At 35.7% G+C, this 72,089-nt stretch overlaps 3 protein-coding genes and 1 pseudogene across 3 annotated transcripts; 3 read left to right on the plus strand and 1 right to left on the minus strand.

Moving 5' to 3' along the window:
• Positions 1-19,007: 19,007 nt before the first annotated feature.
• Positions 19,008-22,645, plus strand: LOC130939563 (uncharacterized; annotated as a pseudogene).
• A 3,281-nt stretch (positions 22,646-25,926) lies between these two features.
• LOC130939565 (glycine-rich cell wall structural protein 1.8-like) lies at positions 25,927-26,991 on the plus strand. Its single transcript, XM_057867657.1, has 3 exons — positions 25,927-26,306; positions 26,456-26,559; positions 26,978-26,991. The coding sequence occupies exons 1-3, from the start codon at positions 25,927-25,929 to the stop codon at positions 26,989-26,991; spliced, it is 498 nt and encodes a 165-aa protein (XP_057723640.1).
• A 1,605-nt stretch (positions 26,992-28,596) lies between these two features.
• On the plus strand, positions 28,597-29,386 carry LOC130942003 (transcription repressor OFP17). Its single transcript, XM_057870665.1, has one exon. It carries the CDS (start codon positions 28,638-28,640, stop codon positions 29,220-29,222), a length of 585 nt encoding a protein of 194 aa, XP_057726648.1. The 5' UTR covers positions 28,597-28,637; the 3' UTR covers positions 29,223-29,386.
• A 582-nt stretch (positions 29,387-29,968) lies between these two features.
• Positions 29,969-31,273, minus strand: LOC130939566 (protein GRAVITROPIC IN THE LIGHT 1-like). Its single transcript, XM_057867658.1, has one exon. It carries the CDS (start codon positions 31,271-31,273, stop codon positions 29,969-29,971), a length of 1,305 nt encoding a protein of 434 aa, XP_057723641.1.
• Between the last annotated feature and the right edge of the window lie 40,816 nt (positions 31,274-72,089).

Genomic DNA, 72,089 nt, shown 5'->3' on the forward strand with positions numbered 1-72,089 from the left:
CGGTTAAAATGGCATTTTTGAACCGCCGTTTTTACCCTAATAGTGACATTTCAGTCGGTTAAAACGGTATTTTTAAACCGCCATTTTTACCGTTACAGAATGGCTTTTGGTTGGTTAAAATGTCATTTTTGTACCGCTGTTTTAACCCTAACAGTGACACTTTTTTATCGTTTAAAAATGCAATTTTTACCCTATTTTTATCGTGTTAAACAAATAATATTTATTATTAGAAATTAATACTCAAACAAAATATTAAATAACTCATAAACAAATATTAAACATAATATATTATCTTAGTATTAAAAATCAAAAGTAATGGCCCCTATACAAATAAAGTATCTAACATAACATAGTTTTTTAATTATAAATGTCTTAACATGTAGCTCTTAATATATAAAATCTCCATCATAGCTTTTGGTGCACTTTGTCATGATAATCTCTATCCTCGCTCCAATCCTTCTTTTGTCTTAATTATTAGCTTCTAGAGTGCTTATTTTCACACCTAACTTTTGCCTGAAAAAAAATCATGTTCATTTTAATTAATTTTCATTTCACAGCTTGGTTTATTATTATTATTATTATTATTATTATTATTATTATTATTGGAACCTGTTCCATTTTGTTATATATATATATATATATATATATATATATACCATATGAGATAACTCCAATTTCATAACCAGTGAAAAATGTTTCCATGAAAGAGTCTTGCATTATATTATCAATAGTACAATAATATAAGTGATATTTTTAATTTATAGATATGAATAATAATATTGTATTCATTATATTTCTTTATTATTTCTCAAGATTATCAATTATTATATTCCATATTAGAAACCTAGCAAGAAAAAACACTTGCCTTATCAAGATCAGGAAGAAAAGGTACTTTTCCAAGTGTACTTATAAATTTCGTCATTTCTACCAGATGCTTCGATTCCTTAACCCTATGCTTCGATTCCATATTACAAACCTAACAAGAAAAAACACTTATAACAAGCTGCATAATCAGCAGCAAAACATTAAAATAATCAATCCATACAATCGAAATTTAATTCAACTTATAGAACACATTTACCACAATGTGGCCCTTACCATGTCTCTTTTGCTCGAGTATTTTGTTGAGTTCACGCATGCACCACGTCGAGGAAGCATAGTCCTTTGACAGAACAACCACGGGCACATTGGAATCCCTTATGGCTTTGAAGATTGAGGAAGATTTCTCATCTCCCTTGGAGTTCTCATCTCCTTTTTAACACAATTTTTTATTTCTTTCCACCTAACAATAATCTTAACACTTGAAGAATTGAATCAGACTTGGTATTATAATTGAAAGAAATATTACATTGTTCTGTTTTGATCAACTAGTTTTATTCAAAATAAACTCGTACAGATGATCAACTAGTTTTATTCAAAATATTTTCTATATAGCAACGTGATCTTACAAAATAAGACCAGATCCTTTGGAGCATCAATTTGTCTCGTGAATATTCACCTTGTATAGGATAAAGGGTAACTTGGCTTCTCTGCACTTAGAAGTCAGACTTTAGATCGGTGAGAATAATCACATTGCTCCGGGGAATTGCCACCTGCAGATGTCATCCATACCAAACGTTGAAGAAATTATTCTTAATATAGTTGTATCGCAATATATGCTTAAAGGAAAATGACAATAACCATTCACTTCAATAAGTTAGACGCCCAAATATTTTGATCAACCTTTGATATAAGTAGAACGAAGAAAAAAGTATGCAACATAGCATGACTTTTGCTTGATGGTTAGAACAAATATCAGACAGAGTCAGAAAGGCTAGATCAAAGAATTATAGGATTGTCTAGGCACTATTTAATCTTTCAAGCTAAAGTTACATTATGATTCATCTTTCAAGCTTACTCCTTGTATTAGTTCCATTTAATGAACTCCAAAAGTATAAAATTATAGAAAAAGATGAAGGACTTCATCAATCTGCTAGGTAACAGATAATGTACAGACCACAATAAGCAAAAACAATAAATTTCTTTTGATACAGCGAAGCCAAGTTTTATTCAATAATTACCTTAAAGAAGTTAATGAGTGAGGTTTTCAAGGAGGCCATAGTCAACATTGAAGTGGAAGAGAAATTCTTAGCAGAATTTGAGGCAAAGAAGCTTAAGGTTTCTTGTCTCAAAAAAGATTACAGAGAACATAAGGAGGACAAAGTAGCTCAGACACACAATCGATGGATGATCAAATCATGCAACTTCAGTTAAAAAGTAGCTCAGACACACATTTTAATAGGTATACGAATGGTTATTTTATTTTAATAGGAACCCCTGAAGAATCAGCCCATCATATAGAGTCAAATTATCAGAGGCAGCAGTTACCTGCCAGTTGCTTCTCCAACTTTGATAATCCCTTTGATCTGAAATCCAGATAAGCAATTGACACAACAGGTAATTATAATTATAATTATCAAATTAGCTCAATTAAATTTCACTAACCTTATAATTGAATCTGTCTTTTCTTTTGGCTTTCTCATTTAAGAGTGCTTCCACATCCTCTCTTGTGAACTCTATTATGCTAGATAAAACAGACTTTGCTAGATCTTTTGGAGAAATGATATGATAATTTACAGAATCCTTCATTCCATTTTTTGAAATCCTGTAATGATACAAGAACATATAAATTATTTGTCGAATTGATGTACTATACAATGCAAACATTAGTTGAAACCTAGAATAAAATCAAGAACAAGTTACAACCCTTTTCCTACATGTAGCGGCTAAATCAACATGTATATGATATGTATATTTTAAAGTTTGCATTTAACATTGTTCAACATTTTCTACTTACCTGCTAAGCTGTTCTACAACTTCAAATTTCAGTAAGTTTACATTCATCAACCTAGTTTAGTTTATTATTCATTAAGTTATACGTAAGTTACCATCAAGAATCCTAACACTTTAATGTTACAAATGGATGAAAACCTTAAGGTCTTATATAGATCTAAGAGAAATACCAGACCTAAGAGGAAACTAACATCCAAAACAAAATTCAAACACCAACAGCAACAGAAATGAGACCTTATACTAAAAAAATCAATAAATCAATCACTGTCGACAGAAATAAATTCAAAAACTAAGAAGAAAATAATATCAGAAACAAAAAATAAAATCCCTAACAGAAACGGAACATAAATGAGACCTTTGGAAGAGTGAGGGACAGCGGCAAAGGCACCAAGCAGAGAAATGGAGGAACATCAGCGGCAACAGAGCAGCGAAACACAAATTGCTGTTGATCTTGCTGCGCAAATGGCGGAATCGACTTCTCCACTTGCGATGAATCCTCGCAAACAGCCTTAAAAGAGAGACTTATCACAGAGGAAGGAAATTAAAGGAAAGGAAAGGAAGGAAAGAAGGAAGGAAAGGAAGCTGACCTAGATCATTGCAGAGGAAGGAAAGGAAGGTGTTGATGATTTTGGTGGAGAAGACACAGAGGTCGATAAGGAGAGGAAGCTGGAGGAGACGTCACCGGAGCAGATCGCCGCTGTAGGAGATGTCGCCGAAGGAGATCGACGCCGGATAAGATGTCACCGGAGAAGATCATCGGAGAACGCAAGAAGATCGAAGATCGTTGCACAGGCCAGGAGCAACAGTGTCACGCGCGTGGTGTTTCGACTTTCAAGTTTCAACCAAGGGTTTGTGAAAGAGTAAATAGCCAAATTGGTCCCGAAAGATAGCCCATTCTTCAAACGAGTCCCCGTAAGAAAAAAATAATAAAATTTGTCCTCGAAAAATTTAAAATTGGTAACGTTAGTCCTTCTGTCAAATGTTTCAGTAACGGCGTGAAGATATGCTGACCTGACCGTTAGTGTGACACATAGGCGAAAGATGAAACGGCGTCGTTTTCTTAGTTGCTCCTTTACAATGCTTAGTTTTCATCCCTATTTCGTATTCTCTCTCAAGTTGCATCCTTCTTCCGAAAAGAAAGAACCCCTGCAATCCCTTCATCTTAGTTGTTTCCTCCAGGAAGACGAAGCATTGAACGGCGACGACCAGGCTTGACCAACAACGACAGTGTGCTGGAGTTGTTGGTGAGCAGTTTGCGACGACGTTGGTCAACCGAAAAGGGCACTCCATCACCTTGCGTGAGAGGTAGGTTAGCTAGCTTTTCTTATTTTGTGAGAGTGATTCTGGTTTTATCTCCTGATCAATGTGGTTGTGTTATCGTTGGACTTCCATTGTTACCGTTTGCAATGTTAGGGTTTAGGAGAATGTGCACAGGCTTAGGGCTTTGGTGATTAGCCATGATATGACCCTGTTTTTGGATTTTTGAGAATGTTGTTTGTGCTATGTGTATGTGCATGTGTGTGTGTTAGATACATTTTGGGAGTTGATGTTGAATATGCTTTGCCTCTCCATGAAATAAATTTGCATCAGTTGTTGCTGTTTTGGTTACAGATGGAAGGTCCCCCAATGACCTTTGTATTTCATCATGGTGGGAAGTTCCAAACAGATGAATCAGGCTATCTGTGTTATGAACCAGATAATACTGAAGTATTAATGGGTGTAGATTCAGACACTCTAGACGTTTTCTTTGTGAAGGGATACTACAAGGAGCTGGGATATGCTGAGATGAACAACTGCTTGTGAAAAGTTCTTGGAACGCTGCTGGAAAATGGGTTGAGGAAGCTAGAAAATGACACGGATCTGTTGGAATTGGTTAAGGATTGCAGGAGGAATCATCACCTCATCAACATCTATTTTGAGCATGTTGTGTCTAAGCCACACGTGGTTGACTGCATGAGTGAGGATGATGATGAAACACTTTGTTTGCCAACCATCCCTGAAGAAGCAGAGAAACCGAAGAAGGACCACAGTGATGCAATGTCCCAAGATTACTGTAAGACAACAAAAAAATCACCTCAGCCAAAAAGAGCCAAAACTCAACCCACTCCTAAGGCTACTCCTCAGCCCACACCTAAGCTAACTCCTCAGCCCACACCTGAGCCCACTCCTCAGCCCACACATAAGCCCACACCTCAGCCCACACCTCAGCCCACTCCTGAGCCCACACCTAAGCCTAACCCCCAACCCACATGTACGCCCACACCTAAGCCCAATCCAAAGCTCAAAACCAAGCCCATGCAAAAGCCCGTCCAGCAACCCAAACCTTGGACTAAACCCCAGGCTGCTAAAGGGAGTAGCAAGGCTACAGCAGCCGACAAGATCAGCAAGAAGGTGAAAGCCACAACCAGTACAAGATTTGGAAGGCAAGCTAAGGCAACTCCAGTTGCAGATGATAGTCAATCTCATGATTCAGATTCATATGATAGTGCTGAAGACAGTTTGTACAAGCCTCCAAAAGGTGCAGGAGATTTCATATACAGTAGTGAGAGTGATAGTGGAGTTGATGGAGTAGAGTCTTCTTGGGCCAAGAAAGTAGATAACAGAGAGAAACATAGGCCTGCTGCTGACAGAAGAAGGGAGAAAGCTATTGACACTGATGACTCGAGCTATGAGGACATCGAATCTGATGAATGCTCTGATGGAGGTATTTAGTGATTAATTGTGTGTCTGTTATTGAATTTACTTGTTTAACAGATCTGATTCCACTAATGTAGTTTTTCTACACAAATCTTATGGTATTTTCATGTAATTTCAGATTCAGATGACGAATTTGATTGGGAAGATTCATCAGATGGAGATGAATGGAAGTCAGAAGATTCTGCCCATGAGTTAGACTCTGAAGATGAAGGGCCAGCTGTGTATCCACATTATAATGACAAGGCCAAATTTGGTGATCTGAAGTTTGAGGTTAGTATGGTTTTCAAATCCAAGCAACATTTTATGGCTGCCACTAGAGATTACACTATACAATGGGGTAGGAATATTAGGTTCTGTAAGAATGACAAGGTTAGAGTGAGGGCGGTTTGTAAGTGTGAAGACTGTCCATGGGTAGTATATTGTAGACACAACCCCAGTGATGGTTCCTGGCAGATAAAAACACTAGTTGACAATCACACTTGCGCAAGAAAGCGAAAAAACAGAGCTGCTACATTAGAATGGACTGTGAACAAGTTATACCCAAAACTTAGGAAGCACCCTAAGATGAAGCATAGGGAGGTGTATGAATGGTTTGTTAGGAAGTGCAACGTGAAGCTGAATAGTTCATGCATAACCCGAGCTCTTAAGGCATCTAAGAAGATAGTTGAAGGGGATGAGATTGCTCAATACGGGTTGATATGGGATTATGCACATGAATTGCTCACTGCCAACCCAGGTTCGACAGTTCAGGTGGGTGTGATTCCCATAACTGATAATCTGCCTCAATTCGAGAGATTTTATGTCTGTCTAGATGCTTGTAAGAAGGGTTTCAAAGCAGTCTGTAGGCCATTGATAGGTCTAAATGGGGTATTCCTGAAAATATTACACGGAGGACAGCTTCTCACTGCATGCGGACAGGATGCAAACAATCACATTTTTGTGATTGCATACGCAATTGTTGATGTTGAGAACAAAGAGAACTGGAAATGGTTCTTGGAGCTGCTCCTATCAGACCTGGGAGAATATGAGGCAAAAAACTTGTGTTTCATATCAGACATGCAAAAGGTGAGGACTAATTTGAATCACGATTTGATTTTTAAGGACTCTTTTGATTTAATGATGCTTCTTTGAGGACTGTTATGACTGTAAATTTTGTCGGGCTTGACTTTTTTTTGTAGGAGTTAATACCAGCAGTCAAGGAACTCGTTCCAGCTATTCCACACAGATTTTGTGTGTGGCATTTATGGAGGAACTTCTCCAAACAGTGGGGCAGCGTCTAACTTAAGGACTTGGTCTGGGAGTGTGCAAGATCGAGGACCCCGGTTGAGTTCGAGAGGAGTATGAATAGAGTCAAAAGGATTAATCAAAAAGCTTGGGAATACTTAGCCAAGTGGCCGAAGGAAGCTTGGACCAAAGCCCATTTCAGTGAAGGGCCAAAGGTCGACAACATTTGCAACAACGCTTGTGAATCCTTCAATGCAAAGACGAAGCATGACAGAGGTAAGCCTATTCTGAGTCTGGCAGAGGAGGTATGAAGAATGGTTATGAAAAGCATGTCTGATAATAGACTGAAGCTTCTGAGTTATCAAGGAAAACTTGCTCCAGTTCAGCAGAGTAGGCTGGAATCTCTTATTAAGTTATCCAGAAACTGGGCTCCCTACTGGTCGGGTGATGCGAAAGAGGAAGTCTATGAAGTCCAAGGATGGCCTACTAATATGGTGGTAGATCTGGGGAAGCATACTTGCTCCTGCAGGTTTTGGCAGTTGACAGGTTGAATTCATAACTTATTTCATCTTTCATATGCATACCATGATTCATACTTAACTGAATGCCTTTTTTTCTGAAAAATATAGGCATGCCTTGTATGCACGCAATATCAGCCATCCAAGAAAAAAATGATAAGAGTCCTGAGGAGTATTGCCACGAATGGTTGAGCATGGATTCTTACAGAAGAACATACCAATTCAATGTTAATCCTGTCAAGGGACAAGATCTATGGGAGAAAACTGGTTCTCCTGCACCTGTTCCACCTCCTATCAAACCCAAACCAGGCAGACCAACAACAAATAGAAGGAAGGACAAGGATGAAGGACCCACTGGCACAAATACAAAAATGAAAAGGAAGTATGCTCTAATTCGGTGCATGTACTGTGGAGAGGTGGGCCACAACAAGAGAACTTGCAGCAAGAAAAAGCAAGACGATGCTCAGGAGAAAGCAAGGATGATGCAATTGCAGCTTGCAGCTGTTCAACAACCACAACCTGTACCTGGTCCAGTAGCAGAAAAGGAAGATCACACTTAGACTATACAGACACCACTTGCAGTAGCAGTAGCTGCTCCAGATGAACAAACTGAAATTCCTATTACTCAGCATGCTCAGCTTCCACTGACACAACAGTCCCAAACCTCAGGCAATGTCACTCAGGTAATGTTGTAAAAAGTTTTAATTTTAGCATTGGTTACTTGTAGCTATTTTTTATTTCAGACAATGATGAAAACTGTTTGATGCAGACTAGAAAAAGAGGAAGCCCTCCAAAACTCCATGTAACCAGGGCTAGGGCAAAGGAAAATGCCTCTCCAGGAGCAGTTGCTGTATCTGCTAAAACCATCAAGGGTAGCAGCTCCGCAACAGCCAAGAAACTTGACAGCTTCATGACATTTGTTCCAACTCCGGGTTTCAAACCTCCCAGAAAGAAAGACATGGAATGATTTCAAGACTTGAAGACATAAGATATAGGGCATTTAGTATGTTATTTTGTCGGGGCTAAATTTTAGTTTTTATAAACAATATGGGAGTTGTGGTATCTTCAATAGCCTTGTTTTTTGTATAGCCCTTTATGGTATACTGCTTTGAACTGTCAGCTACAACCTTTTGGATTATTATCATGTTAAAACAATGTTCTTATTTGAATCTGAGACAATGGAAACTAGTTCACCATTGGTGATGTTATCATGTTTTTCTATTCCTACTTCACTTAATTTTAATTCTGCTATGACTGATTTGCTTATATTATGTTATGATCAACAACAAAATTGCATGTAAATAACCTTTTTACTAGTAAAGAAACATCAACATATAGGGTTTTCACAACAACAGAAAACTGTCAAGGTTCATAGCATCATCCTTTTCACCTTTTTCACAATAACTGCTTCACTTCCCACTAAAGAACATACACATAATCATAAAACCACAATTACAACTATTAATCCAAAATACAGTTGCATCCTAAGTGCTTTTACTTCAGCTTCTAAGGTCATCATTCTCCAAGATATGTTATGGTTTAACAAAGCAACATCACTCTCCATTTGTGCATCAGTTTTAACTTCTCCTAAGTTCTCTAATCCTTCATAGTCGTCGTCCTCAGCCCACCTAAAGTAATTGCAGTGGCTGCCCTTCTGCACAACCTCAGGGAACCAAATTGTCAAAATCCAACTAAAATCATTTGAAGCTTCAAGAAGACTACACTGATAACTCACCCGGTATCTTGGACAAGCATGGAACAATCTATCAGGATTTTCTCTTGTCCCAGACTTCTTGATCACTGTCTTCAGCCCACAAAAGCAAACTTGGTCGGAGTTCTTCCTCCGCCACCGCAGCGAAGAGCTCGAGGCATGGCTTCCGTGTGATTGCGACACATGTCCACTGCGACCCCCACCTACTTTACCCATCGTGCAACCGCTCATGAATTTTCGGCCTCTGCAGAATCAAGCTCAAGCTGCAGCAACAATGGCAATTTAAAACGAAGAGGGGATTAGGGTTTAGGGACCTAGGACTAATTTGACATACATATGGAAACATATCTTGTCACCAACCACTCTGCGCCAAGCTGGCATGCTCATATGCCACACTGACAGCCACCTAAGCAACAGTTAACGGCGTCACTGACGGAATTGACGAAAATTTGACGGAAGGACTAATGTTACCAATTTTAAATTTTTCGGGGACAAATTTTATTATCTTTTTCTTACGGGGACTCGTTTGAAGAATGGGCTATCTTTCGGGGACCAATTTGGCTATTTACTCGTTTCTGAAATGTAAGATTACTAATTCTGCTTTTATACCACGTGATAACTGCGGTTCAAAACCGCCATAATTACAAAAAACGCCACAAATCCAAAAATAAATTACGGCAGTAGCAGAAAATGCAGGAATATCAAAATATTATGGCGGTTCTTGAAAGCTGCCATAATATAAATGCCATTTTAACCTCCTTTTTTTGTAGTGTATAAATAAGGGAGAACAGCCAGAGTTTGAAGTAAGGAAAAGAGTAAAAGCATAGTGTTTCTATAGCTACCTCAGCTAACAGAAGTTCTTCTCCTTTAATGTTCTTCATTTTGTATTTTTCTGTTTAATTTTGTCTGTCTTGAGTCTTATGGAAAAAGGCAAACAGTGAGGTTTGTAAGAAAAAAGCCATAGAGTGGAAAAAGGCAGAGTGCACAAAATTAAAAGAAAAAGTCATAGATGTCCTTAGAGGTCCTTTGTACATCTATGTTGTGTTTCATGATTCTGTGGGAATCCCCTTGCAAGTTGGGTTAGCACTTAGCAATTGAAAGCTTGGTGGGTTACCAAGTCAAGTTAGGATTGGGGTTAGATTCTGGACTTGTCCCGGATAGGAAGGGTAGTTCCTAGGGAGAATTGGTGTATGTAATCATGATTATAGTGAAATTCCATCATTGTTGTGATGGAGACTGGATGTAGGCTGCATTGCACTTAGCAGCTGAACCAGGATACATCTTGGTGTAATTTTCTCTCTCTTCTACTCTATTTCTGATTCTGCTGCCTAGGAGACAAAACTGAAAAATATCTCCTGACTGGTTATGAGACAAAAAGAAAAAGTCTCTTGACTAGGTACGAGAGAAAAATAAGAAATATCTCCTCAAGTATTCTAAAAGGACAGCAAGTGATATAAGCAAAAAAGGGGCTAAGATTCAACCTCCCTTCTCTTAGCCACTGATAAACCATCAATGTCAAATTAACAGCTTTGTTGATTCTGATCATGCTGGTGATCTAGACAGAAGACGTTCTATGATCAGTTATGTATATAAAATACAAGGTGCTCCAGTTAGTTGGCGATCGATGTTACAAGTTACAGTGGCACTATCTACTATAGAGGCTAAGTACATGGCAGTAGTAGAAGGGGTGAAAGAAGCGTTGTGGCTAAGGGGTCTTCTAGATGATTTAGGATTTCAGCATGATTGTGTGAATCTGAGTTGTGATAGTTAAAGTACAATTCATTTGGCTAAAAATCAGGTTTATTATTCTCATACCAAGCATATTGATGTAAGATATGACTTCGTGCGTGATGTTATAGAGAAAGGAAATATTTCTCTTGTAAAAGTACACACAGATGAAAATTCCGCAGACATGTTGACTAAAGTAGTGTCGAAAAACAAATTTCAGCATTGCTTGGATTTGCTCAACATTATTCCATGTTAAGTATTACATGGCGAATAAAAGAACTATGTTTCGTTTGATCCTGGTAAAGGGTAGGTAGGCAGTCATTGTCAAGATGATGCAACCAGGTACGAGTACTATAATTTGTTTGTTCAAAATTTGAGTCAGTTTTTTTTTCAAATTATGACCGAGGTGGAGAATTGTGAGAATACAGGAATGCTAAGGGCAAACTTAGGGAGTAAAATAAAGTTTGCAAGGAGTTTTAATAGGAAAGAACTTGTAGAGAGTTTTCATAGGAGGATTTTATTCTTATTCATTGAAATTATAGCATAGATGATACTATATATATTTCTGTAGCAATGTAGTTGAAACATCATCAAAAATAAAAAAGAAAATTAATTCACCTCATATTTTTTCATATTAATTTTATTATAGTTAGTGCATTATTGTAGATAGTGTTCAATTTCATATTATTTTGTATCTATTAGAAATCCAAGTTCTACTGCAGACTCAACAAGAATTCTAACAAATGACATTACTATGTAAAAGCCAATGATCTTAGGACATAAATGTTAACAGGTATGCCATACATTAGAATTGCATCCTATGAGACATGTATCATCAATTGGCATTTATTCCAAATTCTTTGCATTTACAATGCTATTGATAACAGTTTGATTTCACCACATCGTCCTCATTCGCTCGACCAAGGTTGTAGTTTGCATTTACATATCCTTCATGCAAAATGTACAAGCCTATTTTGCATGTTCCTTGTGCAAAATGCTACAAACTTTCCAAAATGCAATACCCTAATGTAAAATATTATCAGTTGCGAATTTATACAACTTTTTATCCAATTTTTGCATACTAGAAATAATTATTTTTTATTTATTTACATAAAAAAATTTTTGTTTTTGTTTTATAATTTTATTTAGACTTGATCTCTGTTGAAATACCAATATATATATATATATATATATATATATATATATATATATATATACCAATATATAATGGGGATATGGAAGTTTGGTATCCAAATCTTTCTTCCTATTTTGCCCCTGTTTCTTTTTTGACTCATGACAAAACTTAAAAACTGAACTATTTCTAATAGATAAAACTGACACCACGTACTCAAAAGACATAATATTTTGAAATTAAATTTATTAAATGTATTTTTATCTATAATTATTCATGATAATTTTTAAAAATTATTAAAAAATAAATAATTAATATAAATAACATTATACTACAATCATAATACTAATATAAATAAATAAATTACGTCAACAAAATATTAATTATTTATGATTTTTTATTTATAATTTTCTTATAAGTATTTTTTATACACAATATTCCATAATACAATAGTATATAAGTGATCAATATATCATTATAGTACAATAACTGATAGTATATAAAATATATTTATTTTATTAATAGTTATTTCAATGGGACAATAGTATTTAAAGTATCGAAATAATTAAATTTACAACACATGGTTTATTTACATATTTTTTATGTCCAATATTTATTTTTTAAACAAAATTTATAGATAAAAGTATACTCATTAATTAAATTTATACCAATATATATACAATATACAATATATAATGGACTATATCATCAACGTATAATGGGAATAAAAAAATTTAGTACCCAATTTTTTCTTACTATTTTACCCCTGCTTATTTTTTTATTTAGACACTGGATTCAATATATAAAAAACTGTTACTACGTCCTCCATATTTCTCCACGATAGAATGTTAAACTGATTCCCATCAACCCACGATATATTTTAAAACCGTAAAAAACTGCTACTACTACGTACTCGCGTTAAAAACTAACTCACTTTCAACTCTTAAGAGACTCTTTTCCTTTCAATCGTGCTCTCACAAACGTTTTTTCTCTGCATATTATTCTTATCTTTCTGACAAATAAAAATGAAAACTTCACGAAATCCACCACGTCAACGTCGACCCAGTTGGACAGATTATGCTAGGCGAAGAAGACAGAACATGACCGAAGACCAGAGACAACAATATCTGGCTAGAAGACGTGCAAGTTATCGGGAGATGATTCGACAAGGAAAACAAGTTGCCATATCAACTGATACAACTTCAATGCCAAACACCGGTGGAGGTACCCGATTAACTACAAACATAGGGGTAGCCAGATTGACTACAATTAGACAAATGGCCAGAACTACCACTTATCATCAATCTGTTACAGGTAACACGATAACATAATTTAAATTTCTTTGTTATAAATTGAATTAGTTCTTAATAATTATATTTTACTTTTTAAAAATGCAGAAATGGAAGCGCATGGCAATATAACTGCCATAGGTACAGAAATAAAAATAACATAATTGGTTGCTATTTTATCATTAATATTTTGTAACAAAATTAATTAAATTAATATTACTATACATGATTTACCATCTATCTTTCTTAATCAAACAACATATTAATCATATATGAAGTTAAAAGTTAACATTCTAAATTTTTTAGACATCATTCATCTATAAAAATTTTTTTTAAAAAATTAATGGTCAATAACTAATAATAATATTTCTTTAATATATTTCATTCCCGTCGTCCAATATAATATATAACGTAATATATAATTTTTATATATTCGTATTAAAAAAATAAAAAAAATGATGTCATGTAAGACTAACGACAAAAAGTACTCTTATGTTAAAGTTTTTGATAATGATTTTATAATCAAAAATAAAATTTATATATTAAATTAATAAATCAATGTAACATTAAAATTCTTAACAACACTTTAATTTAATTTTTTTTAATTTTTTGTATTCTCAATTGGTAATGATATATAATTCTAAGAAATCAAAAATAAAATTAGGATATATTTCACCTACGTACAAATATAACAGCTAAAAAAATAACAAAAGCTATCTATCTATACCAATATATAATGAGAAAACACATGTTCTCATCTATTTTTTTTATCCTTTTTTTTTATTAAAAAATGAATTTACCTACGAACAAAATTTAAAAATTGAACCGCTTCTAATAAAGAAAACACATACTACGTACTTAGGGTAAATGACATTCTGAAATTAAATTTATTAATTATATTTTTATCTTTAACTTTTCATGATATTTTTTTAAAAATTATTAAAATTTCAATAATTAATATAGATAACGTTATACTATAATAATAATAATAATAATAATAATAATAATAATAATAATAATAATAATAATAATAATAATGATATAAATAAAATTTTGTCATCAACAAGTACCAACATATAATCGAGATGCACAGGTTTAGTATCAAATTCTTTTTTTAGTATCCAATTCCTTTGTCTCTGTTTTTTTTTATTAAAAAATGGGTTTAACAGAATTTAAAAATTGAACCACTTATAATAAAAAAAACTGACACTACATACTCCAGATACATAATATTTTAAAATTAAATTTATTAATTATATTTTTATCTTTAATTTTTTATGATATTTTTTAAAAATTATTAAATATAAATAATTAATATAAATAACGTTATACTATAATCATAATAATGATATATAAATAAAATTACGTTAACAAAATATTAATTATTTATTATTTTTTTTAGTATGTTTCATACATAATAGCCTATAATACAATAGTATATAAGTGATCAATATATTATTATAGGACGATAACTGATAGTATATAAAATATAATTATTTTATTAATAGTTATTCCAATGGACAATAGTATTTAAATTATAAAGAAACATAAATCATTATTAACTAAAGTCATTGGAATAATTAAATCTACAACACATGGTTTACATATTTTTTATGTCCAATATTTATTTTTTTTTAAAATTACATATAAAAGTGTACTCATTAATCAAATATATACCGATATATAATAAATTATACATAATGGTTAAAAAATTACAAGAGTTATTATTTTTTATTTTCTGTGATTAAAATAGCCCTACATAAATAAAGATTAGTTCCTTTTATTTTATAAAGATTAATTCTTTTTATTATCAACATAAACACAAAAAAACAAGAATACATTACAGTATAACAAATAAATTATTCTTTAATCATATCTTTGTATTCTTAATTGTCTTAATCGATGAAATACTCATCATATCATCAATTTAAGGTAATAAATTAAAAAAAATAAGTTAAAATATCTCACGCATTAATGGACGAAATTCAATCCTTTGAAAAAAAGTACTATAAAAAAATATAATAAAAACATAGAAAAAACTATTTATATTATAATAAAGAAATCTAGATCAATTCTAAAATAATTAAAGTTATCGATATTTTATTTCTTGTGATAAAGAAATCTAGATCAAAGTTAACTAATATTATGATAACTAATTCTTTTCTTATGAGTTTAATTATGCTTATTTTATATATTGCTCTTTAAAAATATAGGTACCGAAATATATGGTAACGGAGCTAGTTCAAATAACAGATCCCCTGGTTAGTATCTTTATATGCTTTAAATATGTAAACACATCGATATAAGTTATTTTACCTGCACATTAAATCTTCTTAACGTAGAATATTATCAAGATTAACCAACTTAATTAACACGCTTTATTTTATTGCTAAGCACTAATTTGTTATTAATTCTAAAATAATTAAAGTTACCGATATTTTGTTTCACACAATCAACGTTAACTAATTCTTCTCTTATTAGTTTAACTTATGCTTATTTTCTATAATTCTCTTTAAAAATATAGATACGGAAATACATAATAACAGAACTGGTCCAAGTAATAGATCATCTGGTTAGTACCTTTATATGCTTTAAACATGTAAATACATCGATATAAGTTAATTTGTCTGCACATCAAATCTTCTTAATGTAGAATATTAACAAAATTAACCAACTTAATTAACACGCTTTATTTTATTGCTAAGCGCTAATATTCTATTTTTTCAAAAAGGTAGATAACATATGAATTTTGCATTGTTTTTAAATATAGGTGTACATCAAGACACCGTTACAACTACTAATTCAATTCCTCAACCAATTGCTTCTTATGAACCAACTATAAATAATACTAGAAGCCATGCAAATATAAATGGTGAGTACTCTATTTATATTTTTAATATTTTATCATCATCATCATATAATAATCATTACTATATAAAATGTGATTAGTTAAACTTATTGTATTATTATGCTTATTAGTTATCGTAATAACAAATGAATTTTTATTATGTTTATTATCTGTACTGCTTATTATATATTGTAACCATAATTCTGAATTTAATAAAAAAATTTAAAATAAATACTTAACAAATAAAATATTTAAAATAATTGATACATTCATGAAACTAATAATACCAACAATAACTATATAATAAAATTTTTGTAACAACATATATCTTTTAAAATTAAGGAGAAAAACTGAACAAAAAAATTTAAATACAAAAACAACAATTAATAGATACTACAAAAATATTGATGTCCTATCTCATGTATTTAAAAATAAACTGTACAAATTATATGGGTCCTTTTTATTATAAGGTCATTAACAAATTAAGCATTTAATAAATGGTGAAATTTACAAATAGCACAAAGTGTTCTAATTTCTTAAAATAAAAAAACTAAACATTATATTAAAAGTTACAAGTCAACACGTAACTAAATAATGTAGATCTCAAATTAAAAACATAGATAACGGTATATACATTCTTATGAGTTATAAAAAAATTTTTTAATGAATCACTGATTTAAGTACTAACTCAAAAAAATGCTACTACATTGTTTATCCAATAGCAAAAACTATGAGACACATAATATTATTTAGTGATGCAAAATAAATTTTAACATCGTTACAGTTACTAGGGAATAAACCCTTGATGATAACAAGATTATCAAATTAAAATTTAATAATGTATAAAATATTATAAACATAAACACCAACAAAAATAACAAAATAAAAAAACACCAAGTATGTTAACCATAATAAAATATTTATGCAATTTTAATGAACAAATTTTTTATTATATCGTTAATTTATCATAATAATTTTAAAAAATATAATTAAAATTATTACAAATTAGTGGGCAACATTCAAAATTTTCATAAAATTAAATAACAAATAAAAACACAATAGAATTATATCATTTTAAAAATATTCTTTGTATATTTCAGTATAACTCAGAATAAAAATTTGCTCTATTAAATATATATTTAACTTCATATATTACCTAGAACTTCAAACTTTGACAATCTTATATGAGTTTAGGCAATAGAAAAATATAGAAAAAGACACGACATTTTTAAAAATTACGTTTAATTTTGAAAACACAAACCTCAATTGAAAAGTTGTATATATATTCTTTGTTCACCCTTGATTTCACTATCTAAAATAATATGAAATAATTAATAAATTCTACCCGAGTACCTAACCATACAATTATTGGCACATGTAGGAAAAGAAATCCATAACATAATATTTTAATATTCCTATGCGAGTGCAGAAATTAGACACCATGTCCGAACATCCCACAATTGTGCTCAAAATTTTCAAGAGAATACAACAGTGCTTCAAACTACACTGCCTCCTACAAGGATATGTACACACTGTAATGCACGTCTGTTTCACCATGAAACATTTGACATGTGTTGCAATGGAGGAAAAGTCTCTTTGCCCCAAGTAAATGCTCCTCAGGAATTACTAGACATCTTCTTAGACCCTTCTGCAGAAGGGAACCATTTTAGGAAACACATTCGTGGTTACAATCATGTTTTTTCATTCACTTCGTGTGGTGTACACATAGACGAACAATTAGCTTCAGCAAGTCATGGTATATATACATTCCGTGCTCAAGGATCAATGTACCATAGTATAGGAGGATTTCATCCGGATCAGGGGGCGCGGCCACGCTTCTTGCAACTATATATATACGATACTGATCACGAGTTACAAAATAGGATGCTGGAGAACATACAACTGCATGAAAGTTTGGTTTTGAAGCTACAACAATTGTTGCACCGATATAATCCTTTTATCCATGTATTCCGCCAGCTTGCACAACGACTAGATGTGCAAGAGTGTAGTTTGGTGATCAGAGAGCGACCTGCTAATCAACCACAATACAGTCTCCCAACTGCTTCACAAGTAGCAGCCATAATAGTCGGTGATGATATTGAAACAATAGTGCGAGGACGGGATATCAAGGTTCAAACTCATGCTGGTAACCTCAGAAGGATTCAAGAGTTTGTTGGGTATTACGATCCACTACAATATCCTCTTCTTTTTCCATTTGGAACCCATGGATGGGATATAAATACTCGAACTCAACGTGGAAACAAAGTATCATGCCGGACATATCATAGCTATATGCTCCAGGTACAAACTCCTATATTTGTTACATCATTTATAGACTTCCGTAGATGATAGTTTGTACCAATAAATCATTTCACAATTTCTAACAATTTTCTATAATCCTCAATATTCGTAGATCCGCCCCAATGATCACTCAACAGTTTTGCAAGCGGGGCGATTTCTTCAACAATATGTTGTTGACAACTATGTGAAAATGGAAACAGGCAAGTTAAGATGGGTTCGACAAAGACAAAAGGAACTTCGAGCTGAATTGTATCAAGGCTTGCAAGATGCTTTGCACACAGGAGAGAATAATGCTGGTAATTATTCAACTTAACGGCCACATGATTGATCATTACGTGTTCCTAAATTTAAACTTTAAAACTAATAATATTTTTCTCTAAAATCTGTTTTAGAAAATGTTGGCAGAAAGAACGATATTACCATCGTCGTTCGTGGGCAGTCGTCGAGACATGACTCAACGGTACGAGGATGGAATGGCTATTGTTCTTAAAGAAGGCAAACCGGATATTTTTCTAACTATGACATGCAATCCATCATGGTCAGAAATAGCTTCGGAACTCAGTCCTACTCAAACTCCACAGGATCGTCCGGATCTAACAACTAGGATTTTCAAAGCCAAGTTCGAACAATTAAAGCAGGATGTTATTACCAAAGGTGTATTGGGAAAGGTGAAAAGTTATATTTATGTCACCGAATTTCAGAAAAGAGGATTGCCGCACGAATACATATGTTGCTAATCTTAGAAAACAATGACAAGTTGAGTGATCCTGACCAATATGATAGTTTTGTCCGAGCGAAAATACCATGTAAAGAAACAGAACCCCACTTACATGAGGCAATGCTAAGGCATATGGTCCATGGTCCTTGCGGAACACTAAATCAATCTTCACCGTGCATGAAGAACGGTCAATGTAAACGCAATTACCCAAAAGAGTTCGTATCAGAGACACGACGAGGTGATGACTCATATCCTCAATATAGGAGGCGATTTGATACTCCAATCCCTATAAAACAAAATGTCACAATTGACAATAGATGGGTGGTTCCGTACAACCCTTGGCTACTACTGAAGTATGATTGTCATGTCAATATAGAGATATGTAGCAGTATCAAGAGCATAAAATATCTATACAAGTATTGCTATAAGGGACCAGACCATGTGGCAATGGAGGTTCACAGAAGTTCTCATTATGATGAGGTGCAACAGTTCATTGATGCAAGATGGATTGCCGCTCCAGAGGCATGTTGGAGGATATTTAGATTCAACCTTTACCGAATGTATCCATCAGTTGAAAGGTTGCAAGTTCATTTGCCAAATCAACATCAAGTGAGCTTTTATGAGCACCAAACTATTTCTGAAATAGTTAATAATGACTATTTCTCAAGAACAATGCTCACAGAATTTTTTGCACTTAATCGGGCTGATGACCAACAATCTAGGCATCTTTTGTACAGGAAAATCCCAGAATATTACAGTTGGCACAACAAGGAAAAAGAATGGCGTCGACGCAGGTCACAAAAGAGAGCTATTGGTCGGATCTATACCGTTTCGCCAACAGAAGGTGAAAAATTCTATTTGCGTATTCTGTTGTCAAATGTAAGAGGCCCAACTGGTTGGGATGATTTGCTAACAGTCGATGGTGTCCAATATTCGTCCTTTAAGCAATCCGCTCAGCATCGAGGACTGTTGGAGAGTGATAGTAGTATAAGATCATGTTTGGTTGAGGCATCCATTTTGAGAATGCCATGTGCTCTAAGAAGGTTGTTTGCCACCATTCTAATTTTTTGTGAGCCAACAGATGTAAGAAGTCTGTGGGACGAGTTTCTTTCATGTATGGTGGATGATTACGCATCAACAAGCACTACAACCTGCAATGGGTTGATAAATCGTTTGCTTAGGGATTTAAATGACATCCTCCTACAACATGGAAAACATATTGCACAATACGATTTACCAGCTCTAACCTCGGACAACGACAACGACAACTTCATGCCTAGAATTATTCAAGAAGAAATGTCCATCGAAGTTCCTCAAGAAGACCTGTTTTCTATAGAAAGATTGAATCATGACCAGTCTGTAGCTTTCAGGTGCATTATGAATACAATTGATCGAAGAGAAAGTGGAGTGTTCTTCGTGGATGGACCAGGAGGAGCAGGTAAGACATTTCTTTACAGAGCTATAATTGCAGACTTAAGAAGTAAAGGGCATATTGTCTTGGTAACTGCGTCCTCAGGAATAGCTGCAACTTTACTGCCTGGTGGTCGAACAGCTCATTCTAGATTTAAGATCCCAATCAATGCAGAGCCATCCTCCACGTGCAATATAAGTAAACAATCTGATCTTGCAAAACCGATTAGGCAGACGACCGCAATAATTTGGGATGAAGCGCCAATGACTAATAAAGAGACAATGAAATCACTGGACCGCACATTACAAGACATCTTAGAAAATAATAATCCATTTGGAGGGAAGGTGATGGTTATGGGAGGGGATTTTCGCCAAGTACTACCTGTTGTGCCGAAAGGAAGTAAGTCGCAAATGATTTCAGCTTCTATTGTTAAATCACATTTGTGGGCATTCACCAAAATTCTCCACCTGCGACAAAATATGCGATCTCTTAATGATCGTGATTTTGCGGAGTATCTTATCCGCATAGGGGATGGGATTGAGCCTACCATATGTGAAGACTTGGTACAAATAGAAGTAGGCATGGCAATACCATGGGAAGGTGAGGCATCATTACACAAATTAATAGAAGAAACCTTTCCAAATTTGTAATCTCATGGGTGGGATGCATCTTATATGGTGGAGAGAGCGATATTGACACCCAAGAATCATGATGTGCAACAGCTTAATGATATAGTCATCAACCAATTTCCGGGAGACGAACGAATTTTAGCATCCTTTGATGAAGTAGAAGGAGATACAAATAATCTGTATCAACAAGAATATCTTAACTCGATCTCCACAGGTGGATTGCCACCTCATATGTAGAAGGTAAAAAAAGGTGCTCCTCTGATGTTACTGAGAAACATAGATCCTAAGGCAGGCTTATGCAATGGCACAAGGCTACTGTGTCGAGGAACTTTTCAAAATATGTTAGACGTGAAAATCTTAACAGGCCATCACTCTGGAAAAAGAGCTTTTCTGCCTCGGATAAAACACAAAACAACTGAGAACTCAGGACTACCCTTTGTGCTTATTAAAAAACAATTTCCTGTAAGGTTGAGTTTTGCCTTAACGATAAATAAATCACAAGGGCAAACTATCCCTAAGGTAGGGATCTATCTCCCTAAACATGTGTTCAGCCATGGTCAATTATACGTTGCTCTATCTCGAAGTGTTTCTCAGTCAACCACAAAAATTTTAGTCAAAGAAGGAACAATAGATGGAAAAAGAGGACAATTCACAAAGAATGTGGTGTTCAAAGAAATTTTGTTACCTGCACCTCAGGTAATTTATGTCCTTGGCAAATATGTGAGCCTTTTTACAAGTATAATCCGTGTATTATGTAATTTTATCATTACAATATCACATTGGAATAGATAGTTTTGTTCACTAATTTTAACAACTAATGACTAAGATTTTTAACAGATAAATTGATATCAAGAGAGCTCATCAGCATATTAAAAGAGATAAGCAAAAGGAACTGGAACCTCTACTTTACCCAACAGGTATGCACCAACTACGATTCACATATAAATTATAAAAATTATATCATACATCCTTAAAATATATCATTATTGGTTTTTTAATAAATTATAGTTTGCAATGTTTGTATATACTTTGAAAAGAATTCAAAATTTGATTTCTTTAAATGTTGCTATCAATTTTATAATTTTATCAATAAAATTATAAAAATTAAAATTTTAAAACTAATAAAAGGTAGAGGTATGTCTTATTTGGGATATATCATTACTTAATTCTAAAGTAATATATAGGACACTACTGCAATATATTGTGATACATATATACAATAAATTACAGGAAACAGGATTTCAATCGTTATGGAATACATGGAAGGATGAGCAATCAATTGCATCAATGAGAACAATCGACAATAAAGTAAGGATTACAGAATTAATGACAGTGACAACTACACTGATGATACATATTTTTGTTTTAGTGTTACTGATCAAACGTGAAATTGACACAGGTTCATCCAATCAAAATTTATTCTATTGGTTGGGGAGGTACAGTTAAAGTAGACAAAACTCAACTATGGAAGATGGTAAAAAGAGAAATATTGGAACAAAAAAATAAAAGGTAATGCAATAAACTTTTGTTACATAATAAATATTTTCGTCTATTTCGTCCTATATACCAACTATGTTAAAACTTTAACTCTTTTCTTTCAGCCATGAACTTAGAAGAACACAACTAACTCATTTCGAACCAAAACAATATCATTGCAGGTAATTATTATTAAAAAAATTCCTAACAAAAAAAAGATGTAATTTCATTTAATTTACATTTTGTCAATGATAAACAAGGATTAATGTCATTTCTTTTGTCCTTTTAGAAAGTTCAATGCAAAACAAGATGTCACAATTCTACAGATTTTAATTAAATTCTTCTCTATAATAAGCAATCAATTTAATTGAATAAACCTGAAGCGTTTATATGGTTATTTTTATGATAAATAAAATCTGACAGTTTTTCAAGATGCAAGAAGTTATTGACAAGGAGATGTATGATGAATTACGAAGAATTTTTTCCAGGTACACAATCTTTGTATTCTCCTATTTTTTCAGTAATACTCTTATAGTTTGATCTTTTAAAATGAAAAAAATAAGCATATTCATTTCTTCTATCCTTCCATTATTTGTAGGAAAATGCAGGTCTTTTCAGATTCAGAGTCATATTTTGGCCTACCACTTAAAAAAGAAAAAGACAAACATGAATATCCATGATATTTAGAAAAAATTAATCTTTTGTAAATAACTAACATGCATTTGGGTTTATAGATATATACTCTTTTTAAATTAGGATAATATTTTGTCGTTATTTCTGGAACTATATCTTTTTCTGATAATATACATATATTATTATTGTGTGCTTTTATAATTTAGCATTTTAAAGGTTTTCTATAGTAGTTTTACCCTTAACAGAATATAAAACAAATAAGGTTACGTTAATTTTAAAATGATGAAAAAAATATTTATTTGACAAATTTAAAGAATAAATGATATATTAATATCAACACTAAAATATGATATAAATAAGATCACGTTAATATTAAAATTTAACAAATATAATCTAATAAATTTAAAGAACGAATAATATATTTTAAAAATAAAATTAAATTCTTCAAAACAATAAAAAAGCGGCTGAATCGTGCCTGTTGAGCCGCTAGTATATATATATAATTTTATTCTTGAGTAAAATAAGAAAAATTTTGCCAAACAAAAGATAAAATAAAATGGATTTAATTATTCTATCGTTGGGTTACATTCTTTTACACACATCTCATATTTTTTTGTTAGGACTTTTATATATCTAAGTTGATTCTAGTTTAGTTAAATATTACATGTATAAGTATTTTTTTAACTAAGTTTTTAACTGAAGTCTTCTCATGCGTTCTTTTTTTAACACAGCTACCTTTTTTGCACGTTTTTTTTAATGCCATTGTCATAGTGGCCACCACTACTATCTTTTTTTCTTTTGATGTTATTGTTATTGTTTTTTTATTTCTTTCTCTCTTTTATTTTCTTCTCCTCATTCTCTTTTATTATCATCATCGTCGTCCTCATTGTTCTCATCTTCTCCTCCCAACTAATAAAATACGCATAAATATAACACATCAATTTTGATATGCATCACATAAATTTTTGGAGAACTAGATATCTGGAATATTAACTCATCCAACTAACAAAATATATTCACAGCAAAAATTTGTGTGATATATAAAAATTTGTATATTATATGTAAAAGTTTGTATATTATACCAATGAAATACACATCACACATAAATTTTGATATATGACACAAAGAAGGGACAGATGTATGTATATGAGTGTAGGGGCAATCGCCCCCACTACGATTTGAAACTTTTTTGAGTAGTATATAAAAATAATATTTATTTACCCCCACTAAATTATTAAATTTGACCCCACAATAATTTGTTACTCAACTTTTGGTACTTTATAGTCAATTTAAAAATTTTATATTAGATGTCATTAGAATGATCAATTCTCAATTTAAATGAAATTTGTAATTTTTCTTAAAAATTAATTCGAAAGAGTGGTATTTATCTTTTTTTATATTAGTTTTAATTTTTCTTCTATAATAACTACATTAATTGAAAAAACTTTTTTAACTATGAATCTCAATAAGAATTACTTCTAATTGTATAAGAAGTAAATTTTTAAATAAGTATTTACTTATATATATATGTAAAAGAATCAATATTATACATCCAAGTCTTTTTATGAACTAAGTCTAACCAAGTTAAGTAATAAAACTTAAAATAATATTAGTCATAAATAATTTTTGTTGTCTTAGACAAATTTGATTGGACTTGGTTAACAAAAAAAAATATGAATATATATCATTATACTATATAAAAAGACAGATATTTATAAGGGTAAAGTATATTTTTTGTCCCCAAAATTTGGCAAAAGTTTTAAAAATATCTCTAAGTTTTATTTTGTTTCAATTTTGTCCCAAAAGTTTTCGATTTGCATCAAATATACCTTCGAAGGCTAAATTTTCAAAAACATTAAGACTAATATAACAATAATGCATAAAAATCATGCTTGATTTGCTTGTGTTGAGGGGTTGTTCTTATGAAATTGTTGTTGAATCGATCTTAAATTTTTTGAAAAATTAGCCGTAAGGAGTATATTTGATACAAATCGAAAACTTTTGGGACAAAATTGAAACAAAATAAAACTTAGGGATATTTTTGAAACTTTTGTCAAACTTTAAAGACAAAAAATATACTTTACCCTATTTATAAATGATTATTTTAGTGTTTTAATTTATAAAATTAGATATTATAAAAACTAATCATGTTATATTTACATCGAAAATAACTACCTATGTATATATATTGAAATAAAAAATACACATTAAAAATAAATTAAACAATACATATATTTATATATGAATGCATAATGATTAATAAATAATTTAATAACTAATTTTTATGTACACATAATATTTTTACTATAAAAATTATTATTATTATTATTATTATATATATCTTTTTTTTTGCCCTCGCTATCAAATTTTTTTGGATCCGTTACTGGCACAAAGTGCAGCTCATAAATTTTTGAAAGGCTATAAATTGAGAATATTAATTCACCTAACTAATAAAATACACACAACACATAAATTTTAGTGTAGAGCACAAAAAATCTTGGTATATAGCATAAAAATTTTGATATGCAGCATATAAATTTTTGGGATAAGTATTATTTTTGTCCCTAACATTGAGGGTTAAAATCGAAACCGTCCCCATCGTAATTTTGGATTTAAAATCATCCTTAACGTTTTTTTCGTATTAAAATCATCATTTTTAATAAAATTTTTTACTTTATTACTAAATTACCTTTATTAATAAAAATATTATAAAATAAAAAAAAAGAAAACACGAGAGGAAGGGGGCAAGGGAGAAGGGAAAAGGGAAAGGGTGAGGGCGATGGGGCAGGGGAGAAAGGAAAAGGGAGAGGGGGAAGGGGGAAGGGGGAAGGGGGAAGGGGAAGGGAGGACGGCGCCGGCGAAGGGGGAAAGAGGAAAGGATAGGTGTTGGTGGGGGGAAGGGGAAAGGACGCAGGGTGGGGGAAGGGAAAAGGACGAGGGTGGGGGTGGGGGGAAGGGGAAAGGGGGGAGGGGGACGGCGGCGACGAAGGGGGAAAGGGAAAAGGACGCGGGGTGGGGGTGGGGTAGGGGGAAGGGGAAAGGGGAGAGGGGGGAGGGGGACGGCGAAACTTGGAGCCGCTGTCGCCGTGGTGGTGCCGTCGCCGTTGGGGATCGCGATGGAGAGAGGAGACGCGAGCCACTGCCACCGCCTCGCTGCCTGTTTTCTTGCTTCTGCTTTCTTGCTTTCTGTTTTCTGCTTTCTTGCTTCTACTTTCTTGCTTTCTGTTTCTGTTTGGTATTATTTTTTGCTTTCTTGCTTTCTGTTTCTGTTTGGTATTGTTGCTGTTGTTTGATGTTTTTGGTGTTAGTGGTGGTGTTAGTGTTGGTATTGGTGGTGGTGGTGGTAGTGGTTGTGGTTGTGGTGATGTTGGTGTTGGTATTGGTGTTAGTGTTGGTGGTGGTGCTGGTGGTGGTTGTGGTGGTGGTGTTGGTGTTGGTGGTGGTGGTGGTGGTGGTGGTGGTGGTGGAGGTAATTGTGTTGGTATTGGTGAGGGTATTTTTGTCCAAAAAAATTAAAAGAACGATTTTAATACGAAAAAAACGTTAAGGATGATTCTAAATCGAAAATTACGTTGGAGACGGTTTCGATTCTGACCCTCAATGTTGGGGACCAAAACAATACTTATCCCTAAATTTTTTAAGAATTACATACTCAAAATATTGACTCATCCAACTAACAAAATACATTCACATTCACAGTAAAAATTTGTGTGCTATATACAAAAATTTGTGTGTTAAATGTAAAAATTTTTGTGTTATGTCGATAATTGTGTTAATAGCAAAATTTTTTTATGTTATATTTCAAAAATTTGTGTGCTGCAAAACTATAGAAAAAGAGGAGTAATGATATACACGTATTTTTTATTTTGCTACAAGTTAAATTAATTACAAAAAACTTTTACATATAATATTACTTTTTATTTTAAACTTATTATTGAACTATTCAAATCAAACCAAACATAAATTAAGGCTTTCAATTTCTAGTTCTCCTAGGAGTAATTCTTCTAGATGTCATTTCCTCTTTTACAGTAATTTTTTTATAAAAGAGTAGGCCAAAATTGCACAATTATTATTTTTTAATGAAATAAATCTTTTTGGTGAAATATAATATAATATAAAATTGACTTGTCTCATATTTCATATATTTTTCTCCTCTGTGTTCCTTAGCATTGAGCAACATGCCATGGTAATAAAATAAGAAACAAGACAATGGCAAACCTCTTAGTCACCAACTTCCACTACCTCTAATTATTCCCACACCTAATTGACAGATCCGTTGTTTGGAAGCTAAACATATTCAGTGTTTCTCTTGAGGATTATTAAAAAAAAAAAATATATATTCATCGTGTTTTTCTTTCATTAAATTTTTTTTTATTATTTTCCTCTGAAATATTCTATTGTATTTAAGAAAATACTAATTAAACAGCTAAAAAATTATCTAACCATTAATTATTTGCCATACTAAAAAGTCAGCTATCATATATTATATAATACATATATTATTTAATTTATTTTTATTTTATATTTTATATATATTTTATACAAATAACTATTTTTTTTGTGTATAGCTAATATGTTTGATCATATTACAAGTGTATGTGGTAGTTATTGAGTGACTTTTAATTGCCAAATTAGTATTTTTCATGTATCCGATCATACATGCTACCATCAGAGTTGAATCTTTGAAAATATAAATATATAATTTAGCTAAATTCATTTACATCTTCTCTAAATTTTTTTTACTCTCTATTTAATTTAGTGCTCTGCCACGAATTTTATTTTCTTTGTTCACTGAAAGCATTGGGACTAAGAATTATTCCTTGAACATTTGTTTAATCTTAAAAGTACACATCAATCTAATTTAATCTTCCAATATATATATTGAGGTCACTCTACAAGTAAAGACAGAGTTGCTTCTCTTAACGCGTAAACATTTAATGAAGGTATAGTGATGCTATAATTAATGTATTATAATACTAATACTAAAATCAGCTATTAAAATTAAATATTATATATTTAATTTATTTTTAATATATATTTTATATTTTAAAATATATTATACACTAATAATTAATTTTAGTATATATTTATCCAATTAATTAAAAATTAATCTCTCATAATTTAAATTCTATTACATTTTTTTCATGCTATTTGCTATGCCCCTTTGTATTGAACTTCAATCACACAAGACGTGAAACCACATTCACGAAATAAAAATTAAAAAAGGAGCACTACTTATAAAAGACTTAATACCCGTATACACCAAGACCTTATACCTTAAGACATTAATATATGTACTTCCCCCTCTCTCTCTCTAATTAATGTCACAAATTTTACAATCACAATCACAATCTCTATTAAGTTACAACTAACTTGGTTTCACAACAAACATATCCAATTCTCCAATAGTAATCATAAGCAACAAAGTCACTACACTCCAACAAGAGTACTCAGCTTTCTTCACCAACACTCATCTCTCACTTATTGGAGATGAAAGTGAAAGCATGGTGTGCCTTTAAATCCAAGCTTCTAAATTTAAAGCCATGCAGAAAACTCATATTGTTCTTCAAGGTTAAAAGATCCAAGAAGAAATCTTTCTCTATAAGAGCATGTACTAGATCAAATGCTCACAAGATCAAGTACTCCGAATTCCAAAATCCTTCAAACCCAAGAAAACCAATCATGTCTTCTTTGTTGTCAGTGTTTCGTTCGTCACCAAAGAAATCGAAGGACATGGGGTTCTCACAAGAAGGCCCTAGGAGCCCCGCCTTAAACATTCTTGAAACGCCGGTTATCCCTTCGCCGCTCAGCCCAGGTTTTGTGAGTGTGCCTCCTAAGGTGGACAGAAAGGAAGGTGCAAGCCAAGATGTCGAAGATGCATGCCGGAGCTTCGAGAACTACTTGGTGGAGATGATCGTGGAAGAAGGGAAAACAAAGGATTTGATGGATGTGGAGGAGCTTCTATACTGCTGGAAGAATCTTAAGAGTCCTGTGTTCATTGATTTGGTTTGTAGATTCTATGGAGAGCTTTGCAAGGACTTGTTTTCTTCTGATAGTGAAGATTTGATGGCCTAAGGAGCCATTCTGTGACAGTAAATAGATATAAGATATTAAATTTATTCTTTTCTTTTTAGTTAACTTTTCCCATGAAAATGGATGCAACCATTTTATGGATAAACTTTGTTCATGATCATGAATTACTTTTTCAAATGCGCTCATGTTTGAATAATTCCTAGTTATATGGCTTCCTCAATATGTGATTCAACTTTATTGCTGATTTGGTTTGAAAGATTTTGTTGTGTTTGCAAGTTTGGCCATAAACAGATTAAGATTAAGCATAGCTTTGAATTTGAACTTAGATAATTATTTGAAAACAAGTTAGAAAACATGAAGTGGTTAAAAATCTGGCACTTATATCACCACTTGGTGTTTTATTGGTTACAGAAAAGCTGAGCAATATGTTCATGTTCTACCATTAATGAATTATGATCATGGAATGGATTAAAGGGAATTCATGAATGAAAGAATTTGGCGAACCATCTATTTACAGTTCATAGGGTAATCTGAATGGCACTGAGAAAATACAGTGCAGCAAAAATCTGAAAACCGGGGTAACTTAAAAAGATATATCAGTACTTTACTCAATGATAAATATCACAAATGTAAAGCTGGTGGATTTAGATTCTAACTGCTAGCATAAATTAGTAGTCATTGTTACCGTGACTAACTAAGATACAACCAAAATAACTCTTGCACAAAATTTGTGTTGTTCTATTGGCTGAATTACCGGTTAAAAGCACCATCATGTAGCTTGAATGATGTTATGCGACATAAACTCGAGACTTCACTATTGTCTGTCCAATTTTAAATCCAGGCATGATCATAAACTGAACTTTGTAGGTGGCACACTCTTTGTCGCTCTCCTTTTCTTCATTTACAGATTCCATATGTAGGCCGGAGAAAGCACTTCCTCTGTTCACAGAAAACAAGGCTGCATTAGGATCTATTGAGCGCACGGATCCTAGTAAAACCCAAATCCATTTTGCCATTTTGGCGAATAATTGATAGAATTCTGTTCTTGGGTGCCTCCCACTCATTATGAATGCTCTGTGATCCAAGTTTCTAAAGAATGACTCTTCCATTTTCGGATGGACGACGAGAAGATATTTAGCTTGACAATATTTGGCAAAATCTGAATCCGGATTCGCCATCAGTGCATCAATAGGATCATCAAACTTCAAAACATAACCTACATCATAGGAAGACAACGCAATCCCATGAAACATTCGGAGTGCAATGTAGGCCTCAAAAGCATACTTCTTGTCGCACCTTCTAGAATAAACAACACCATTCTCAATGGCATTTGCAGCCTTATCTAGGTCCCAACCCGAAGCTTTCATCAAACTGATCAATGGTTTCGCGAAATTATGAATGGATTGTGAAGCAGCCTTGTAAACATTCTGGAACTTATCAACACTCAAGACACTTGCTTCCCTCTTCACCACCCTCATCCTCTTGATATTCTCAATCAAAATTTCATTCCCCATCTCCAAGCCCTGAAGCTCTCGTTGCAGCCGAAGAATCTCACAATCTTTAGCACAATTTTGAGACTTGAGCTTCCCCAAAAATGCCTCCTTGGCCTCAATCTCAGCCTGCAATTGACTAGAAAGAGCAGCATCAAACCTCGCCTTGCTGCATTGCATTTTCTTAAACTGACGCCTGAACTTGCATAGCTTCTCAAGCTCAGCAACAACTTCATCATCCGCAGCTACAATCTTCTTTGGATCATAAGGAATGTGAGCTTGTTGCAGCTTAAGATATGCCAACTTGAGGGCAGAAACAGCATCAAAGATATTCTTTAAGGCCTCCACACCATCATTGCCATCATTGTCTTTTGCCACAACTTTAACCAGGTGGGGATGCACTTTAAGATCATAGGTTCTAATCTCCTCACTTGTATCACTGCTGTTTCCACTCACAGGGGCATTATTACAAACAAGTTTCGTGTGTAATTGCAAGGGATTGAGATTTGGGGCTTCCGAGGAGAATACCCCAATAGATTTCAGTTTACAAATTTTGGTGGCGAACTTTCCTATGATTTCTGTGATAGTGTTGGTGCTTTCCATCCCAAGAGACCAAGAAAATTGAAAAAGATCAAAACTTTGAAACTCACTCAACTCACCTCAACACAAATGGATCTAACAGTGATTCCTTTTTGCTTTTTTCCTCCAACAACAAACAACTTTGCTCAAAGTCAAACTCTTTGAAACTAAAGAATAAAACTCAACGAATTTAGTGAAGTGGGTTTTGTTAGCCACATTGCACAAAAAAATCCAATAACTCAAACAAGAACCAGTAGTTCAAATAAAGTTTCACACTTCAGAAAACTAAGCAAAAATCTGTTACATAAAAATGAAGGAAGATGAAGATGCTACACATACCCTATATGATGTTCAACACAAAGGACAAGAGTGTGTTGAAAAATCTCACCAGAGTGAAAGTGTTGCAGTGAGTGAATGTTACAAACAAAAGAGCGTTGACTGTTGTGTTGATCAGTGTTGACTGTTGAGACTGAGTGCTGTTTTTTGTGTTTGGCTTTGCCACCCTTTTCTGTGTGTCTGGCAATTTGAAACTTCATGAGTGAATGAATGAGTGCGTTTTTTCATGGAAAGAATTAATTATTTGTCATTGATTACTATTTAATGCTAAGTTTGAATTTCATGCCCTCTTTGACTGTACTTGTTAATGGTACCGGTAATCTTTGATTGTAATTATTCATTTTATTTTTTATTAAAAGCATTTGTTGAGGTATTTAATGTACATTTTTTTAAAATAAAAAAAAAAAAGAGAAAAACTTCAATAATTTGAATTTTTAATAATTTTGTAGCTTATTTATCAGAGAAATTTTACAAGTTACTCCTCTAAGTAATTTTAATAAGTATTCCTAAAAAAAGTTAAATATTACTTGTACTGCAACACATCTTCTTAGTACACTTCTAAACAAATTAAAATAAAATCTTATGATGAGTTGTCCACAATTAAAAATTGAAGAGTATATGACTGAATATTCTAGATTATTCAATCATTTTTTTATATATATTTCAAAACGAATCTAATAGTGAAAATGGGATAATTTCTTTTACGGGTGTTTAATTAATATATTTTCTAAAGATATATATTAAGATTATTATATTAAAATTTTTTAATTTTTATTTTAATGAATACACGATAAATATATTAAAAATATAATATCTAATATTTCTATAACAAATTTTTTAATTAGGACATATTAATTAAACTTATTTATTAATGTTCTAAAATACTCTATATCTGAGTGAAAAGAGTAGAGCAAAATTCAAATGAGACTTCATTCGATCACTAATTTAACACCCTAAAAGTGTGTGGGAAATTAAAAGCAGAGCCGAAATGGTTATCTGAAACTGAAAGTGTATCTTTCAGCTCATTCAAAAAACTGAAAAAGAGATTTTCTCAGTAAAAGTATCCTGAGAATACACATGCGTAGTTGGATTTGAGAAAAACAATGAAAATTATTAAGAAATAATGTGGCACGCGATGTTCTTTTTAATATTTCATATTTGGCTTCATTCAAATTCAGGGATTCGAATTTGGTAGTGTTTCCCATGCAATGCAATACAGTCGTAGCTAAATGTCTCGGAATTTATTACTTATCACACCCTTTCATCATCTGCCCTACCTCCAAACAAATATTTATGTATATTTTAAGGTGGCTAATCACAGAAAAATCTTTAAAAGTTATCCAGCTTGGGGGCAAAAGGCGCTTCCACGGTTAACAATTGTGAAAAATATTTATGATATTGTTTTAATAAATATTTGAAGTATATAATGGTATTAATTATATGATGAATTATTACAATTTAAAAATAATAATCAATTTAATACAAAAATAAAATTACAAATATTTATTATGAAAAGAATAGAATATAATTTTATATAATTACTATTAGATTACCGATTTAATTAATAAATTAATAATAAAATTAGTAATAAGTGATCTATTGTTTTAATCGAAACAATTATCGAGGGAAATAGTTAGGCATGGTTCAACAAAAAAACAATTTATCTTTATAGAACAATTCAGTTGTAATATAAAAGAAAAAAAGTAATTGATTTAGTTTAATTCAAATAAACTAATTTGTTCCGTTCAAATCACTACAATATTTTTGATAATTAGCGGTGGTTCTTAAGTAATATTGCGGCGGTTTTTTACCGCTGCAAATAAGTGCGAGCAAACAGTTAACAACAGTTTCTGTTAATCATTGGAACAAAATGTGATGGTTTCGGTGGCTAAGAGAAGGGGGGTTGAATCTTAGCTACTTTTTTTGCTTGCTAACACTTGCTGGATTTAGATGAAACTTTTCTATTTTTTTAGCTCGTCCATAGCCACGAGACATTTTCATTTTGTCTCGTCACTTGACACGAGACATTTTTTATTTTTCATCTGAACAGTAAAAACAGAATTGAAGTAGGAAGAGAGAGAAGATTACACCCAGATATATCCTGGTTCAGCTGCTAAGTGCAGTGCAGCTTACATCCAGTCTCCATCACAACAATGATGGAATTTCACTATAATCATCCAGATTACAAATTGTAAAGTGCTAACCCAACTTACAAGGGGATTCCCACAGAATCATGAAACACAACACAGATGTACAAAGGAACTCTAAGACATCTATGGCTTTTTCTTTTAATTTTGCACTCTCTACCTTTTTCCGCTCTATGACTTTTTCATACAAACCTCACTGTTTGCCTTTTTCCATGAGACTCAAGACATGACAAAATTAAACAGAAAAATACAAAACAGAAAACATTGAAGGAGAAGAGAACTGCTAGCTTAGGTAGCTCTGAGAACTCTGTGCCTTGCACTCTCAAATCTTACTCCTTGCTCCAAACAGTGGCTGTTCTCTCTTTTTAAAGAAGAGGGAAGCCTCCACACTTGAAGCCAACACCCAAACCAACTTCTTCCTCCTTCAAGAAACAGAACCGGTTCGGCCACATAGAGAGAGAAGAGATAACCATGCAATTACCTCTAGTCCTTTCTTGATCATCACTCTTTATCAATCCGAGCGCTCCATTCTTGGCTTCCTCTCCAAGATGGATTTCTGGCCCTTGATGCTTCATGATGATGATGACTTCATTTGCTTCAATCTCTGCCTCAACCATCACTTCGCCACTCTAGCTACTTCCTGTGGTGGTTGAGCAGAATCAAAGACAAGCCATGCTTCAAGAATCTCCCTTGCTGGCCGAATCTTCTTCCTTCTTTTTGAGTATGAAGGATCCGAGATTACCTCACCAAATCTAACCATATTTGGTGATTATCTCAGCCACAACATACTTTTGGTTTTCTTTTTCTTGCCATTATTAATTTGATGGTCTTTATGCATGCAACTCCTTCTTTTCGGTGATAGTAGCTTAATGTAGCTTCCATGGTTTCCTGGTTAATGACCGAAGAGAAGAGAAAGAGAGAGAGAAGAAAGAGAAAACAAAAGCAAAGCTATGAGTGTTATGATGAATAAAGTAATTAGGTGCACTACTCCATGCTTTGTGTAGTAGCGTGTAAGCTACCATTAATTGCCATCAAATCACTTTGACCTTTTCTCTCTCATATTTCCAAGGACTGCATTAACTTAACTTGATAAAATTTGAGTTCCTTCACAAGTTAAAGTGTGAAGTCCGTTGGAAGCATGCAACCAAGATTCAATGTCTTGGGTTTTTATTATTTTAACCATTGTGCCCCAATTTCATTTTTCTTTCGGACCATGGCATGCATAAAAAAAATTGGGCTATTGAATTTTGGCCCACTTATAACATTTGCTTTCCTGGTAAATTTTTGGATCAAGCATTGAGCACATAAGAAAGCATTCATTTAGGGCTTGCATCAAAAACATTCATTCTGGCCCAATTAATAATTCAGCTTCATAGCATGAGAAACATGTAGCAAGGCTTATAATTGGGCTTAAACCAGAATTTCATTTTCGGCCCAACACAAAATCTGCACAACAAAATTATTAATTAAGCAAATATGAAATAAGATCAAATTAATAATTTTGTAATTAAATATTTAATCATGTTTGTTCATCATCAAAATTAAATAAGAGTTTTCCAAACTCATCAATCTCCCCCTTGATGACAAACATTATTAAAATTGAAATGGAAAGAAATTTAAAGATTGAGTAAGGAATACTCCCTTTGAATTTGAATTTTTTCCCCTTTCTAAATGTCACATGGCTCCCCCTTAATGTATGCTTATTTTACCAAGGGAAGCATAAACCTGTAACATTTTAATCAAGCTTCAAAGATAATGTTATTTAGCATGTTATATGATGCTAAATGCTTGATTTATGAGCAGTTTTAAATTGATAATCAAAACTCATTTGATATCATAAACTGATTTTCTGCTCAATAGTTTACACACATCAACTGAGCACACAATAATGTTAAAAACATCAATTATTTTCCAGTCAAAATATCAGAGCCATATCATTTAAGTAAGGAAAATAATTTTTGAATCACACATGATCACATCAAGGCATGGCAGTTTGTTAGACATCATAGTTTAAAGGAACTGCCAAAAATAAATTTTCAAACCAACGTGTTTAAGAAAATTTCGATTTCAATAAACATGTTCATCAACAACCAGGCATTCAATAAATCAAACATCATTATAAACCAAATGCCAAATATAATAAGCAGTAGTAATCATAGTGAAACAAATATGATAGCATGTATTCTTTAAACAAGGGTGATCATGAATTTTCATCAATTGAAAATTTCATCCCTTGTTTTCAGCAAATCAATCCTTCCCTGTTTCATTTTCAATTTCAATTTTGGAAGACTAATGTTCCTCCCCCTTTTGTCATCAAGGGAAACCTGCACCAACTATGAAAAGCACAACAAAATATACATAACAAAGTAACAAGAGTGTATTAAAGGATCATAGAGCAGTGAGTATCAAGTCATGCTCATACAAAAAAAAAAAGATTGAGCCTAATGAAGCTAATATCAAATAAAAGTAAACAACAGTCATCAATCATCAGAAAGATTGAATTCTGAACTAGAATCAGCTTCATAATCCCCTGTTCCCATTTCATCATCAAAGCTCTTAATCATGAAGCCAACTCTATCATGACATTTCTTCCAAGCCCTTTCCTGTTCATATTCCAATTTTCTGGCAGTCTTGTGGGATTTGAACATCAACTTGGACATGTTGCGCATCTCATTGAGAACCTCCCGGATTGATGCAGTAACATTTGAGGGTTCAGGATGGCTCTCCAAATCACTGAGAGATGGTTCAGAAGGGACAGATTTCTTGCCTTTCTTGCCCAAAACTCCTCCTCCTTTAATCATTGAAATCTTGTTCTCAACAGTTTTATTAGTCAAATCAACCTTAAAATACTCAAATATACATGTGAGGAACATGCCATATGGAAGGTTAGCCTTTTTTGTACTTTTCACTGCTTCCCACATATGGCGTATCATAATATAAGCAAATGAAATTTGGGAAGAAGTAAGAAGAGCAAATAAAATAATAGAATCAGAAACTGTTACTCTGTGGTGAGAACCGCCTTGTGGAGTGAGAATGTGAGTGATGATACGGTACAAAAGAGAGTTCTCAGGGTCGAGTGCTCGATGAGTTGGGATTAGTCCATCCAAACCAGAGAGATTTGCACAGATGTGTTGCAAGACTGTTTGTTGTGTAATGCCAACTTGATCATCCCACTTATCAACCATGTAAACTTTTGGCCCTTCATCTTCATATCCAAGAGCAGTGCCTATGGTTTGAGGATTGAGGGTCATGTAAACACGTTTGACTTAAGAGTGAATTGAGCCATCAATCAATCGCATGTTTGCATAGAATTCCCGGACCAGCCCCGGGTAAACAAATTTTTGAATGTGAATCAGTGGTGTCCACTTCAGAGCATCAAACATGGGAGTAAAGTTGATTCCTTTGGTGGCCAGTTTCTCAAGATTTACCAAGTAAGAGAGACAGAGAGGGCGTTTCAGCAAAACCTCTTTATGAAATTCATAGAAAACACATGAGTAGAACCGAGAGGGATCAAAATGGGAGTGAGTTTTGTGAAATTTGTTCTTGAAGTCGAGAGACTCCAAATTTGCAGGTTCTCTTGTATCATGCAGAACAAAGCTTTTCGGCTGTTTCTGAGAGTTTTTTGTGTGTGGAGTAGGTCTTTTCGGCGGTGATGGTGGTGGTGAGGTATGTGATTCCTCTTCTTCTTCTTGAACACTAGGTTCCTTGTTCTTTCCTCTCCCAGAAGATTTGTGAGCGATTACCTTGCGGCGCATGGTTTCGGTCTTTTTGGAAGGAGGTGATTGAGTAGAAGAGGAGGTAGAATGAAGGTGGATATGTGTATGAGTTTGAGGTGATGAGAACGGTGGGTTTTTTGGAATGAGGGTTCGGCCACTTCTCTTGTGTGCCGTTTTCTTTTTCATGGTAGGATGAATGAAGAAGTTGAATATGAAAGGGTGGGAGTGCCGAAAGAGAGTGAGGAGAGAAGGAGGTTAGTGGTGCAATTAATGTGGATTGGAGAGAGATGATGGGGAAGTTAATAACCATAATGGTGCGGTTATTAACTAAGGGGTTTTGAAAAAGGTGGTTTCCTAGAATCAAGGGATTAGATGGAGATAGGGATTTGATTTGACAATAACCACTTCCAATGAGATTTGAAATGACAATCAAAAGATTTGATCATCATAAAATAAGGAATCAATAAAAAACTCAATGAGGGGTCAAACTTGATTTTGTGGGGTCCATTAGAAGCAAAGTCTGCGCAGCCTCCCCCTTAATCATAGCTCCTCCATCATGCCTTGTTTTTATCTTGTCCATTCCTACGAGATAAAACCGGACAGAATCAGAAATTCACAAATTTTCAACATGATTTAAATCAAACATTCCCAAGCTTTTCCTTAACAAACAGAATCTATCTTCACAGAAGGGTTTTGTAAAAATATCAGCAAGTTGTTCTTCAGATTTTACAAATTAAATATCAATAGTACCCTTTTGCACATGTTCTCTAATAAAATGATATTTGATTTCTATGTGCTTTGTTCTTGAGTGCAGAACAGGATTTTTGGAAATATTTATTGCACTCATGTTGTCACAAAATAAGGGTATGCTATTGATTTTTAATTTGTAATCTTCCAATTGAGTTTTTAACCAAATTAATTGTGAACAACAAGCAGATGCGGATATATATTCAGCTTCAGCTGTGGATAGAGCCACTGTGGCTTGTTTCTTGCTTGACCACATGTTGAGTGAGCTTCCAAGGAAGCAACACATGCCCGAGGTGCTCCTTCTATCCACTCGATCTCCCGCATAATCTGCATCACAAAACCCTATTACACAAAAATCATCAGATTTTGGATACCACAAGCCATAATCACATGTTCCCTTAATATACCTAATGATGCGTTTAACAGCCGATAAATGGGATTCTTTTGGGTGAGATTGAAATCTTGAACATACACCCACACTTTGAACAATATCCGGTCTAGAGGATGTAAGATACATTAATGAACCAATCATTCTTCTATACCGTGTCTCATCCACATCTAGGCCATCATCATCCTTTTCAAGTTTAGTGTTAGGATGCATTGGTGTTCCCATTGGTTTGGAATTCTCTAAGCCAAATTTCTTTATCAATTCTTTTGCATACTTGCCTTGGTGAATAAAGGTACCACTAGGAGTTTGTTTAATTTGGAGGCCAAGAAAGAAAGTTAGCTCTCCCATTAAACTCATTTCAAACTCACTAGTCATGAGTTTTCCAAACTCTTCACACAAGGACTCATTGGCTGATCCAAACACAATATCATCCACATAAACTTGAACAAGAAGGATGTCATCATTAGAAACTTTAATGAACAAAGTAGTGTCGGTGGTTCCCCTTTGAAAATGATTTTCTAATAGGAAGGCACTAAGCCTTTCATACCAAGCTCTTGGAGCTTGTCTAAGGCCATAAAGAGCCTTTGAAAGTTTAAAGACATGATTAGGAAAATCTTTATGTTCAAAACCGGGGGGTTGAGCCACATACACTTCTCTATCAATAAAGCCATTAAGGAAAGCACACTTAACATCCATTTGAAACATTTTGAAACCTTTATGGGCAGCATAGGCAAGAAGCAACCTAATTGCTTCCATTCTAGCTACCGGAGCAAAAGACTCATCAAAATCTATTTCCTCCTCTTGATGGTAACCTTGGGCCACTAATCTAGCCTTGTTACGAACAACTTGTCCATCCTCACCAAGTTTATTTTTGAATACCCACTTAGTACCCGTTACCTTCTTACCATCCGGATGAGGTACTAAAGTCCAAACCTTATTCTTGTCAAATTGAGCAAGCTCCTCTTGCATGGCCTTGACCCATGATGGATCTTCAAGAGCTTGTTTGACATTGTTGGGCTCCATTTGTGACAAGAGAGCAAAGTTGCTAGGTTCGGTTTACCTTTTGGTGGAGGATCTTGTGGTTACACCTTGAGAGGGATCACCAATGATGAAGTCATGAGGATAACTGATAAATTCCATTTTTAGGGTTTATCTTGTGTTGAATTTAGAGTATTTTGATGACCTTTTCTCGCATTTAGCCTATGAATTAGCATGGTTTTGTAATCTCTCCCGTATTTGTGCCTAAGTGTAAAAACATGCCTTTTAAGCCTTGTTTTGATGAATTCTAATTCCTCTTTGATTCCATAAAATGCCTTGATGTGTTTGCTAGTAATCTCAAGTTGAAATAGGCTAGACATGGATCAAAGGAGCAAGTAAGGAAGCATGCAAGTGGAGAGAAGCACAAAAGGCAAAGAATTGATCTTGGCCAAGCACGCGCACGTGCACAAGGCGCCCGCGCGCACATTGCAGAATCAGCCTGGGACGCGCATGCGTACCGTGCGCGCACGCGTCGAAGCCCGCACATGACTTCATTAAAGGAACACGTGCCTGGCGATTTGGAGGGGTTTTTCTGAACCCATTTTGGCGCCAATTACTGTTAGAAAGGAATAAAAAAGGATCAAGGATAAAGGGGAAGAAGAGAATAATCATCATCATTCTACCATATAGCATAATTAGGATTAGTTAGAGTTAGTTTAGAGAGAGAAGCTCTCACTTCTCTCTAGAATTAGGATTAGGTTTAGGTTAATCTTTTTTCTTAGATCTAGGTTTAATTCATGCTTTAATCCACTTCTCCTTTATCAAATCTTAATCTTCTCCTCTTCCTCATTCTAGTGAGATGCTTTAATAATTGTAATTCTTCATTTTGTTTTGGATGGATTGTTGTTCATTTGTTTTCTTTCAATAATGCAATTTGAGATAATTCATGATAATTGTGATTTCCTTGATTGTTGTTGTTAATTCTTTGTATTCTATTGTAGTTAGAATTAATTCTTGTTGTCAATTTACTATGCTTTTCTTTTGTGCCTTCCAAGTGTTTGATGAAATGCTTGGTTGGATTTTAGAATAGAATTTTATACTCTTGGCTTGGAAAGGTAACCTAGGACCTCTTGAGTTACTAATGTCCAAGTAATTGATGATTGGGAACCATTGACTCTAGTTCTCACTAATTGAATTAGTGGAGAGTTAGGACTTATGGGCTAGGATTGATATAGCCCATTTGACTTTCCTTTACTACTAGTTAGAGGATGATTTAATGAGATTAATCCTTGCCAATTTTCATATTGTGGTTAGTGATTAGGATAGAACTCCTTGACCACCAACCCTTGCCAAGACCTTTTTAGCCATTAGTTTACTTTCTTGCCATTTATCTTTCATGCCTCTTATCAAAACCCCAAAATAACTCACAACCAATAACAAAATACTTTATTGTAAATCCTAGGGAGAACGACCCGAGGTCCAATACTTCGGTTTATAAATTTTAGGGGTTTGTACTAGTGACAAACAACTTTTTGTATGAAAGGATTATTGTTTGGTTTAGAAACTATACTTTACAACGAGATTTCATTAGTGAAATTCTAAACCGTCAAAAATCTAATCATCAAAATGGCGCCGTTGCCGGGGACTTGCAATGGTGTTATGTTATTGGCTATTGTACATATGTGAATAGTGTAAATAGTTTGTCTTTTGCTTGTTTACTAGATTTTGTTAGTTTTATTTTGTTTTTTTTATTATGAATTCTCACTTTGGCTATGAGTTTGGCTCTAATTATGTTGTAGGTGATGAGAGCTTCAATGAGGATGTGTATCAAGGATGGGACACTCAAAGGTGGGAGGAGCCATATGCATATGATCAATCTTCATGGCAACAACCTCCACCAATGCACTATGAAGAAGAGCCATTCCATAATGCATATCAATCCAATGGCTATGGTGAATCTCCTTGTGACTTTCAAGAACCACCACCATATGCCTATGAATCTCATCCTCAACATGAACCTCAACCATTCTCACAAGCCTTTCATTACCAAACACCGCCCTATGATCCATATTCACCATATCACCAATCATCCATGCCATACTCTTATGATCATTATGAGCAAGAACCTTTAGAACCACCACAAAGTTATCAAGATTACTCCCAAGAACCACCTCAATACACACAATCTCCACAACCGTACCAAGAAGAACCACCTTCCTATTATGAACCCTCTCTCCAATAGAATGAACCTTCCTATTCACCCCAAGCCCCAATAGACGATCCTCTCACTTTGTTACTTCAAGAACAAGAAGCCATGAAGCGGGATACACTTGAGTTTGTGACCAATTTGACCAAGGTGGTGCATACTTTAGCCCACCAATGCTTGAATACTCAAGGTACTTCCGTAACCACATGTGAAAAGTCAAAAGAAGAGCAAAGCACAAAGGAGAAATTGGAAAATTCGGTGGAGAAGGAGGAGTCAAATTTTGTGTTAGAACATTTGGAGGAGCCTATGATCATTGAAGAAAAGGGAGAAGTGGTTGAAGATTTAGGAGATGTTGAAAGTCCATGGGGATGTAGCATCATGGAGAACTCTTCCAAGAAGCTTGATATCAATGTTGAGGAGTGATGAGCGGATATTTTATACGCTTTTTGGGGGTAATTTCATGTAGATTTTAGTATGTTTTAATTAGTTTTTAATAGAATTTTATTAGTTTTTAAGCAAAAATCATATTTCTGGACTTTACTATGAGTGTGTGTATTTTTCTGTGATTTCAGGTATTTTCTGGCTGAAATTGAGGGAGCTGAGCAAAAATCTGACTTAGGCTGAAAAAGGACTGCTAATGCTGTTGGATCCTGACCTCCCTGCACTCGAAATGGATTTTTTGGAGCTACAGGAGTCCAATTGGCGCGCTCTCAATGGCGTTGGAAAGTAGACATCTAGGGCTTTCCAGCAATATATAATAGTCTATACTTTGCGTGAAGATAGACGACGTAACTTGGCGTTGAACGCCAAGTACATGCTGCTGTCTGGAGTTAAACGCCAGAAAAACGTCATGATCCGGAGTTGAACGCCCAAAACACGTCATAACCTGGAGTTTAACGCCAGGAAAGGCCTCTACTCGTGGATAGCTTTGATCTCAGCCCCAGCACACACCAAGTGGGCCCCAGAAGTGGATTTCTGCACCAATTATCTTAGTTTATTCATTTTCTGTAAACCTAGGTTACTAGTTTACTATTTAAACAACTTTTACAGACAATTTTTGTACCTCATGACATTTTCAGATCTGAATTACATACTTTGTGACGGCATGAGTCTCTAAACTCCATTGTTGGGGGTGAGGAGCTCTGCAGCGTCTCGATGATTTAATACAATTCCTTTGTTTTCCATTCAAACACGCTTGTTCCCATCTAAGATGTTTATTCGCGCTTAATTGTGAAGAAGGTGATGATCCGTGACACTCATCACCTTCCTCAATCCATGAACGTGTGCCTGACAACCACCTCCGTTCTACATCAGACTGAATGAATATCTCTTAGATTCCCCAACAGAATCTTCGTGGTATAAGCCGGATTGATGGCAGCATTCATGAGAATCCGGAAAGTCTAAACCTTGTCTGTGGTATTCCGAGTAGGATTCTGGGATTGAATGACTGTGACGTGCTTCAAACTCCTGAGGGCTGGGCGTTAGTGACAGACGCAAAAGAATCAATGGATTCTATTCCAACCTGATTGAGAACCGACAGATGATTAGCCGTGCTGTGACAGAGCATAGGAACGTTTTCACAGAGAGGATGGGAAGTAGCCATTGACAACGGTGACACCCTACATAGAGCTTGCCATGGGAGGAGCCTTGCGTGTATTGAAGGATTTCAAGGAAAAGTTGAAGTCAAAGAACAAAGCATCTCCAAAACTCCAACATATTCCCCAGTACTGCAAAACAAGTAACTCTATTGTTCTCGTTTATCTTTCCAATCAAATCTAATAATTCCAACTTACAATTTTAAACACTTTGACTTCTTACAATTAAATCCAAATAACCTTGTTGGCCTCCTAACTAAGATTAATAAAATAAACATTGATTGCTTCAAGCCAATAGTCTCCGTGGGATCGACCCTTACTCACGTAAGGTATTACTTGGACGACCCAGTGCACTTGCTGGTTAGTTGTGCGAATCACAAATTCGTGCACCAAGTTTTTGGCGCCGTTGCCGGGGATTATTGAGTTTGAACAATTGAAGGCTTATTTTATTTCTTAGATTAGGAATAATTTATTTTTGTTGTTACAGAGTCGTTAAATTTTGATAGGATAGTTTCTTTTCAAAAATTTCTTATCAAAAATATTATTTTTCTTTATTAATTGTTAAATTTTCGTGAGTTTAGTGTCTTGTTCTAAGTTTGGTGTTAATTGCATATTTTATATTTTCTTTGAAAATTTCGTGTTAGTGTTCTTGGTTCTTCCTTGATCTTTAAGTTGTTCTTGATAATTGGTTATACCCTTTGGAACCTTTTTCAAAAATAATTTTTCTTGGATTGAATCTTGTGCCAAACTTTAAGTTTGGTGTTTTCTTGTTAATCTCTTTATAATTTTCGAAAATTTTCTTAAAGTTTTCTAAAAATTTTAAGTTTGGTGTTCTTTCTTTTGTTCTTGGTGTTCTTGTGAATCTTCAAGGTGTTCTTGAATTTTTCTTGTGTCTTGATCTTAAAATTTTTAAGTTTGGTGTTCCTTGGTGTTTTCCCTCCAAAAATTTTCGAAAATAAGGAGCACTAAATCTAAAAATTTTAAATCTTGTGTCTTTTGTGTGTTTTTCTCTTTCATCATAAAATTCAAAATTCAAAAAAATTTTATTTTCTAACCAATTTTAAAACTACTTTTTCGAAATTTTTAATTTCAATTTCAAATTTTCTCGAAAAATTTTTCACAAAATATTTTCAAAATATTTTTTTTATATATTTCGTTTTATTTATTCCACTTTTATAAAATAAATAAAATCAACATATAAATTATCTCTTGTATTCTATTATGGAAGTAAGTATGAATGGACAAGACAAGAGGACTCTGGGGTCATATGCTAACCCCACTACTGCTTCATATGGGAGTAGTATCTGTATACCCTCCATTGGAGTTAGTAGCTTTGAGCTGAATCCTCAGCTCATTATCATGGTGCAGCAAAACTGCCAGTATTCTGGTCTTCCACATGAGGAACCTACAGAGTTTCTGGCACAATTTCTGCAAATTGCTGATACAGTACATGATAAGGAAGTAGATCAGGATGTCTACAGACTATTACTGTTTTCATTTGCTGTAAAAGATCAAGCTAAGAGGTGGTTAAATAACCAGCCTAAGAGCAGCATAAAAACATGGAAACAGCTGTCAGAAAAATTCATGAATCACTATTTCCCTCCCAAACGGATGACACAGCTAAGGCTAAACATTCAAGGCTTCAAACAAGGAGATAATGAATCCCTTTATGATGCCTGGAAGAGATACAGAGAGATGCTAAGAAAATGCCCCTCTGAAATGTTTTCAGAATGGGTGCAATTAGACATCTTCTACTATGGGCTTACAGAAAAAGCTCAGATTTCTCTAGACCACTCAGCTGGTGGATCTATACATATGAGAAAAACAATTGAAGAAGCTCAAGAGCTTATTGATACAGTTGCCAGAAATCAGCATCTGTACCTAAGCAGTGAATCCTCTATGAAAGAAGAAGCTAAAACAGTAACTGCAGAACTCAGTCCAGTGGATCAGGCTAATGAATTCAATCAGCAATTAGATTTTCTAACTCAGCAGCTAGCCGAATTCAAGGAAATATTACAGGAAACAAGAATGGCTAACAGGAACATGGAAGTGTAATTAAAGCAGACAGAAAAGCAACTGTCAAAACAAATAACAGAAGAATGCCAAGCAGTTCAATTAAGAAGTGGGAAAACATTAAATACCTCACTTCAAAGCAGCAGGAAACCAAGAAATGAACAAGAGGATACTCAAAATCCCTCTGAGGACAATCAGAGCCCAGAGAGGAACAAAGCTGGCGCTGAACACCCAGACCATGCTCATTCCTGGCGTTCAACGCCAGAAACAAGCATGAATCCGGCGTTGAACGCCCAAAGGGAGCATGGTTCTGGCGTTCAAACGCCAGTAACAAACAAGGAAGTGGCGTCTAACGCCACTCCAGCTCCCACCACTGGCATTCAAATGCTAGTGGGGAATCAGTCACATACAAGTGCTGACCTTTCTAAAAAGGCTTCCCAACCCACTCCTGTAGGTGATAAACCTGCAGCAACTAAGGTTGAGGAATACAAAGCCAAAATGCCTTATCCTCAAAAACTCCGCCAAGCGGAACAGGATAAGCAATTTGCCCGCTTTGCAGACTATCTCAGGACTCTTGAAATAAAGATTCCGTTTGCAGAAGCACTTGAGCAAATACCCTCTTATGCTAAGTTCATGAAAGAGATCTTAAGTCATAAGAAGGATTGGAGGGAAACTGAAAAAGTCTACCTCACCGAAGAATGCAGTGCAGTCATTCTGAAAAGCTTACCTGAGAAGCTTAAAGATCCTGGGAGCTTTATGATACCATGCACATTAGAGGTCACTTGCACCAAGCAAGCTTTATGTGATCTTGGGGCAAGTATCAATCTAATACCTGCATCTACTATCAGAAAGCTTGGTTTAACTGAAGAAATCAAACCAACCAGGATATGTCTTCAACTTGCTGATGGCTCCATTAAATACCCATCAGGCGTGATTGAGGACATGATTGTCAAGGTTGGGCCATTTGCCTTCCCTACTGACTTTGTGGTGCTGGAAATGGAGGAGCACAAGAGTGCAACTCTCATTCTAGGAAGACCTTTCCTAGCAACTGGCCGAACCCTCATTGATGTCCAAAAAGGGGAAGTAACCTTGAGAGTCAATGAGGAGGAGTTTAAGTTGAATGTTGTCAAAGCCATGCAACATCCAGACACCCCAAATGACTGCATGAGTGTTGATATTATTGACTCTCTGGTAAGAGAGGTCAATATGGCTGAGAGTCTCGAATCAGAGCTAGAGGACATCTTTAAAGATGTTCAGCCTGATTTGGAGGAGTCAGAGAAGATAATAGAACCTCTGAAAATCCCTCAAGAAGAGGAGAAACCTCCAAAACCCGAACTCAAACCATTACCACCATCCCTGAAATATGCATTTCTGGGAGAAGGTGATACCTTTCCTGTAATTATAAGCTCTACCTTAGAGCCACAGGAAGAGAAAGCACTAATTCAAGTGCTAAGGACACACAAGACAGCTCTTGGGTGGTCCATTAGTGATCTTAAGGGCATTAGCCCAGCCAGATGCATGCACAAAATCTTGCTGGAGGATGACGCCATGCCAGTGGTTCAACCACAGAGGCGGCTGAATCCAGCTATGAAAGAAGTGGTGCAGAAAGAGGTCACTAAATTACTAGAGGCTGGGATTATTTATCCTATTTCTGACAGCCCCTGGGTGAGCCCTGTCCAAGTTGTCCCTAAGAAGGGTGGCATGACAGTAATTCATAATTAAAAAAATGAACTGGTTCCGACAAGAACAGTTACAGGGTGGCGTATGTGTATTGATTATAGAAGGCTCAATACAGCCACCAGAAAGGATCATTTTCCTTTACCATTCATAGACCAAATGCTAGAAAGACTAGCAGGTCATGAATACTACTGCTTCCTGGATGGATATTCAGGCTATAATCAAATTGCAGTAGATCCCCAGGATCAGGAGAAAACGGCATTCACCTGCCCATCCAGAGTATTTGCATACAGAAGGATGCCATTTGGCCTGTGCAATGCACCTGCAACTTTTCAGAGGTGCATGCTCTCAATTTTCTCTGATATGGTGGAAAAATTCCTGGAAGTCTTCATGGATGACTTTTCAGTATTTGGAGACTCATTCAGCTCCTGCCTTAACCACTTAGCACTTGTTCTGAAAAGATACCAAGAGACTAACCTGGTTTTAAACTGGGAAAAGTGTCACTTTATGGTGACTGAAGGAATTGTCCTTGGGCACAAAATCTCGAACAAGGGGATAGAGGTGGACCAAGCTAAAGTAGAGTTAATTGAAAAATTACCACCACCTGCCAATGTTAAGGCAATCAGAAGCTTTTTGGGGCATGCAGGATTCTATAGGAGGTTTATAAAGGATTTTTCAAAAATCGCCAAACCTCTGAGCAACCTGCTAGCTGCTGACACGCCATTTATCTTTGATAAAGAGTGTCTGCAGGCATTTGAGACTCTGAAAGCTAAATTGGTTACAGCACCAATCATCTCTGCACCAGACTGGACATTACCATTTGAATTGATGTGTGATGCCAGTGACCATGCCATTGGTGCAGTATTGGGACAAAGGCATGACAAGCTTCTGCATGTCATTTACTATGCCAGCCGTGTTCTAAATGATGCACAGAAAAATTACACAACCACAGAAAAAGAGCTACTTGCAGTGGTTTACGCCATTGACAAATTCAGATCCTATTTAGTAGGATCAAAAGTGATTGTGTACACTGATCATGCTGCTCTTAAATATCTACTCACAAAGCAGGATTCAAAACCCAGACTCATCAGATGGGTGTTGCTTCTGCAAGAGTTTGATATAGAAATAAGAGACAGAAAAGGGACAGAAAATCAAGTAGCAGATCACCTGTCCCGAATAGAACCAGTAGAAGGGGCGTCCCTCCCTCTCACTGAGATCTCTGAAACCTTTCCGGATGAGCAACTGTTTGCCATCCAGGAAGTGCCATGGTTTGCAGACATTGCAAACTACAAGGCAGTGAGATTCATACCCAAAGAGTACAGTAGGGTGCAATCAAAGAAATTAATCACAGATGCAAAGTACTATCTTTGGGATGAACCATATCTCTTCAAGAGATGTGCAGACGGAGTAATCCGTAGATGTGTGCCTAAAGAGGAAGCACAGAAGATTCTTTGGCATTGCCATGGATCACAGTATGGAGGACATTTTGGAAGTGAGCGAACAGCCACAAGAGTCCTCCAAAGTGGCTTCTACTGGCCTACTCTCTATAAAGATTCTCGAGCATTTGTGCTTAATTGTGACAGTTGCCAAAGATCAGGCAACCTACCTCACAGTTACGCCATGCCTCAACAAGGAATCTTGGAGATTGAGTTGTTTGATGTATGGGGTATTGACTTCATGGGACCTTTCCCACCATCATACTCAAACACTTATATTCTGGTGGCAGTGGATTATGTATCCAAATGGGTGGAGGCTATTGCAACACCCACTAATGACACTAAAACAGTGTTGAAATTCCTCCAGAAACATATCTTCAGCAGATTTGGTATCCCTAGAGTGTTAATCAGTGATGGGGGCACTCATTTCTGTAATAAACAGCTTTACTCTGCTTTGGTACGTTATGGAGTCAACCACAGGGTAGCTACTCCATATCACCCACAAACTAATGGACAAGCTGAAGTCTCAAATAGAGAACTCAAAAGAATCCTGGAACGGACTGTAATTAACCGTAGAAAGGATTGGGCAAGAAGCTTGGATGATGCTCTGTGGGCATACAGAACAGCATTTAAGACCCCTATAGGGACCTCTCCATACCAGCTTGTGTATGGAAAGGCATGTCACTTGCCAGTGGAACTGGAACACAAGGCCTACTGGGCAACCAGATTCCTAAACCTTGATGCCAAATTAGCTGGAGAAAAACGATTGCTCCAGTTAAATGAGCTAGAGGAATTTAGACTCAATGCTTTTGAGAATGCAAAAATTTACAAGGAGAAAGCAAAAAGATGGCATGATAAGAAATTGTCATCCAGAGTCTTTAAACCAGGGCAGAAAGTTCTGCTATTCAATTCTAGGCTCAAATTATTCCCTGGGAAATTAAAATCCCGGTGGAGAGGTCCATATGTGATCACAAGCGTATCACCATATGGATACGTAGAGCTTCAGGATAATGAATCCAACAAAAAGTTCATTGTTAATGGACAAAGGGTTAAACACTATCTTGAAGATAATTTCGAGCAAGAATGCTCAAGACTGAGACTTCATTGAAGATCAGTGACAGTCCAGCTAATGACATTAAAGAAGCGCTTGCTGGGAGGCAACCCAGCCATTTCCTAAGTTTATTTACTAATTAAATAAATTTTCTTTCTTTACAGGTTTAAGCTCAAATATCTTCAAAGGTGAAATAGCAAATGGTTGAAGTCACAGAGTTACAGGGAAATTTGGAAGCTCACTGGCGTGAAAAAGCCAGTAAGAAATACTTTGGGCGTTAAACGCCCAAAAGAAGCTCCCACTGGGCGTTTAACGCCAGTAAGGGTAGCTATGTGGGCGTTAAACGCCAGAAAGGAGCATCTTCTGGGCGTTAAACGCCAGAAAGACGCACCTTCTGTGTGTTTAACGCCAATCTGCTAGCATCCTGGGCGTTCAGAAAAACGCCCAGTGACGAAGGATTTTCTGGCGTTCAACGCCAGAAAAAAGCACCAGATGGGCGTTGAACGCCCAGGAGAAGCAACATGTGGGCGTTGAACGCCCAAAACATGCACCATGTGGGCGTTCAACGCCAGGATGATGGGAGGAGGTATAATTCGTTTTTCTTCATAATTTTTCAAAATTTTTATGTTTCAATTCATGATTTCTTGCATAAACATATTTCAAATTATCACTTTCAATTCCAAAAGTTTTTATCCTAATTTCTAAAATCCAATGTTGCAAATGTTTTAGATATATCTTAACCCAAAAGAACAAATGGCTTTCCAATCCAATCCATCATTTTTTCAAATTTGTTTTCAAAACTTGATTTTTTTAAAAAAAATCTTTTTCAAAAGTAAATTTCAAATTTATCTTTTAAATTATTATTCATATCTTTCTCTTTTAAAAATTATATCTTTTTCTGATCATATCTTTTAGAATCATATCTTCTATCTTATCTCTTTCTTATTTTTCGAAAATTACCCACCCCCCTCCCTATATCTTGTATTTGGCGCCCTCCTCATCATCACCGTTCCACATTGCTCTCCTCCTATCCCTCTTCTTTCTTCTCTTTTGCTTGAGGACAAGCAAAGCTCTAAGTTTGGTGTGTTTTACCCGTGATCACAAAAACTATTGTGTCTCTTGATCATGGCTCCTAAAGGGAAACAACCCAACCCAAAAGGCAAGAAAGAAAGCACTCCAAAGCCACTTTGGAATCAAGGGAAGTTCTTAACTAAAGAACATTCAGACCATTACTACAAGATAATGAGTCACAGATCAGTGATCCCGGAAGTCAGATTCGATCTGAAAGAAGATGAATATCCGGAGATCCAAGAGCAAATTCGAAACAGGAATTGGGAAATTCTGGCCAATCCTGAAACGAAAGTGGGGAAGAACATGGTTCAGGAATTTTATGCTAATCTATGGCAGACAGAAAGGTAAAGAATCATTGGAGCCGCCCTCTTTGACCATAAGACAGTAGTCAGAGGAAAGATCATTCATACCAATGCTGACAAGATCAGGGAGATATTCAAGATTCCTCAACTGAAAGATGACCCAGACTCCTTTAATAGGAGAATGATGAGGGTCAATAAAGGGTTGGACAAGATCCTGGAGGACATATGCATCCCTGGAGCCAAGTGGACTACCAGCACGACTGGCATTCCTGTTCAACTCAAAAGGGAAGATCTAAAACCAGTAGCCAGAGGCTGGCTGGATTTCATTGAGCGTTCCATATTACCCACCAGCAACCGTTCTGAAGTAACCATCAAAAGAGCTGTCATGATTCACTGCATCATGTTGGGAAAAGAAGTGGAAGTCCATCAGCTGATCTCCTGTGAGCTATATAAAATAGCAAACAGAAATTCTAAGGACGCCAAATTGGCTTATCCAAGCCTAATTTCTATGCTTTGCAAAGATGCTGGAGTAAAGATGGAAATAACTGAATATATCCTAATTGAAAAGCCCATTACTGGAACATCAATGGTCAGACAACAGCAACAAGATGATCCAACCAAGAGAAGAGCACAAGAAGCTCTCCCAGAACTGCCCCAATTCGAATACTGGGAACATCTTGAGGCTTCTATTTCCAGATTGCAAGAAGCTATGGATCAAATAAAGGAAGAACAGAATAATCAAAGTAGCATGATTTGCAAACTGCTCAAGGAACAGGAGGAGCAAGGGCGTGATCTAAGGGAGCTGAAGCGCCAAAAGATTAATCCATGAAAAAGCACCACACATATTAGAGGAGCACCTACTCCCCAAAACAACAGGTTGCTGAGTTCCAATTTTTTTTCCCTTTTCTTTTCCTGCTTTAACTTAGTGATAATGTTTTTATTTTAGAAAGTTCACCTTAGGAGATATATAGTAGTAGTATTTAGTATGTCTATTTTGATTTTATTTCCAATTAAGCTATAATTTATTTTTCTCATCATCATCAGGCATGAATAAAGTAGTAGAATTTTTTTTTTTAAAGAAGTAATTTATATTTTCGAGTTCTTAATAATAAAATTTATTATATGTGGTGGCAATACTTTTTGTTATCTGAATGAATGCTTGAACAGTGCATAAATTGTACTTTGAATTTGATGAATATTAGCTCCTAAAAGGATGAGGAACACGAAAAATATTATTGATGATCTGAAAAATCATGAAATTGATTCTTGAAGCAAGAAAAAGCAGTTCAAAAAAAAAAAAAAAAAACAAGCCATGAGCACTAGCCAAGAGTAAAAAAGGGGATCCAAGGCTTTGAGCATCAATGGATAGGAGGGCCCAAGGAAATAAAATCCAGGCCTAAGCGGCTAAACCAAGCTGTCCCTAACCATATGCTTGTGGCATGCAGGTCCAAGTTACAAGCTTGAGACTGAGTGGTTAAAGTCGTGATCCAAAGCAAAAGAGTGTGCTTAAGAGCTCTGGACACCACTAACTGGGGACTTTAGCAAAGCTAAGTCACAATCTGAAAAGGTTCACCCAGTTATGTGTCTGTGGCATTTATGTATCTGGTGGTAATACTGGAAAACAAAGTGCTTAGGGCCACAGCCAAGACTCATAAAATAACTGTGTTCAAGAATCAACATACTACACTAGGAGAGTCAATAATACTATCTGAATTCTGAGTTCCTAAGGATGCCAATTATTCTGAAAATTTAAAGATACAGGGGGATGCCAAAACTGTTCAGAAACAAAAAAGCTACAAGCCCCGCTCATCTAATAAGAATTTGAGCTTCATTTAAAACTCTAAAATATTATTACTTCTTAAATTCTGCTAAAGCCTATTTTATTTATCTAGTTGCTTGAGGACAAGCAACAGTTTAAGTTTGGTGTTGTGATGAGCGGATATTTTATACGCTTTTTGGGGGTAATTTCATGTAGATTTTAGTATGTTTTAATTAGTTTTTAATAGAATTTTATTAGTTTTTAAGCAAAAATCATATTTCTGGACTTTACTATGAGTGTGTGTATTTTTCTGTGATTTCAGGTATTTTCTGGCTGAAATTGAGGGAGCTGAGCAAAAATCTGACTTAGGCTGAAAAAGGACTGCTGATGCTGTTGGATCCTGACCTTCCTGCACTCGAAATGGATTTTTTGGAGCTACAGGAGTCCAATTGGCGCGCTCTCAACGGCGTTGGAAAGTAGACATCCAGGGCTTTCCAGCAATATATAATAGTCCATACTTTGCGCGAAGATAGACGACATAACTTGGCGTTGAACGCCAAGTACATGCTGCTGTCTGGAGTTAAACGCCAGAAAAACGTCATGATCCGGAGTTGAATGCCCAAAACACGTCATAACCTGGAGTTTAACGCCAGGAAAGGCCTCTACTCGTGGATAGCTTTGATCTCAGCCCCAGCACACACCAAGTGGGCCCCAGAAGTGGATTTCTGCACCAATTATCTTAGTTTATTCATTTTCTGTAAACCTAGGTTACTAGTTTACTATTTAAACAACTTTTACAGACAATTTTTGTACCTCATGACATTTTCAGATCTGAATTACATACTTTGTGACGGCATGAGTCTCTAAACTCCATTGTTGGGGGTGAGGAGCTCTGCAGCGTCTCGATGATTTAATACAATTCCTTTGTTTTCCATTCAAACACGCTTGTTCCCATCTAAGATGTTTATTCGCGCTTAATTGTGAAGAAGGTGATGATCCGTGACACTCATCACCTTCCTCAATCCATGAACGTGTGCCTGACAACCACCTCCGTTCTACATCAGACTGAATGAATATCTCTTAGATTCCCCAACAGAATCTTCGTGGTATAAGCCGGATTGATGGCAGCATTCATGAGAATCCGGAAAGTCTAAACCTTGTCTGTGGTATTCCGAGTAGGATTCTGGGATTGAATGACTGTGACGTGCTTCAAACTCCTGAGGGCTGGGCGTTAGTGACAGACGCAAAAGAATCAATGGATTCTATTCCAACCTGATTGAGAACCGACAGATGATTAGCCGTGCTGTGACAGAGCATAGGAACGTTTTCACTGAGAGGATGGGAAGTAGCCATTGACAACGGTGACACCCTACATAGAGCTTGCCATGGGAGGAGCCTTGCGTGTATTGAAGGATTTCAAGGAAAAGTTGAAGTCAAAGGACAAAGCATCTCCAAAACTCCAACATATTCCCCAGTACTGCAAAACAAGTAACTCTATTGTTCTCGTTTATCTTTCCAATCAAATCTAATAATTCCAACTTACAATTTTAAACACTTTGACTTCTTACAATTAAATCCAAATAACCTTGTTGGCCTCCTAACTAAGATTAATAAAATAAACATTGATTGCTTCAAGCCAATAGTCTCCGTGGGATCGACCCTTACTCACGTAAGGTATTACTTGGACGACCCAGTGCACTTGCTGGTTAGTTGTGCGAATCACAAATTCGTGCACCAAGGAGGGTGCGCAACCTCCAAGGCATATCATCGTTGGAGACTTGGAAGAGGCTTATCAAGAGATGGATTTAATCATGGACGAATTTCTCTCTACAATGGAATCCTCTCCCATACCCTTGGTGAGCAATGAGAAAGAGAGCTACCAAGAGAAAAACGTTGGCATGGTGTATATCGAAATTGAAGAATATGAAGAGGTTGACCAAGAAATGGATTTATTCATCAATGATTTCCTATCCAAAATTGAATCAACCCCCATTAGGCACGATATCAAAGCTCTTGAAGACAACACCAACCCATGTGATAAAAGGGAAAAGGTTGAAATCGAGGAAGCTCGCAAAGAGGTGGAAATACACAAAGAAGAGCACAAGGAAGTGGACTTTGCATGGTCTAAGTGTGGGGAAGCCTCCCTCCCCAAGCTACCATCCGATACGACATTTAAGTGGGTGAAATCTCTATCTCTAAGCTTTAATTTCTCACTTGAATATGGTTTAATTGAAAATGATGGTCAACTTGGAGGTCTTTGTGGAGTTAAAAGTATAAGAGAGTTGTGTAGTGGTTGCAAGTTAGGAATTAGGCTCATTAAGGTCAAAGCTTAAAGGTATAGGAACGATGATTGGAAGAATGCCACTTTACAAGGGTCTCGACGGAAGGCTTGGTATGTTACAAAGAATTCTATATGTCAACCACCCGGAAAGAGAGAGTATGAAGACCAAATCGAAGACGGGTGCGAAAAAAAGATATGGGATCCCGGTTCGCTATGTGAAGACCAACTATGGGGACTCATATCTTGGGTAGAACTTTGCCCAAGCTTGGTGAAGACGGTTAGAAATTCTGTCAACCAATTGAGAAGCAAAGACCCTTGGAGATTCAAGGATGAGTACAAGCACAAGCCACCATAATAATGAGTCTCTCAACATGTCCAACTTAAGGACTTAAAATAAAAGTGCTAGGTGGGAGACACCCCACCATGGTAAACTCTTTCCATTCTCTTTTAACTGTGCTTAATAAGTGATTTGAGTTGCCATTGTAGGTAGATGTTTCATAAGAATTTGTTTGTACAACTTAATTGTTAGCCTGGTCACATGTATGTTGTGTTTAGTAGTAGATGAATAATATCAAATTGCATTTTTTGTGAATTGTATGATGGTTGATTGAATAAAGAGTTGTGAGCAGTATAGGGAGCACTTGAGCACAATTTTTCTGCTTGAAGAGCAATTAAAAAAAGGGGGGAGTGGACGCGCGTGCACGCTGTACGCGCATGCGTCCATGAGTGGACGCACCATCACCCACATTCCAGAGAGTTGGGCCTCTTTTAGGCAAACATTATGCCCTGAGCCCAATGCAACCCATGCTGACGCGCACTACGTGCGTGCGCGCCGATTACAAGAATAAGGAAGAGCACGCGGACGCGCACCTGCCGCGTACGCGTCGATCTGCTGCTACAAAATCTTGCGCCAATCACCAGAGAGTTGCGCTGGACCTGGGCCAATTTTAAGCCCCCAGCCCAACTCAACTCGCGTGGACGCGCACTTGACGCGCGCGCGCCCATATGCTAAATGGAGGAATAGACGCGAGCGCACGCATCGCGCTAGCGCGCCCTAGGACAAATTACCAATATACGCGAACGCGCGCTTGCCGCGCGCGCGTCCCTTATATGATGCTGCCACTCCAGGCCTTTGCCCAGAGAGTTAGGCGTGCGTCAAGCCCACTCTAAGCCTCCAGCCCAACCCCATGTACGCGTGCGCGTGCTGTACGCACACGCGCCCTTGTATAGTTTGCCCATCCACGCTTGAGCGCGCTGTACGCTCACGCGTGGGTCCCTAGTTTCATCAATGTACGCGGACGCGCAAGGTGTGCGCTCGCGTCGATTCAAAAACAGGATAACCCTAATACGCGAAGAGCATTGCGCAGTCGCGCACTCTCTCTTCTTCTCCCTCACCATTTTTTTCTTCTGCAACCATCATCATCTCCGCCGCTAACAGCGGCGCCGCCGTCGCCAACCACCCCTCTGCCTTTCCCTATCATCCCTCTTCTTCTCCCTGTCACCATCCTCTACCTCTCTTCCCTTTCTCCTTTCAGACAAACCACACGCCGCCGCAGCCGCCGCCATCTCCACCGCCACCGTCCACGGCGGCGCGAATCGCTGACTCTGTTGCTTCCGTTCCGACTCCAATTCCCTTTTCCATTTTTCAGTTCTTCCCCGCTCCCAGGTTCCTGCTCAAAGTCTTGTTATTAATTATTTGATTCTGTTAGCTACTGTTAATTTTCTGTTAGTTAGTTAGTATTGGAATTTTGTATGTTAGGATTAGTTAGAAATAATTGCTGCTAGGTAGCTAGGACTAGATAGAGGATTCTAGGCCTGATAAGTGCTCCGTTTGTGCATATTCACTGTCTGTCTATGTGGATGTTGTATGATGATTTTGGACTGCTTTTTATACACTTCTTGTTGCCTGAATGCTGTACCACTACTGCTGTGCTTAATTGATATTGCTTTCTTGCTATTTGTGCCATTTTGCTATCCGGAAACGTCCAATTTTAAGCCGGAATGCTGCCCAATTTTCAAGAACTATTTTTCCTTCTAATTTCTATTGACAAATTGAACTTGGCATATACATTTTCTAAACCTTTGCTTAATGCACACCAAGTTCATAGCGGGCTAATTTCCGTTTCTATTTGACTCCTGGAATCGGCATTGGCCTAATGGAATCAAGAATTGCCCAACACTCTGTATACCCATTCTCATTCCTTCACAAGTGTTGGTGTACTTCTATGTGCAATTTCTTCTTTCTTTCAAATTCGATTTCTAATTGTTTATAGTTGCACATTCACTTTCTAGTGTTTACAACACCAATTCTTGTGAAAGCGAATTCTGTTATGTCCATACCTTCATGATTGTGAACATGATTCGTGTGCTTGATAGGTTCATCTTTCATCATACTACTAATCTCTAACTCCACTTTTCTAACTCACTGACTTCTTTACTTACCAACTTCACTTTCACTTGCATTTTAACCTTTTAACCATTCTTTTGAGTCATGATGATGAACATGCCTATTCCTTAAGAATTGTGCACATTATTTGAAACATTGAATTCTTGGTCTATGGCTATGTTGTCTGTTCTTACTTGCTATCCATGTTTCAAGTTCAATTCACATCATGATTGCTTGTCATTCACCTTACATCTTGAAGTTGCTTTTAATTGCTATGTGCTACATGCTTAATTCCTATCATAATTGTCTTTTTCAGGATGTCGGATAAAGGGAAAGCTATAGCCACTACCTCCAAGAAAAGAAAACATTCTACACCCTCTATTCCCTCCATTTACAAGAACTATGCTAAGAATCCTTTGAATGATGAAGAAAAGGAAAATCAGTTGCTACCTTCTACCGATCCAACCAAGTTCCCCAATCTTTACTGTGAGCTCCGCTTGTCTAAGTATCGGACGATGAAACTAAACACCGAGAAGAAACTTGTCCTTCCCAATGATGTGAGACGGTCAATTACTAGTCGGATCCTAGAGTTGGGTTTGGATTTTGTTGACAGAGATTTGTCGGACATCAACATCTCTTGGGTGAAGGAATTCTATTGCAACTTCTTCCGTCCCACTTTGGATTCAGTTCAGTTGAGGGGTAGAGAGGTTATGATTACTGAGACTGCTATAGAGGTGGCATTGCAGTGCCGACATCTTCCTGATGGCACCTACGCCCATCAGCAGGCTGAGATCGCTATCCACAGCATGACCTTTGACTATGAGGCGCTGAGGCGCGTGATTGGTTCACCAGATGCTACTTGGGTCATGGATGCGAACAACACTAAGCCTAAAGGGATGCTCTTTGCTCATCTGACTAGAGAGGCCAAGACTTGGCAGATGATATTTGCCCACTATGTCTTGCCCACCACTCACTTTTCTGAGATCCCTATGGAGATGTTACTTCTGATTGGGTATGTTATGGAGGGGAAGGAGGTCTATTTTCCTCAATTGATCCGACAGTGTATGTGGCGAGCACATATTCGTGGCCTCCTTCCGTTCCCTACTTTAGTCACCAGTATGGCCGCCTTGGCTGAGGTCCCCTGGTCAGATGATGATGTGACACCACCACCCCCAGATGACGATGACAAGGAGGTTACTATTCCTTGGGATGGTTGGGTACACGAGAAGCCCCCAGCTAGATGCCGGTCTCGGGCTAGAGCAGTAGTAGGGACAGCTGGATCTTCAGCCCCTACAGCAGCCCCGTCTTCTTCCACAGCAGCAGCTCCATCTTCTTCGACAGCTCCTCCTTCAGCACCTGAGCCGACTTATCTATTGGTCCAGTGCCTGTTTCGGTTCTTGGAACGCGAGAGGCGCCATGTCAGGCACCGACTGGACCGGATGGATCAGGCACTCATCTCCCTCGGCGCTGAGTTACCTCCGCTTCCAGACTCTCCGGCCTCCGATGAGCAGGATCATCAGGAGGAGGATGCGGATGCGCCGACTCAGCAGGATGCACCTCCGGCCACTCCTGACACTACAGAGACTCCACAGACCTATGAGGAGCCGGTACCACAGCCTCAGACAGATTCAGCACCTACCGTTGTACCTTCCACTGATCCTCCAGTTTAGCATCAAGGACGATGCTTGGTCTTAAGTGTGGGGAGGTCACCGGTAGCATCATTAGAGGACCGGTGAACATTTCGACCATTTTCCTAGTTATCTCACTTTGCATACTTTTGTATATATTTGATGCACTTTGAGTTTATTTTGGATACTCTTACTATTTTGAGTTTATTTTGGATACCTTTACTGCTTATTTTGGATTTTAGATGTTCTTGATGCTTTTGGATATTTTTAGATGTTTTGGATGATAGATTCCATACTTTTAGTTGGATCTTTCTTTATACATTTTTGCATATCTTCTTTCTTTGTATATCTTTCTTTTTTTTTTTAGTTTGTGGTTATGATTAAAAATCATATTTTGAATTGCAAAAACTTAGTTACCCCTTTTTGCATAAGAAAGTGTTTTAAGTGAAAAAAGAAAAGGGTAAACTAAGGAAAATTTTTGAGATTTTTCGATCACAACAATGCTTAGTCAAATATTGAGATTTCCCAAGAAATTTAATTATAGGGCACCAACCCAATTGATTGAAGAAAATTTTTGGTGAAACTTGCTTGAATTCTTACTTTGTGAAGCATGTATTGAATTAAGAACACAAGCTTGTGAGACTTGAGCCTATTGATGTGGTTACATTTTATAACCACTTATTTTCCATTCTTGTGTGAAATTGTTCTCTATCTATGATTGTGATCTTTGATTTGCTTGATTCTATATATCCGCTTATTTCTTGTATTCATGCATTTGTATGATTGAGGCCATTATTTCATTAGCCCACTTACCCAAATAGCCTACCTTTTACTCTCCATTGTTAGCCAATTTTGAGCCTATGCTTAACCAACTTGTTTTCATTTTAGCACATTACGAGCCCAAGGCGGAAAACCAATGAAAATTCCTTGTTTGGATCTTTGATTAGTCTAGGCTAGTGAGAGTGTTTATTACTCAAAGTTGGTGAGGCTTGGGAACATTGAATGGGATAAAAAGGGTAGTATATTTTCATATTTTAGAATTGGGAACATATCCATGTATTGATTGAATGTATAAGACCTTATGCAATTGATGTCCTTACACAAAGTACAAAAAGAAAAGAAAAAGAAAAAGAAAAGAGAAGAATATAGAAAAAAAATGAAAAGAGAAGAAAAATTAATAAAAGGGGACAAAATGCCCCCAAAGTGAAGTTCAATAAAAAGGAATCAATGCATAAGTGTTATGAAGCAAGGGATAGAATGCATGAATATGTAAGGAAAAAAAAAGTGAAGAATGGGTAGTTAGAATAGTTTGAATTTGTATAGGTCACTATATAGTAGGTGGGAAAGTCTATACTAATCAAAGATCTACACTCTAGTCCACTTAACCATAAATGATCCTACCTTGACCCTAACCCCATTACAACCTAAATGAAAGACCTCATGACGAATGTGTGCATGCATTGAATAAATGTTGATTGTTAGAAGGAAACCAAATTTTGGAAAGCATAATTAGAGGAGAATTGAGTGAATTAACCCTTAAACACTTGAGTGAATAGAGCGGATACACATCCGGTGAAAGTTCAAAAGTTCAATTACATGTGTTCACCCATATTATTTATATTCTTGCAAGTTTGAACTCTTTTGAGGATTAAATACAATTGTGGTTTGGACTTAACTCCTATTGCCCTAACTATTGTGCTTACACATGTTCTCTTGGAAATTGATTTGTTTGAACTAAGCATTTGCATTCACTTTAGGTAGTTGCATTTAGATAGGACTCATATAGTTTAGTTGCATTCAATAAATGTCATACCCCTTAGTTCCTTCTTATTCTAGCATGAGGACATGCTAAGGTTTAAGTGTGGCAAGGTTGATAAACCCCATTTTTAGGGTTTATCTTGTGTTGAATTTAGAGTATTTTGATAACCTTTTCTCGCATTTAGCCTATGAATTAGCATGGTTTTGTAATCTCTCGCGTATTTGTGCCTAAGTGTAAAAACATGCCTTTTAAGCCTTGTTTTGATGAATTCTAATTCCTCTTTGATTCCATAAGATGCCTTGATGTGTTTGCTAGTAATCTCAGGTTGAAATAGGCTAGACATGGATCAAAGGAGCAAGGAAGGAAGCATGCAAGTGGAGAGAAACACAAAAGGCAAAGAATTTATCTCGGCCAAGCACGCGCACGCGCACAAGGCGCTTGCGCGCACATTGCAGAATCGGCCAGGGACGCGCACGCGTACCGTGCGCGCACGCGTCGAAGCCCGCACATGATTTCATTAAAGGAACACGTGCCTGGCGATTTGGAGGGGTTTTTCTGAACCCATTTTGGCGCCAATTACTGCTAGAAAGGAATAAAAAAGGATCAAGGATAAAGGGGAAGAAGAGAATAATCATCATCATTCTACCATATAGCATAATTAGGATTAGTTAGAGTTAGTTTAGAGAGAGAAGCTCTCACTTCTCTCTAGAATTAGGATTAGGTTTAGGTTAATCTCTTTTCTTAGATCTAGGTTTAATTCATGCTTTAATCCATTTCTCCTTTATCAAATCTTAATCTTCTCCTCTTCCTCATTCTAGTGAGATGCCTTAATAATTGTAATTCTTCATTTTGTTTTGGATGGATTGTTGTTCATTTGTTTTCTTTCAATAATGCAATTTGAGATAATTCATGATAATTGTGATTTCCTTGATTGTTGTTGTTAATTCTTTGTATTCTATTGTAGTTAGAATTAATTCTTGTTGTCAATTTACTATGCTTTTCTTTTGTGCCTTCCAAGTGTTTGATGAAATGCTTGGTTGGATTTTAGAATAGAATTTTATACTCTTGGCTTGGAAAGGTAACCTAGGACCTCTTGAGTTACTAATGTCCAAGTAATTGATGATTGGGAACCATTGACTCTAGTTCTCACTAATTGAATTAGTGGAGAGTTAGGACTTATGGGCTAGGATTGATATAGCCCATTTGACTTTCCTTTACTACTAGTTAGAGGATGATTTAATGAGATTAATCCTTGCCAATTTTCATATTGTGGTTAGTGATTAGGATAGAACTCCTTGACCACCAACCCTTGCCAAGACCTTTTTAGCCATTAGTTTACTTTCTTGCCATTTATCTTTCATGCCTCTTATCAAAACCCCAAAATAACTCACAACCAATAACAAGACACTTTATTGTAAATCCTAGGGAGAACGACCCGAGGTCCAATACTTCGGTTTATAAATTTTAGGGGTTTGTACTAGTGACAAACAACTTTTTGTATGAAAGGATTATTGTTTAGTTTAGAAACTATACTTTACAACGCGATTTCATTAGTGAAATTCTAAACCGTCAAAAATCTAATCATCAATAACCCCTCATGGACTTCCATTCTCTAGGCTTTCGGACAGGTGTTGAGCTTTGATGATCTTCTGGTGGTCTCACTGTTTCAGTTTCTCGTGTCTGCTCAGGAGACAAAATAGAAGTTTCTCCTTCGATCTGATGAGATAAAACCGGGCTGACAGATTCTTCATTTTGCACAGATTTGGGATTTTCTTTACATGTACCATCCTCTTCACAATCTGAATCATTATCCTTTACAATACTGGGAATTAAGTTAGAAACACAAAAAGTAACGTGTATGGATTCCTCTATGGTTCTATATTCTTTGAGATAAACTCTATAGGCCTTGCTTGTGATGGAATATCCAACAAACATTCCTTCATATGATTTTGGATCGAATTTTCCAAGGTTTTCCTTATCGTTAAGAACAAAGCATTTGCATCCAAAAACATGGAAGTACTTAAGATTTGGAGGGGTTCCTTTCCATAGCTCATAAGGGGTTTTCTTTAACCCTTTTCTAATGATTGTTCTATTCAAAATATAACATGCTGTGTTCACAGCTTCAGCCCACAAAAATTTAGGAATCTCATTCTCACATAGCATAGCCCTAGTCATCTCTTGAAGGCTTCTATTCCTTCTTTCAACCACCCCATTTTGTTGAGGGGTTCTAGGGCATGAGAAATTATGAGAAATCCCTAAGTCATCATAGAATTTTTCAATGTCTTGATTTTCAAATTCTCTTCCGTGATCACTTCTCAAATGGGCAATTTTCAAATCCTTGTCATTTTGAATTTTCTTGCAAAGGGTAGAGAAGGCATAAAATGCATCATTCTTGTGAGCAAGGAAGAGTACCCAACCAAATCTAGAGTAATCATCAACCACCACAAGACCATAATGTTTACCTCCCAAACTTTGAGTTCTAGTAGGACCAAAAAGATCAATATGTAACATCTCCAATGGCCTTTTGGTTGAGATTCCATCTTTTAATTTAAAAGAGGATTTTACTTGTTTGCCCAATTGGCAAGCATCACAAGTAAGATCCTTATCAAACTTGATGTTTGGAATTCCTCTAACCAAATTCCTTTTGACTAGCTTAGAAATTTGGTACATGCTAGCATGACCCAACTTTCTATGCCAAAGCCATTTTTCAGATTCAAGAGAGGTAAAGCATGTTACATTTTTGTTCCTTTAAATCCTCAAGAGTTAATCCATACACATTATTGCATCTTTTAGCTTCAAATAAAACATCCCCAGTTTTCTCACAAACAACTAAGCAAACAAGCTTCTTAAAAATAACTTCAAAACCCAAATCACACAATTGACTAACACTAAGTAAGTTATGTTTCAAGCCATATACAAGAAGGACATCATTTATACAAGATGAGAGATTTTTACCCACTTTTCCAACAGCCACTATTTTTCCTTTTGCATCATCACCGAAAGTGACAAATCCTCCATCATATTCATCAAGCTTTATGAAGAAGGTTGTCTTTCCGGTCATATGCCTAGAGCATCCGCTATCCATGTACCACATATTTTCTTTCTTCTTGGATGCTAGGCATACCTACACAATAAGCTCAAGTGACCTTAGGTATCCAAATTTTCTTGGATCCTTTCACGTTAAACCATCTCTTATGTCCCAAATCATTGTAATCAAAAACAACTTTACAAACTTTATCACCAATCATTCTTTCACCAAAGAAACATTGAATAGGAAAGTGTCCACTTCGATTGCATAGCCTACAAAATCTTGGAGTTGCTGTTTTGTTAAAGTAGGTTGGGTCTTGATACTTTGTATCATTTGAAGATGAAGCAATGTTTTCAAAATGTGATTTTTCATATTTATAAAATTCCAACCCAGCTTTATCATAAAGAGGTTTTTGACTAGCCAAGATTTGATTCAAATTTTCAGAACTTTGGGTGAACTTGGCTAAGTCTTCCTTAAGTCTTTTAACCTCTTTGAGCAACTCTTCATTTTGCTTAAAACAATTCACATATGCAAGGACAGAATGGTCACTTTCACAGCTTCTAACTTGGGCTTTTAACTACTTATTCTCTTCCACAAGATCACAAGCAGTTTCGGCCTCTCTTAGTTTTTCTTTGAGAAAATCATTTTCAGCTTTAAGAATGAAATTTTGTTGTTCAAGATCTTGATTCTCGGTTAGAAAACATCTTATTTTTTCAGAGAGGTGATCTATCATGAGATGAAGGTCTTCAGTTTCAGGATTTTGAAAGAATACCTGATCTACCTCATTAGCCATGAGACAAGGCTGTGACTTAGTCTCAGATTCTTCATCATCATCATCTGAGTCATTTTCCAAATCTTTCCATGAAGCCATCAGTCCCTTCTTCTTTCCTTTTTTCGGCTTTTCTTCCTTCTTTAACTTGGGACAATCAGATTTAAAATGCCCCATTTCCTTGCAATTGTAACAGATTACTTTGCTAAGATCTTTCTTCATCCTCCTTGAGCTGCTGCCTTTGCCTTTGAGTTTCATCATTTTCCTGAATTTTTTTGCAAACAACACAAACTCATTTTCAGAAGAGTTATCACTGGATTCATCATCCAGAGGGTTAGTCACAGAAGAAAAGGCAATTCCTTTCTTTTTTGAATCTTTTTTCAAATAGGAGTTTTCAAAAGCAAGAAGATTTCCTCTCAAATCATCAAGGGTCATGGAATCTAAGCTACTACTATCAGAAATAATTAAAGCTTTTGTTTCCCACTCTTTTGTAAGACATCTCAACACTCTTCTTACTAGCACAGATTCTGAATGTGAAATTCTCAGAACCTCTAAGCCAACAATGATAGTGTTGAACCGTTCGAACAGTTCATCAATGGACTCTCCTTCCTTCATTGTAAACATTTCATATTCTCTGTTCAACATGTCTGTCCGAGTCTTCTTTACAATGGTGGTTCCTTCATGAGTGATTTGTATCTTGTCCCAGATTTCCTTTGCCGTTGTGCATCGTGATACCCGTCGGTACTCCTCAAAGCTGACAGCACAGTTGAGCAGGTTTACTGCCTTGGCATTTAACTCTACCTTCTTCCTATCTTCCTCTGTCCATCTTGCTTCTGATTTGAGGGTGACCACTCCTTCAGCATTTGTGGTAGTTGGAAATTGTGGTCCTTCCAGGATAATCTTTCAAAGTCGGTAATCTACTACTTGTACAAATATCTTCATCCTCTCCTTCCAATAGGTATAATTTTTACCATTGAAAAGAGGAGGTCTGTTGCTTGATTGTCCTTCGGTCAGATTATAGGACACCACATTTGTGCCACTGTTTTCCGCCATGAGGATCTTTACTCCAAGCCGCAAAGCTTGATCTCTTTGAGACCAAGCTCTGATACCAATTGATGGTTTCAGTGGCTAAGAGAAGGGGGGTTTGAATCTTAGCCCCCTTTTTTTGCTTGCTAACACTTGCTGGATTTAGATGAAACTTTTCTGTTTTTTTAGCTCGTCCCTAGCCACGAGACATTTTTATTTTGTCTCGTCACTTGACATGAGACATTTTTTATTTTTCATCTGAACAGTAAAAACAGAATTGAAGTAGGAAGAGAGAGAAGATTACACCCAGATATATCCTGGTTCAGCTGCTAAGTGTAGTGCAGCCTACATCCAGTCTCCATCACAACAATGATGGAATTTCACTATAATCATCCAGATTACAAATTGTAAAGTGCTAACCCAACTTACAAGGGAATTCCCACAGAATCATGAAACACAACACAGATGTACAAAGGAACTCTAAGACATCTATGGCTTTTTCTTTTAATTTTGCACTCTCTGCCTTTTTCCGCTCTATGGCTTTTTCATACAAACCTCACTGTTTGCCTTTTTCCATGAGACTCAAGACATGACAAAATTAAACAGAAAAATACAAAACAGAAAACATTGAAGGAGAAGAGAACTGCTAGCTTAGGTAGCTCTGAGAACTCTGTACCTTGCACTCTCAAATCTTACTCCTTGCTCCAAACAGTGGCTGTTCTCTCTTTTTAAAGAAGAGGGAAGCCTCCACACTTGAAGCCAACACCTAAACCAACTTCTTCCTCCTTCAAGAAACAGAACCGGTTCGGCCACATAGAGAGAGAAGAGATAACCATGCAAAACCCAACATGCAATTACCTCTAGTCCTTTCTTGATCATCACACTTCATCAATCCGAGCGCTCCATTCTTGGCTTCCTCTCCAAGATGGATTTCTGGCCCTTGATGCTTCATGATGATGATGACTTCATCTGCTTCAATCTCTGCCTCAACCATCACTTCGCCACTCTAGCTACTTCCTGTGGTGGTTGAGCAGAATCAAAGACAAGCCATGCTTCAAGAATCTCTCTTGCTGGCCGAATCTTCTTCCTTCTTTTTGAGTATGAAGGATCCGAGATTATCTCACCAAATCTAACCATATTTGGTGATTATCTCAGCCACAACATACTTTTGGTTTTCTTTTTCTTGCCATCATTAATTTGATGGTCTTTATGCATGCAACTCCTTCTTTTCGGTGATAGTAACTTAATGTAGCTTCCATGGTTTCCTGGTTAATGACCGAAGAGAAGAGAAAGAGAGAGAGAAGAAAGAGAAAACAAAAGCAAAGCTATGAGTGTTATGATGAATAAAGTAATTAGGTGCACTACTCCATACTTTGTGTAGTAGCGTGTAAGCTACCATTAATTGCCATCAAATCACTTTGACCTTTTCTCTCTCATATTTCCAAGGACTGCATTAACTTAACTTAATAAAATTTGAGTTCCTTCACAAGTTAAAGTGTGAAGTCCGTTGGAAGCATGCAACCAAGATTCAATGTCTTGGGTTTTTATTATTTTAACCATTGTGCCCCAATTTCATTTTTCTTTCGGACCATGGCATGCATAAAACAAATTGGGCTATTGAATTTTGGCCCACTTATAACATTTGCTTTCCTGGTAAATTTTTGGATCAAGCATTGAGCACATAAGAAAGCATTCATTTTGGGCTTGCATCAAAAACATTCATTCTGGCCCAATTAATAATTCAGCTTCATAGCATGAGAAACATGTAGCAAGGCTTATAATTGGGCTTAAACCAGAATTTCATTTTCGGCCCAACACAAAATCTGCACAACAAAATTATTAATTAAGCAAATATGAAATAAGATCAAATTAATAATTTTGTAATTAAATATTTAATAATGTTTGTTCATTATCAAAATTAAATAAGAGTTTTCCAAACTCATCAAAATGAACATTTGATTTTACGGCGGTTTTAACTGCTGTCATAGTTGGTAACAAAAATATCTTTCATTTTAGCAGTAGCACATAGATAAAAATGACATATGTTTTGCAGCGATTTTAACCGCCGTCATATTCATTTTTCTAGTTTTCTTTTTATTATTTGGCCTCTTTTATTATTTTTTAATTTAATTTATTAGAAAGTAATTAAAATAAATAACTTTTAATCAAATAAAAAAACAAACTACCATAAAGAACATAAATATATATATATATATATGCAAAAATAATATACATAACAAAATTATCATAAGTGCATCATTTCTTATATATAAAAAAATGTGCTAATTTCATAAAAATAAACATTAAACACTAAAACAAATTAAATTCAATAGTATCTATTTCAGTTGACTTAAACTCATTATTTTTGTTGCAAGTCATGATTGCCAGAAGAAGATGGTCTTGTGCACGATGAAGTCGGTATACTTCTCAAAAAATCTAGCTTTGCAGCAACTCAGGTGGAAAATTGTCTCCTTGATGTTGGATTAGACATCTCAAAAGACTCTCCATCGTCTGTCTCTTCGCCTTCTCTTCTGCTGCCTCAATCTTTAATTCTGCAATCATCCTCTGATACTCTTCAATTTGCACACCAGAATCTGACGGTTGTGCAGTACTGTTACCAAAAATTTCGATGGGACATGGTCCAACACCTAAGGCACGAACTTGTCCTGGGTGCTCCTTTCCAAGAACTTGTACAAGCAAATCATTTTTTGAAAGCTGGTTCGAGGATTCATCTTGGCTCTCAATATTCACAATTGCTTCCTACAGATATACCAAAATTTGAGTTATAATAATTTAAAATTAGCATGATAAATACAATAAGAGAAATCTAAAATATTGTAACATTACTTACACCAACAACACGCACATCAGTATGGATATACGAGCCATTTTTTCTATTATGAACCATGGTCCACAACTTGCCTATATTAATGGGCTTTCTTCGTACTTTCTCCTATAACATTGATGTTGACACAATCATATAAATAACAACACTATATTTAAGAAAATAAAGCAAAATCTTAAAGCAAATAATTATTTATTACCTCTTCGTCTTTTCATCTTGCCAATGTTTTTGAGCCCCTAGTTTGTGTGTAAATTTGCTTCGAACAATTTAAAGCATTTTTTTTTACACTTTTTCTATGAACAAATAATGAAACAAATACAAATGAGACTAGGATGAATATTATAAAATTTAAGGAAGAATGTTATATGGTGCTAAGTTCCAATGGAAAGAACACAGCATTCGAAAGAAATGAAGTTGCTTGCATGTTGTCCCATGTTTCAAGCAAGACATTTTGGGGAGTATAACATCATTGGGTACAAGTTTAGAACTATCACGAAGAAAGACGGGTTGAAAATCCAAAATAGTAGAGTTTGTGTCTCTTCTAGTACAAGAAGTTATGCAAGCATGCGTGACAAAAGAATGACTGTTGGTAGTGTTCCATATTATGAAAAAGTTGTGGACATAATTGAATCGAATTATAGCTATCATTTCACAATGGTATTGTTCAAATGTATTTGGGCTAATACAACTACTAGCAAAGACATCAAACAAGACCATTTGGGCCTTACCAACATTAATTTCTCTCGTCCGATACACACCGGTGATCGAGAAAACGATGAACCGTACATATTGGCATCAAAAGCTCATCTTGTATACTATGTGGATGATGAAGTACATAAAAAATGGAGTGTAGTGGTTCATGTGAAACCATGAAACTTGTATGACATAAGAGAAGAAAATGAAGAAGTCAAAGTTGGTTTTTCTCCACAGCCAGGGTTGAACATGTTAGCGGTAGATGACATTAGAGATTTACAATTGACAAGGATGATAATATAAAACATCCCACAGACAATGCTTCTGAGAATTTTGATGATGTTTCATAATAGAAATATGAAAAAAGTGAACGTCATTTAAAGAAGATCTTTGTGTGATTAATAAGTTTAATAATCTTAATAATGTACGTAATTTGTTGGTTACAATATGATCTAAATTTTTGTATTTCAATTAAGTCTGGATATAATTGTTGGTTTTAATGAATAAAAGCAATTTTTCGTTTCTTTCAACATTTTTGTAGCAAATGTTGGTATCTAATAAAGTATTAATGTTGTTATTATTGTTGTTGTTGTTCTTAATGTCGCGGTGATGATAATCATGATATCTAATAATCATTATCAATTTTAATAATTATTATGACTAATAAATATTAGTGAACATGAAATAATGGTGTAATAGGGCAAATGGAAACGGAGGACTTGTCATCATGCTATGCAAGCACAACATTCGCTAAAGAAATGGTTATGGCCTCTCCATTCTCGACATTGCAATATGCAATTTCTGTTGCTAGAGACATATGGTTTCGTAAGTGAATGTTAGGTGTTGGTTGGAGGCTATAATTTGAATTTCAGTCAATTTGTTATTTAATATCCTATGTGATTTGGGAATTAATTAAAAAATCAGTTTAATCTTAGTTTGATTGTGCTTGATTTGACATAATTAAATAAGGTACACTAGTATGAATACAGTATAAAATTGTTATGTTTTGAATGTTTTGTTCCATGTGTATTTTTGTTGCAGTGGTTAGTTCCAATATATTTGAAAGGTCATTGGTGGTTGTATGCATTTGGGGTTGCAAAAACGAGGATGTTGGTACTGGATAGTTGCATTCTGAGGCATCTGATACTGGTCAGATGAAAATAGAAGCATATATGATAAAAAAAGACCTTCTATGTACCCTGTCAATCTTTTTAGTGATTTAACTTGTAACATATTATAACAATGAAACTGAACCTGTTTTCAGGGAAGATTAATTGAAGACGTGGTTAAAATGGTCATCCACTCTTACGAGTGCACTACAAACGGCCAGCTTCATGCATATGCCAAAGTCCCTAAACAACAAAAAAAGTGAGTTACATTGAAACACACAAACGTGTAGCCTCCTGATAAAACCCATCTTCATTTATGTAGCTGTGATTGTGGCATCTATGCCATAAAATTCATAGAGAGGTGGACTGAAGACGGTCAACTAGATGAATGGGATAATGTGAGCTTATCGATCCTACAAGAATTATATTATTTTCTGTGCAATACACAATTGTCTAACGCTTCTAACCGCTCACTCGCAACCAAATTTACTATACAGGATATCCTAAAGTCATTCAGATCAGAATTGATGATACAGATCATTTTGGGTCTACAAAATTCATTGGTTGATCAAGTGCGAAAGGTATTGAAAGACCAAGCTAAACCTCTACGCTGCAATCATCTGGGAAACAATTGTAAGGAGGTGAAAATACCATTCATAGCACCAAGCACGAGAACCATGATACAATAGGCTGAAGGATTACCCATGAAAAAGAATATTAAGGGAGAAAAACAACAGTCGAAAAAAGTTGAATAGTATAGTCCTCTTTAGTATGTTTTATTTGTTGAATAAATTGAAGTTTCTTTATAAGACACATTGTAATGTTTTTCAGGCACAAATATATAAATGCTTCGCACTTTTTTAACTTGGATGATTTTATTGTTGCAAAACCTGGCAAAATTAACTTAAATCCAATCCAAATCAAATAAACATCTACTTTAGAATGAAAATAACCATCTGCATAACTAATAAAATGAACATCCGACATATTTTAGATTGACCACAACTTCTAAGATACCCATTAATTGTCTCATTTGTTAGACACTTAATTTAACAGTGACATATATTTTACAATTTATTAAATTATATTTTAGGTAAATGACTAAATTAGGATTTAGCGTGTTAGTAAAAATTTTTTGATAATAGGCCCCATGCTCACAATGTTTTCTAACAAAGTCTTCTAACTTAATCACTCATATCTAAATGTCATACATCGAACCCAACTTAGATTCAAGAAATGTTAAACTAAATACAATCCAAACCATATAACAGGAGAAACATACAGAGCATGTGCATGCAGCACGAAGCAAATCAAGTAAAATACTAATGGTATACCCAAATAAACATCCACATCATAATGAAAATAACCATCCAAAGACATAGTAAAATGAACATCTGACTTATTTGATAAGAAACAACTAATTGAATTGACCAAAAAACATTCCGTTTAACATAAAAAAATTACAATCACTAGCATAAAAATAGACGTGTGGAATCCATATTAAACATAGACTAGCTATTCCTAAAAGAGTTTAATAAAGACATGAATCCCCAAATTCTTGCGATTCATTCTGTCTAACAGATGCATCCAACTAAGGGTGACAATCGGGACTAAACCCGTCGGATCGACCCGCATAACCTGCCAAAAAGGTGGGTCGGACTGAAAAATTGGGACTGCCAAATAGCAATAGCCCGCCTAACCCGCACCGCTTAAACCGCGGGCATTGTGGGGCAGAGCAGACTTCCCCGACGAGCTGAGCTTTTCTGACAAGGGAGTATTTTTGTAATTTTTTTGCCAAAACTCAACTTCTCCCAACCCAACTTACAAGAGTATGAAGATGAAAATTGAGTGTTTTGGATTATGTTTATATTGGTTTAGAGACAATATTTATAAT

This window comes from Arachis stenosperma, chromosome 7 (genome assembly GCF_014773155.1).
Source record: "Arachis stenosperma cultivar V10309 chromosome 7, arast.V10309.gnm1.PFL2, whole genome shotgun sequence".
Lineage (NCBI taxonomy): Eukaryota > Viridiplantae > Streptophyta > Magnoliopsida > Fabales > Fabaceae > Arachis > Arachis stenosperma.

What these genes read in the sequence shown, in the direction of transcription:
- LOC130939565 (XM_057867657.1), top strand. Translation starts at nt 25,927, where the DNA reads ATGGGGCAGGGGAGAAAGGAAAAGGGAGAGGGGGAAGGGGGAAGGGGG. An exon ending in CTGCCACCGCCTCGCTGCCT is followed by an intron (nt 26,307 to 26,455) that starts GTTTTCTTGCTT and finishes TTTTGGTGTTAG; the next exon opens with TGGTGGTGTTAGTGTTGGTA.
- LOC130942003 (XM_057870665.1), top strand. Translation starts at nt 28,638, where the DNA reads ATGAAAGTGAAAGCATGGTGTGCCTTTAAATCCAAGCTTCTAAATTTA.
- LOC130939566 (XM_057867658.1), bottom strand. Translation starts at nt 31,273, where the DNA reads ATGGAAAGCACCAACACTATCACAGAAATCATAGGAAAGTTCGCCACC.